Source organism: Pseudochaenichthys georgianus, chromosome 17, assembly GCF_902827115.2.
Source record: "Pseudochaenichthys georgianus chromosome 17, fPseGeo1.2, whole genome shotgun sequence".
NCBI classification, from domain to species: domain Eukaryota; kingdom Metazoa; phylum Chordata; class Actinopteri; order Perciformes; family Channichthyidae; genus Pseudochaenichthys; species Pseudochaenichthys georgianus.
Window position 1 is genome coordinate 36,422,028 of NC_047519.1, and position 72,089 is coordinate 36,494,116.

The 72,089-nt window shown below is 44.0% G+C and overlaps 2 protein-coding genes across 4 annotated transcripts; both read left to right on the forward strand.

Annotated features, from left to right (window-relative positions):
- Window positions 1-19,608: 19,608 nt before the first annotated feature.
- Window positions 19,609-30,151, forward strand: LOC139435626 (acyl-coenzyme A thioesterase 5-like). Of its 2 annotated transcripts, none has more exons than XM_071206359.1 (4): window positions 19,609-19,736; window positions 23,208-23,663; window positions 26,159-26,361; window positions 28,375-30,151. In XM_071206359.1, exons 1-4 carry the CDS (start codon window positions 19,712-19,714, stop codon window positions 28,981-28,983), a joined length of 1,293 nt encoding a protein of 430 aa, XP_071062460.1. In that variant the 5' UTR covers window positions 19,609-19,711; the 3' UTR covers window positions 28,984-30,151. The 2 variants fall into 2 exon arrangements, with proteins under 2 accessions (XP_071062460.1, XP_071062461.1); XM_071206360.1 differs by having other exon boundaries at window positions 23,211-23,663.
- A 4,301-nt stretch (window positions 30,152-34,452) lies between these two features.
- Window positions 34,453-53,030, forward strand: LOC117461981 (acyl-coenzyme A thioesterase 5-like). Of its 2 annotated transcripts, none has more exons than XM_071206237.1 (4): window positions 34,453-34,606; window positions 49,627-50,079; window positions 51,401-51,603; window positions 51,938-53,030. In XM_071206237.1, the coding sequence occupies exons 2-4, from the start codon at window positions 49,629-49,631 to the stop codon at window positions 52,544-52,546; spliced, it is 1,263 nt and encodes a 420-aa protein (XP_071062338.1). In that variant the 5' UTR covers window positions 34,453-34,606; window positions 49,627-49,628; the 3' UTR covers window positions 52,547-53,030. The 2 variants fall into 2 exon arrangements, with proteins under 2 accessions (XP_071062338.1, XP_071062337.1); XM_071206236.1 differs by having other exon boundaries at window positions 34,455-34,606; window positions 49,624-50,079; window positions 51,938-53,029.
- The last annotated feature ends 19,059 nt before the right edge of the window (window positions 53,031-72,089 follow it).

Genomic DNA, 72,089 nt, shown 5'->3' on the forward strand with positions numbered 1-72,089 from the left:
TTGCCTTACCCAAATAATTGAAATAAACATCATATTCTATATTGTTTGTATTCTAGGCAGCTACAGCAGGCTCAGGGAAGCAACCCCCTGCTGTCCTGCAATAGTCCATCTAAGATGAGGGAGACAAATCCATAGAAAATATCTCTGAGTCAGACACAGATGAAGCAGAAATGTCAGAGTCCAGAGAAGCACCATGTTCAGAAACAGTGCTCTCTGATGATGACCAAAATGAGGGAGAGATGGAAGGAGTAGAGGCATATTTTCCCCGGTTGTGTACTTTCAAATTCTAGCGCACTTGAGCTGGTTTCTCCATTCTTACCTTTAACTCTTTTTAGGGTGCAGATATATGTTTTATTTATTTCAAAGTGGGCCCATTTAATAATATTTATTTCCCCTTCAAATGTGCAGAGGACTCCCCAAGTGCTGTGTTTAATTTATTTTAAAGTAGGCCTGTGTATTATTTTTAATTCTCCTTTGTTTTTAAGTTCTTTGTTTCTTATGGAAAAAAACTGTAGTTTTTGTCTGATATAACAATAAAAAACTATGAAATATGTTTTGCGGCTCCAGACAAAACATTTTTTGGGAAAAAGGAGCGAAATGGCTCTTTTGGTCAAAAAGGTTGCAGACCCCTGCGGTAGGTGAACAGAGTACAGTCATACAAGACTGGGACATTTGCCACGGCAATGATTAATTTTTCCTCCATTTTCTGACATATGGAAAATAGTCAAGACCTGCATACACGCGGTTTGATTGGCTAGCGCTTGTACTGGCGGGAATTAAAAAACGGGATTTGATTGGCTGACGCCAGCTTCGAGCAAGCATCGAGCCTCAAAAGTTGAACATTGTTGAACTTTTGACGCCGATAGACGCTCGCGAGGCTTGCAACGCCTTGCCATGCTACCCACAATGCAGTTCGGCGAATTTTGAAAATATCCTATGTCACCCCATTCAAATGAATGGGCGAAGCGTTGAAAGCCTTTTTTGACGCCTGTAGTGTGTACGGGCCGTCAGTGTCACATACTGTATGCAGAAGTATTATTTTAAGCAACACATTAAGTTGACGAAACACTCGAGACAAATGTAATTAAAGTCAGATCCACTCATGTTTTAGACGGGGCAGTGATATCATAAACCTGTTAATGTACGCATTCAAACACTTGTTCTGTCACCAGCTGTATTCACCTTGCAGCTGCAGCTCTGTGGCTTTTATCCTGGATAAAGTGTTTAAGTCATGGATGTTTAAAGTTTAACTTCTTCATATGTCTAATATTATAGTTGACTTTTCATTCAGGAAGTATGACGCTGCGCTGTCAGTATGCTTCTCCATGTTTGTGATTGGTCGAATGCTCCAAATACCACCCCTTTCATGTGAATGCGCACCTAACTAGATAGGACACGGCTGGCTTGAGCGATCCACTTGATAACCCGCGTCGTAGTACCGTTTAGCGAGAGCGCGTATGTTTTGGATTAGGCCAACCGGCTAACTCAAACATATCCAGGTTAGGTTGAACCAGCTTCGTAGTACAGGCCCCTGGTGCAGCTGCATCCTATGTCTTTATAAAGTCAATCCACAGAGAGAAGGTGTTAGTAAGCCTAGTTATCACTACTTTACTTTATGTAACAATAGATCTAGGGATATACATTTGTAAAGTGTTTCCTTTTCTGTCCTTTTTCCTAAAGCTTGGGGCATACATCTCAGGGGCTATAAGTTGGTAAATTAGAGAAAGAAGGCACAATCTTAAGTGATAGAGCTGCTGTTTTGTGAAATATCGGAACAAATGTTATCTCAACAAACAACCAGTATTTGGTTAATCTGCTAACATCTCAGAGACATCTGGCATGCTTCAAAAGGCCCAAACAACTCATGTAATGGTTTAATCTTTAAAAAAAAGAAAAAAGACAGTCTTGCACAAATGTACATTCTCAAAGATATTGAAGTGACTATTGTGTTGTATATATTGATTTTTGTGCTTTAATTGAGGTCTTAATGTGTGCATATGTATAAATGTGTCTTTTGATTGTGTATATACAGTGGGGCAAAAAAGTATTTAGTGAGATACCAATTGTGCAAGTTCTCCCACTTAAAAACATGAGAGAGGCCTGCAATTTTCATCCTAGGTATACCTCAACTATGAGAGACAAAATGAGAAAAAAATCACAGTCTGATTTTTAAAGAATTTATTTGCAAATTATGGTGGAAAATAAGTATTTGGTCAATAACAAAAGCTCATCTCAATACTTTGTTATATACCCTTTGTTGGCAATGACAGAGGTCAAACGTTTTCTGTAAGTCTTCACAAGGTTTTCACACGCTGTTGCTGGTATTTTGGCCCATTCCTCCATGCAGATCTCCTCTAGAGCAGTGATGTTTTGGGGCTGTCGCTGGGCAACACAGATTTTCAACTCCCTCCAAAGATTTTCTATGGGGTTGAGATCTGGAGACTGGCTAGGCCACTCCAGGACCTTAAAATGCTTCTTACGAAGCCACTCCTTCGTTGCCCGGGTGGTGTGTTTGGGATCATTGTCATGCTGAAAGACCCAGCCACGTTTCATCTTCAATGCCCTTGCTGATGGAAGGAGGTTGTCACTCAAAATCTCACGATACATGGCCCCATTCATTCTTTCCTTTACACGGATCAGTCGTCCTGGTCGCTTTGCAGAAAAACAGCCCCAAAGCATGATGTTTCCACCCCCATGTTTCACAGTAGGTGTTCTTTGGATGCAACTCAGCATTCTTTCTCCTCCAAACACGTCTAGTTGAGTTTTTACCAAAAAGTTCTATTTTGGTTTCATCTGACCATATGACATTCTCCCAATCCTCTTCTGGATCATCTAAATGCTCTCTAGCAAACTTCAGACGGGCCTGGACATGTACTGGCTTAAGCAGGGGGACACGTCTGGGACTGCAGGATTTGAGTCCCTGGCGGCGTAGTGTGTTACTGATGGTAGCCTTTGTTACTTTGGTCCCAGCTCTCTGCAGGTCATTGACTCGGTCCCCCCGTGTGGTTCTGGGATTTTTGCTCACCGTTCTTGTGATCATTTTGACCCCACGGGGTGAGATCTTGCATGGAGCCCCAGATCGAGGGAGATTATCAGTGGTCTTGTATGTCTTCCATTTTCTAATAATTGCTCCCACAGTTGATTTCTTCACACCAAGCTGCTTACCTATTGAAGATGCAGTCTTCCCAGCCTGGTGCAGGTCTACAATTTTGTTTCTGGTGTCCTTTGACAGCTCTTTGGTCTTGGCCATAGTGGAGTTTGGAGTGTGACTGTTTGAGGTTGTGGACAGGTGTCTTTTATACTGATAACGAGTTCAAACAGGTGCCATTAATACAGTTAACGAGTGGGAAACTGTATTTTGATCTCTGTCTGTACACACAAACTGGAAGATTGACAATAAAGTTGACTTTGACTTTACTATTTATAAATCTTTTCCCAGAAGAGATGTCCTCCCAGGTCCGACTGCGGCTGCTGCCCAGAGCCAGATGCATGTTCGACGAGCCGCTCCAGGTGAAGGTGGCCGGGCTGAGGTCCAGACAGGTGGTCACCCTGAGAGCCAGAGCCACGGACGAGAAGGGAGTGATGTTCAGCTCCATGGCCACATACAAGGCTGATGGGAGCGGGGAGGTGGACCTGCAGAGAGTCCCCTCCCTCAGCGGGACCTACACCAGGGTCCAGCCCATGGGCCTGCTGTGGTCCATGAGGCCAGACACCTTGCACAAAATGTTCACAAAAACATGTTCACTGAACCCCCAGGTGGTGAAGTTCTCCGTGCACGAGGAGGAGGGCGGGATGCTGGCGGAGGCGACCAATGAGAGGCTTCTGGTTGGAGACGGGGTCATCCGGCACCCGGTGAAAGATGGGAATATTCGTGGAGTCCTGTTTACTCCCCCAGGTTAGTCCGTTTCTCTATTCCTCCTCAAATCAAACAGTAGTGCATGGCCACAGCCTGATAAAGCTATTTCCTTTTTTCACACAAGTCCATTGTCAAACAAAAACAATTATAATGACTTCAGGAACCAATATGTTGCTGAGAGGCTGAGGTCCGGCCTGGTTGTCTGACACGCTTGGAAAAAGGATGTGTTCAGGCCCAAAAATGCTTTGAATAAAATCTTAAATTAATGAAAATGGTTGGCTTATTATCACATGTATAAGCATATAGTCTGTATAATCCAGTTATCAAAAGTTGCGGTCAACAAAAAATACACCGACCCTCTCACCCTCTTTTCCACACACACACACACACACACACACACACACACACACACACACACACACACACACACACACACACCACACACACACACACACACACACACACACACACACACACACACACACACACACACACACACACACACACACACACACACACACACACACACACACACACACACACACACACACACACACACACACACACATTTCCTGGAGATTTATCCTAACCTTAAGCATAACCAACTGTTTAGAGTCGGTGAGGTCCTGATAATTTATTCCGGTAAATTACTCTGACCTACTAACTGACCTGACCGAAGTTATTGAGTCTATGTAAGTTTACTGCTTGGCTCAGATCCACCAACGTCAGCAAGATCTCACCTCTATTAACTCCTGGAGAACCAGGCTCAATTAACTGCTGTTTCTATTCAGACAACTCTTTTAATCTGTTTAAGGGATCCCGAAGGATTTTGATATCAGTAAATGAGGCGTGTTCCTACCTAAGTGTGTGTGGCAGGGTGCAGTCTTACCTTTGAAGCAGGAGAGGAGAGCACAGATTTTCTTTTTAGTTGTCCCAATCCAAAACAGTTTATTTGAAGAAAAATAGGTCCAAACTAATACAGAGTCTTTACCTTTTAATACATTATAATCATACAAAACATATCATGCTGGGGTTATATTTGTATCTAAAACCTTAATTCATATTCATAAGATTCCCGTACGTTCTAATAACGCCTTCTGGGTAGATCTAAATAGTGTTATTCATTAGATTCCCGTACGTACTAATAACGCCTTCCGGGTAGATCTAAATAATACTATTAGGTCTAAGATTCCCGTACGTACTAATAACGCCTTCCGGGTAGATCTAAATAATACTATTAGGTCTAAGATTCCCGTACGTACTAATAACGCCTTCCGGGTAGATCTAAATAATACTATTAGGTCTAAGATTCCCGTACGTACTAATAACGCCTTCCGGGTATACCTTACCGAGAGCCATCTTACCCAGCTCTGAGGGCCAGAGCTTACCGGGAGAGAGTATACCAGGGGTTTCCCCCTCTCTCCCCCCGAAATCCAAAAAAGACAGTCTTTTTATGCTCAAAAAACCGGATAGAAACCCCACAAACACCTCCTCTATACCCAATCAACATATTCTATTGGCTCTGGCATAAGACACACCTTCCCAAGTTTGTGTAAAAACAAAACAAAACATGACTAGACATATTCTATGGCTATGACATAACCACCCTTTTGAGGCCTCAATGTGTTTCTGCTTAAGTCTGGAGCCCCCCTCCCTGCTGTGAGAGGAGAGGAAAGAACCTGCCTACTCTCTTATCAGAGAGTAAGGCATAAATCATTATAGGTCTTACACTCAACTAAACAAACCACTTTGTTTTGTTTATGCTGTAAATATAGAAAAACCTAAAATATGAAGCATTTTCATTGTGGGTTATACAAGAATATAATTGATTATATTTGATTATAACTAACTTTCGTTTTAAGTATTCAACATACTATGAAGCTCTCAACACCCTCTTTTAAAACGCAAAGTTATCAAACAGCAACAACTAAAATTGTAAGCATACATACATATTCGAAAACCATCAAGAAGCATTCTCATTATGGGTTCATACAAGAATATGATTGATCATATATGATTTATAATTAACTTTCGTTTTAAGTATTCACTTCATACTATGAAGCTCTCAACACAACACATGCCTAACCCTAACCCTAACCAAGTCTTCACCCTAAAATTAATGATTCCCCTTATGGGGACCTCCAATTTGTCCCCATAAGGGAGGCGAGTCCCCACACGTGACTATGTAAACAGATTTAGGTCCCCACAAGTATAGTAATGCTAGGCCACACACACACACACACACACACACACACACACACACACACACACACACACACACACACACACACACACACACACACACACACACACACACACACACACACACACACACACACACACACACACACACACACACACACACACACACACACACACACACACACACACACACACACACACACACACACACACACACACACACACACACACACACACACACACACACACCTCACACAGGTGATTATATTTATATTTGCTGTTACCTTCTTGTTTTTTTGGAACAAGAAGTGACATGAGACGTCGGAGCAGGGATTAAGATCATAAACTCTCCGAATCTTTTTGTGTGGTTTAATAAATCATGTAATCGAGTAAGCATGGTTATTTTGTCATAGACTTCTATACAATCTGACTGTGCAGTTGGATAGAGATGGATATTAGAAAAACTGCAGGTTTAAGGCACTCATGCATTGGCTTCAGTTTTCAGAATCAGAATACCTTTACACGTCCTACAGAGGGGACATTTTGATTGTTACAGCGAAGTGAAGAGCCAGAAATAGCAACATATTAATTCAGATGCAAGCACAACATATTTAAGATAAAATTAGAAATTACACAAATTACACCGTACAAAAATACACATCAAGGTGGACAACAGAAAGTACCAATAACAGTTCAAAAAAATAAATAAGTGTAACTGTAACCGACCTGTAGTTCTTAATCTATCTTTGTGTTTGTCTTTATTCAGGAGAGGGTCCGTTCCCTGCTGTGTTGGATCTGTACACTTTTGGTGGAGGTTTGTCGGAGAAAAGGGCCTCTCTGCTGGCCAGCCGGGGATTTGTGGTTCTGACTGTAGCGCTGTACGGCCACGATGACATGGCGAAGAACATCAAAGAAGTCCATCTGGATTATTTTGAAGAAGCAATAGCGTTTTTAAAGAAACAAGATAAGGTGAGTACAGGCCACATTTTTGAAAATCTTCACTGAAGGTGCTGAAGTTGCAAAGATGTTAGATTATTCGCTCAGTGGCAAAAGTCCAATGTATGATTACTTACAAAATAGCTAACCTTATGGGCATCATAATAAATAATGGAAAACCTTACATTACATTTCATTTATCTGACACTTTTATCCAAAGTGACTTAAAGTGCATTCAACCACGAGGAAACAAACTCAAAAGCAAGAATCCCGCAGTTACATTTTGTATCTATAAGCCAAACCAGATTCTACTGCATTAGCTTCACTTCCAAAGAAATCAGCTCACAGTTTGCTTGTTTGTCCACAGGTTGGCAGTAAAGCAGTCGGTGTAATATCCATTTCTAAAAGTGGAGATCTTGCCCTATCAATAGCCTCTAACCTGCCAGATATTGGAGTCACGGTGTGGATCAATGGCTGCTCTGCCAACACCGTGTTACCCCTCTACTACAATAAGAGCCAGATCCTCCCCGCGTTAATGAGTGACCTGAGCAGGATGATTCCCACAGACTCAGGGACCTTTAACTGCAAATATGTGATGCAAAATCCGCTGGCAGAGGAGAACAAAGCCACCCTGATCCCCATCGAACGAGCCGAGGGACGCTTCCTCTTTGTGGCTTCGGAGGACGACCTCAACTGGGACAGCAAGGCCTACATGGAGAACATGGTGGAGCGACTGCAACGACACGGGAAGGACAACTTTGAGAGTGTGTGTTACCCGGGACATTACCTGGAGCCTCCGTACGGACCCTACTGCCCCTCCAGTTTCCATGGGGTTGCAGGCAAGCCGGTCCTGTGGCGGGGGGAAGCAACGTCCCACGCAGCAGCTGAAGTCCACCTGTGGAGAAAGATCCAGGAGTTTCTCAGGACTCACCTGAGCTGTGATGCTCCGCAGACTAAAGCCAGATTATAGACAGAAATATCATCATATGATAAATAAACACACGGATAACTGTAAATAATTGTACAGCGAATCATGTCATGTTTGATTTGATGATAGTTGAAGCACTGAGAGAAAGACATGCTTAATTTGTTGCCTTAGATTTGTAAATGTACTTATCTATGCTTTTAATAAAGTGACATGGCTGTGTGTGGATGAGTTGAGCAATTGAGTTGATTTTTTGAAGATTTTTTTTTTATTATTTAAAAAAATGTAATAACCATTTTTCCTCCTGGTCTCTCGCGCCCTCCCTGTCATGCCTCTGCGCCCCCCACTTTGAGAACCACTGCTCTACATCAACAGAAAAATGTGGGATATCAAATAATTCTGGCCACTGTTTCCGTTTCTCCTGAGATGACGTCGAGAGGATATCTGTGTCTGCTGTACTTAATAATAATAATAATAATAATAATAATAATAATAATAATAATAATAATAATAATAATAATAATAATAATAATAAATGATATTTATATAGCGCCTTTCAAGGGACCCAAGGTCGCTGTACATGGTGGACAAACAAAACAAACAGACAATCAACGGGAAAACCAAAGAAATAAATAAAGGAAGCCGGGGGACCAGAAAAGGGCTAGGGCCCGAAGGCCAGGGTGAACAGGTGTGTTTTTAGTGATGATTTGAAGATGTCCAGGGAGGCAGCATTACGGATCTCGGCAGGAAGTGCATTCCAGAGGGTGGGGGCCGCAACACTAAACGCCCTGTCACCAACAGTTCAGAGGCGAGAGCGGGGGATGGAGAGCAGGCCCGTGTCTGAGGACCGCAGACTCCGGGAAGGGGTGTAGGGATGGAGGAGATCCAATAAGTACTGGGGGGCAAGGGAATGGAGGGACTTGTACGTGAGGATGAGTGTTTTGTATTGAATCCGGGACTTGACCGGCAGCCAGTGTAGGTGGATGAGGGTGGGGGTGATATGGTGCCATGGCTTGGTGTGGGTGAGAAGCCTGGCGGCAGAGTTCTGTACGTATTGGAGCCTATCCAGGGTTTTGCTGGGAACCCCGGACAGGACTCCATTGCAATAGTCCAGACGGGATGTAATGAAGGTGTGTACAAGGGTTTCTGCCACAGAGTCAGAGAGTGAAGCCCGGATTCTGGCAATGTTTTTTAGGTGGTAGAAGGTGGTTTTGGTGACAGATTTGACGTGCGCCTGGAAAGAGAGGGTGGTGTCCAGGATGACTCCCAGATTGCGGACTTCAGTGGACGGGGAGATGGAGCAGCCGTCAATGGAGAGAAGCAGGTCTCCAACCTTCTGGAGCTGCGTCTTGGGAGCCACAATCATGAGCTCTGTTTTATTGCTGTTGATTTTGCAGGTTTGATGACATCCAGTTTTTTATTTCCTGTAGGCAGTTGACAAGGGATTGAGGGGGGAGCTGAGTGGACGGTTTGGTGCAGAGATAGAGCTGTGTGTCATCAGCATAAGAGTGAAAGCTGAGACCATGTTGGCGGATGATTTGACCAAGTGGGAGCATGTAGATATTGAATAGGAGGGGTCCAAGCACAGAGCCTTGTGGTACACCTTGGTTGACTGGGGCGGGATGGGAGCTGCAGTCACTGATGGTGACGAAGTTTTTCCTGTTAGACAGGTAGGACTCGAACCAGGCAAGAGCTGTGTCACTGAGGCCAAGGTAGTCAGACAGGCGGCTGAGGAGGACTCAACAATGTCTTTAAGGAGCATCAGAATGTTCCATGCATTGTCCCCTTCAGGTACTTTATGACCAATGAGAAGTGGGAGCAGTCTTATTAGAGCCCAGTTCTCATGGCCATTTCCACCTATGGTCCCTTTGGTAGAGAAGCCATGTGCAATAGGCTGTGGCTGGTCAGTTTTATTATTAAAAGCATATGCAAAGGATTTGATTGCAAGGTTCAGTGTTTCTAAGGTGAAATATTTCTTAGAAATCAGGTCTGAAAGACAGAGCGATAACTCAACAGGAACAATGCCTTCAAAAAGAAGAAGGTGGAGTGTGGACCTGTATTTTGATGGCACATTAGCTATCACCCAATACACTGCAGTCATTTTGTGTTTTTTTCTAGATGTTCCTAACGGATTGGACACTTCAAAATCATCACTGGCCCAGTCTCAGGTCGGTTAAATTAAATCCTTGCTTCCCTCACTTGCGTCGTGTCCCTGCGACTAGTCCCTCCCACCAGGGAAGCATTGAGGGACGCAAGGAAACCACGAGAAGCAGGGAAATTAGTTTTAAGAGCAATGGGAGGTCCTTTCCTCCGGAGCGTCACGTGAAGCGACGTCCGTTTGTGATGACGCCGCACAGCTGATCGTCTGACAGCAGCTCTGTCCCCGTTATTTCCACACACACCCCCGCCTCTGTTAGCACACATTACTGACACAAACATTTGTATAATCTGTTGTAGACCACAATAAATAAAATCAAATAAGAACTCATTCTCAAAAAAGATAAACGCCATTCTTAAAATGTATAAACGAACAATAGTTTGATTAATATTGATTCGAGTGCACAATAGAAATAAAATAATTGAGAGAAGAAAAAGAGATATGTTATCTATCAAAACCCAGTTAGACTAACATTCATTGGATTGAACACTGTTTGTTTGTGTGGATATGTAGCACATTAACATTTTAATAGCACTTAATGACTGACTGAATGGAAATGACAATAAATGAAAAAAGCGATCATGAAAATGTTTCCAACAAATGAATAAAATGATTTTTGACCACTTTGTTGTTGTTCAGATATATCACATATTTGTAACTAAATGAAACATGAATTGAAACAAAACTCAGTATAAACTGAGAAGTGACTCCCGTGAGGTTCATTTATTTTCTTCAATCCGCTGGGAAACTGCTCTCATGTCAAGACGCATCAGATCAGTGCATGCACTGTATCGTCCAATCAGTGAGCGATACACAGTAAGGGGGCGGGGCGAGTGTCTGAGGATTTCATCGGAGGATGGACTGGTGGTTCCTCGGTTATCGCTCCTCCATTATCGATCCTCGATCCTCGGTCCTCTGGCAGAAATAAGAGCCATGGGACGATACTCAAGATGGCGCAGACAAAGCAACTTCCGGTGAGACCGAGGAGCGAGGAAATGAAAATAGTCGACCTGAGACAGGGCCTATGTAAAGTCCTACAGCGATTTTGAACTCCTCCCCTTTAAGGAGATCATTTTCCTTACAGTGTGAACCATCTCTGTATGTACTGTACTCATGTGGCACATGCTTTTGTACTGGAAGAGCTTTGTCTAAAATGTCTGCCCTGTTCAACATTTTCTGTAGCATTGCATGTAGAGCAGTGTTTCTCAAACCTTTTCAAACCAAGGACCACTTAACCAATAAAAAAACACTCGCGGACCACCTAACTCCACAAATATCCAAAATCGCATCGTTTTTCTAGAACAGATTACAAATCACCTGAAAATGGTATAAACAAGTGGCAGCAAGTGGGATGAAGGTGTTGCGCTGGGCTATATCATGCAATCGAAAGTGAAACTTTAGCGCGCTCTATTACCAGGGCCGGATTAGTACCTGCAGGGGCCCCTGGGCACTGAGCGCTCATGGGCCCCCCCCCCCAACCCAACAAGTAACACCACGCCTACCCAATCCTACCAACATGACCAATAATTAGAATTTTCAGTCAATCTGACATGTCAAACCGCACACCTATTTGTCAAAAGCAGGGACGCAGCCACATAGTTCAACCAAAGTAGGTCTAGCCTTTTGCCCTTTTAGTCAAACATCATAAGACAAAATACAATGGATAAGATTCCAAGACAGTGTATGGCTCAGGAATACCTAGGTAATATCACTCAAAACCTCAGAGTAGCACCCGACTTAATGCCAAAATATGACTGGCTGGCTGTACACGTACACGAGGAGTTTTATTAGTTACAAACATTGAGAGTTACAAAAGTATAATATGTAGTGAAATGGTGTGGTTGCTCAACTAAGTGATCAGTATCCGTTATCCTCTCGGGATGCTTCCAATCACTAAAGCCGAGAACAAATGCATTACTGTGGCTGTGAGTGGATACAAGTTTGCAGGCAAAACAATAAATTGCTCCGGTAGATGGAGAATAAATAATCCAATCGCGTTGAACGATTTCTCCATTGTGAAGCTGTCTGGTCAACATATCATTGGTCAGTGAGCGTGTCCGGCCGCTAGCATCGGTCTCCCTCCGAGATGCTGGATACTTCGTTGCCCGATTATGAAAGTATGAAACCTCTTTCATCAAAGTCTCCTCCCGGACATTTCCTGCAATTAATCCCCATTGTGCAGGGTCCTGAGAGACACAGGGAACTTCCGATGAACTCGAACCTTCACCCTGCTCTGTGACGTCCTCGTCAGGCTCGTCTTCATCTTTATCTTCCTCTTCTACTCGCTGCTGTGTTAGCATGCTAGGTTCAAGGCTAACATTGCTCGCTAGCTCAACAACATCCTCCGTGACCGCCGCCACTGTTCCTTGTGGTTGTTGCTGGCCTATTTCGTCACTTCTTGCTTTTTTGAAAAAGCTATTTATTGTTGGCACATTTTTTAATGCACTCTCTCTTCTTTTTCTTTCTTTTTCTTTCTTTTCGCAGCCCCGCTGGGTGTTTGGCTACCGGCACCATCCATTTTTTCTGCTCACGTGACAAAATGTGACATGAGTGAGGGTGGGGCTGTGATTCGGCTATACACTGCCGCCGCGTAGTAATACATTTGAGCGCATACATAGTGAGACCTACAGTACAGAGAAAATATATTATATTATATATTTGACCCTATAGAAAAGCTGTGTTATTTATAGCGAAGAGTGAGTGTCATTTAAAAACAATGTATGATGAGTGAGGTTGTGCCCGAAAAAAATAAAATAATAATACATTTTTTTTTTTTTTAATCTTGTCACTGAGGGCCCTCTTTGCTCTAGGGCCCCTGGGCACTTGCCCAGGTTGCCCATATGGTTAATCCGGCCCTGTCTATTACGGAGATATTCCCGCGAGAGTGCGGAAAACTTAAATGTATTTATTTATTTCAAATGTGAAATGTTACCAATATACTCGCAGACCACTAGGGGGCGCTCATGGAACACCAGTGGTCCGCGGACTACACTTTGAGAAGCACTGATGTAGAAGAACATATACAGTACCAGACTTTTTTTCTCTATCAATAATGTACTCCACTGGCCTAACCCAGTGGCGGCCGGCCCATAGGGGCGCTAGGGGCGCCGCTCCACCTCTTGCCAGATGCAAAATTAAAAATTAAAATTAAAATTAAATAAAAAAATATATATTTAAAAAACATATATTTAAAAAATATATATATTTTATATTTTAATTTTTAATGAACAAGGTAAATATCATACAATTGGTATCACAAAAATGTATAATCTACAATACAATCTCGTTTAAAATTGTGTTACGATGTCTAAAGTTACTGATAAGTCACCTGTTTCCTGCCTGGCCTTGCCCATGGCATTAGTTTATCATTACCGGTCAGAGCCCCCGAGCCAAACAGCAGCAACCAGCACGTTGCAAAAGTCTCAATAGTAAACTGTGCTGCCGAAACATAATTTCAGCCAATCAGCGCCATCAAATATTTTGGTCACGTGGGCGCTCACGTTGGCGCCCATGTTGCTTACGTGCGTTGACGTGAGTTGTTTTTTAGACTCGTGAGTGACCAAGGTGACGCAGTATTTGGATGAGAATGGTGTGCAGGTGGAGTCGCCGGAACCTCGGTCCGCCCAAGAGCTACTCTCCAATCCTTTTGAAAGGAGAAGTTTGGGAGATAAATTGATACTTAAAGACCTTGGACCGGACCAACCCGATTTGTATATATCACAGCAAGCTCGTGAAAAAGACAAAACGTATCAACAAGGCTTCTCACATGGCTAGCTGGATGCAAACAGGTAAATGCTATCTTTTGTTTCACATGCTTGCTCTTCAAACAGCCGGGGACAGATACGATCTGTTCAGAAACTAGACAAAAGTTAAACAAGTACAAACCACAGACTGTCTGTGTCATGGAGAATACAGTCGCTGGTTTATTTATGTCTGTAGGCCGTTGTTGTGAGTGTGGACGGTTGGAGCATATATAACGTTAGCTTAGCCAAGCTCCATTCAGGAAACAAGCATTCTAAAAGGTTTTTCGCCTGCCGTCTGTCTGCAGACTTGTCAAAGCATTAATTCATGGTTTTTACTAACCGGTATCAGTATGTTGTTACGTCGGCATCATTTAGAAACGTGTATTACAATTTAATCACGGTAAAATATGTTCATGTTGTTGTAGTTGTAGCTCCCGAGCCAGCGCGTCTTGTTTGAATGATGCGAGTAAACACAGCTGGCAGCTGCGGTGAAACTCGAGCGACTAGAGCGATGCGATAGGAGCGTTGAGAGCGAAGCGAATATTTGCATCGCGTCCGGTCTGAACGCAGCATTAAAGCGAGCTCCGCGCTGCACTGGAAACGCGCCATTACATCACCAGAAGTCCTAATTTAAGGGGTAATTTCTCCCAAAAAAAATTGTTTTACTCACTCTATCAATAGCCCCACCAAAAATATTTTCCACCAGCCGCCACTGTGTCTAACCACTGTAAAGTGTTTGCTCACATATGCTGCTCTCCTTTTAGTGGTTGATAAGGAGCCATCCTTGCCACAAAATCTTGTTATGACATTGCTCTCTGAGGCAGCCCTGACTAACTGTCTCACAATTGAATCATTTACATCTGTGTTTCCTTTCAAAATGTCCTTGACAGAATTATGCAGCAGTGGCTGGGACAGTTCACATATCTGTAGAAGCTGTTGTATGACTTCTTGTACAGAACTTTCTGGAATATGAAGGATGGTTTGCATCTTTAAAAAAAGAGCTGCTAGGTTGTGCTCCAACTGTTTTCCTAGATCCTGATATTCTTCATCACTGGAATCCCCACTGCCAGTATCCTCTAAATCAGTCGTGTCATTTGGAGGCTCGTGTTCTTCTTGGGCCATTTCGTCATTTACACCAACAGGGACTATTTCTGGCTTAAACATCCTCCAATTGTCTGTTCTGTGCTCTTTACTTTTATGTGCATTAAATGTGGAGTACACATTAGTTGCGAAGTTGCAACCTTTATATGGACACTGTACTCTGTGACTGACTTTTAAATGTGTACTGCGCAGGTGAGTGAACAAAATTGCTTCTGTGCAGGGTGCAGCAAAATCACACACCTGACAGTGTAAGGTTACTTGGGCAGTTTCACATTGTTGTGCATACTGGGCTTTCTGGTGAATCGTACACAAGTGGACTTTAAGTGCATTAATTGAGTTAAATGTGCACACACATTCTTGGTGTAAGCATGGAAACGGTACAGTTCGACTGTAGCTCCCATGTTGTAACCTGTAATGTTTCAATAGGTAGCCTCTTCTCTCAGATACAAACTCACAGTATTTGCACTTACACTGCATCTTCACAAAAACCTGTAAAACAGAACATAAGAAAATGTTTAGCTCAACTACTCACTTAGTAACATTAACTGTTATTCATTTAATTTGTAAACCATTAACTCTACTGCAAAACGTTAAGCAACCTCTGCTAATATCTAATATTGCTAAGTTCCTGTTGTAAATGTGACAAAACACTCCCGTGAAAAATACATTAACTCCACTGCAGAACGTTATCTAACCTCTGCTAATATCCCCTTAATGACATGCTTCTTTGAACATTTTGCTAAGTTACTGTTATAAATGTGACAAATCACTCATATGCAACCTTATGAAAAGCCATTTTAAATCGTTTTTTTACCATATGAACAGACGTTAAGTGTTAGCTAACCTCTGCTAATATCCCCTTATCCTCCTCCTCTCCTGTCTGCCCTGCCTCCTCTCCTGTCTGCCCTGCCTCCTCTCCTGTCTGCCCTGCCTCAGCTTGCTGGCTGCTGGCTGGCTGAGTCTCACCAAGGCTTTCATCTAGCTGGCTTTGGCTCTCATCCTCTGGCACCTGGCTGGGGTCAGGAGTAGTACAGGGGGGTGGAGGCAGGGTTTGCCGGGGGATATTGCTGGACGTCTCACGGTCAATGAGAAATGGGGTTAAAAAACCCATCACTGCCGTGAAACGCCAGGGCTTATATCCCCCTGACGACCCTGCCCCGCTTCTTTTTGCCTCCTTCTCCCTAGCTTTCTCCTTCCGGAACCTGTCCCTCAGAGACTTCCACCTTGTCCTGCACGATTCCTCTAATGAAATGAAATAATAAAGTTAATTTGTTGAACTACTTGAAGAATTGACTAAATTATTCCTACATTAATGAAAAGCAAATCCCTTTATCACTGTCATTTGCATAAAAGGTTTTACATTCACACTTTATATGATGAACATTTATGACATTAATGTCTATGGTGCTATTTTATGCTACATTCCATGCTGGCTAAATATACTGTCTATGCCTGCAAGCTGTCCATTCAATGTTAAAATTAAGTACACTGGATATATCAAATCAAGTTTTATTTATATAGCACATTTATAAACATTTATAAACGATTTTTGGTCGAGCCAAAGTGCTGTACATATAATAAAACTAGCCTACAGTCGAGACACGTTACAGCTAATACAACAGCACAGTTTGTTCAGAATATCATATATAATATAAACTCCCCAAACTGGCGAAAACCTACCAGTTCCACCCACTGTCTCTGCCACCTCCCTCCATGCCTGGCTCCTCCGGTTTGTATCCCGATAAATGAACAGAGACTGATCATATAACACCGGGTGATTCACTACCGCTATAATTAATTTCTCCTCCATTTTTTGGAATATGAGGAAATTACCTGCGTAGTCTCTCCCAGCATACACACGGTTTGATTGGCTAGCGCTTGTACTGGCAGATTTGCATAAACGGGATTTCATTGGCTGACGCCAACGTCAAAAGTTGAACATTGCTCAACTTTTGACGCCAGCAATGCTCCACGTCGCTTCCCAAAATGCAGTTCGGCTAAAAGTGACGTCACCCCATTCAAAGTGAATGGGCAGAAGCGTTGGAAGCTTCAACGCACGCCGCTGTGTGGACTGGCCGTCACATGCCATTTTAAATCGGGTTTGTTACCATATTCTTTCACACACAGTGACGTCACGAGCTACCCACAATGCAACGCGCGCCATATATATATATATATATAAATACGCCATTTTCCTGGAGGTGCTAATATCCTGGAGGTGCTAATATAAACAGCTAGCTAACGTAGCCAGGCAGAGCGCACTAGGTTATTTTTCTGAATTAACGACCGAAGAAATCGCTGCATGTCTTCGGATTACATCTCTGGATTTGAGGGGTGTGCTCTAAGTCGTTACCAGCGTAAACTAGAGCTGTGTGGGTTGTCCGATTGCCCTTACAGACTGCCTGCAGATGTATGGAAAAACTACTCTCGAAAGTGGCCTTCGGTCGATTTTGGCAGCATCTACGTCTATCTTCTGGAAACACCAGGTGAATACCCCACTTGTCACAATAATATTATCATGCCAATGCATATATGTGGTATTTTAGAGTTGACTAGATATTGATTAAGGCAATAGACTATGATATTCTGCTTGCACCTCGCGTGAAATGGCGCATACCGGAAGTACGGTGTCGCCCTCGGCCCAAAACCCGTATGTGTGTGTGAAAGAATAAACAGACCTGTAAGCTAAACCACGTGCAGATTTAGCGCTAAGCTAACTTGTTGTGAGCAGGTCTTTTAGCTAATACATTTTTGACAGAAAGATATCTAACAGCACAGTGTGTTACTGCCATGGTAAACCGACTGTTGGCATCCATGACAGCTGAGAATATGAAAGTTTACCAGGGTGGAAGCAAGTGAACATAAAGAAGGCCAGAGGATTGTTTTAAGAAAGTTTTTTAAATCCAAGATGGAAGCAGCGGATAAAAACTGGCCCGTTGAGATGGAGATGGAGACGGAGGCACAGGAAATGTCACATTAACCTGTTTTGATGGAAACACAAGAGGACATTGGGATGGAAAGTACCGGAATCTGAAGAAAGGGAACACAAAGGCCGACACTCGCCTTGCTTATAGTCATGTTTCACCTTTAAACTTTGTCATTACGTAACAGAAATTCAAACATTTTAAGAGAAAGTGGAAAAATAAACGTTGCTTCGGTTCATACACGGTGTTTTGGAGTCCCCTCCAAAGTCAGGATTCAAGAATGAAAATGTGCACATAGTACGCTTGGTGTCAGAGTGCCATGCTGTGTATGTATGTGTGTGTGCGGCTGTATATAATGTTTGTGTGTAATGTGTGTTTGTGTACGTGTGTAAAAACAAATCCCGTCACGTCAGATGTTGTGGGGAAAGGTTTTTTTCTTTCTTTTCTGTCCGGATGCTGTCTGACCACGTAGGATCTGAAGTTGCTCCATTGTGTTAATACTGCTGAGTCGTGACCTACAGATATGTAAGAGTTGTAATTTTAAAGGTTTGACGAGGAAGAGAAACAGCAGCTCTGAATGTATAGTGCCTTGCTTTTTGTGTACAGTTTATATACAGAAATTCTAGTCTGCATTTTTAAAGACTTTCTTTGTGATATAAGACATAGTGAATTAAATCACAATAATGATCAACTCGAAAACATGTCGTCCTGTGTCTCTGGATTCAAACATTTTAACACTTAATTATTTTATCTAAACCATTACATTACATTTAGCTGACGCTTTTATCCAAAGCGACTTACAATAAGTGCATTCGACCAGGAAGATACAAACTTGAAGAAAACAGAATCATATAAGTACATCAGGTTTCATAGAGCCAAACATTTCAATTGCTACTCAACTGGCTTTAGATAAGCCATTCCTTTGTTAGTATATAAGTGCTTAGTTAGTATGTAAGTGCTTTGTTAGTATCTAAGTGCATTTTTGGTTTTTTATTGCTCGGTTTATAGCAAGTGATTAAATGGGTAATCATCACTTTCACTTTCTATTTTCTACATAACATCCATATTAAACTGTTATATCACCCATATTACACATTGATACACCCTTATTACAGCATTATTGCACCTGCATTACACCCATTATTACACCGTACAGTACACCGACTGTAATTACACTGTTATTACACCCGTAATATACCCATATTATACTGTTATCACATCCACATTACACATTAATAAACCTGCCATTATACCCATGTTAAACTATTATTACACACATATTATACACATGTTACACTGTTATTTTACCCATATAACACCCATGTCACAGCAATATTACACTGTTATTACGGTGTTTTTGTGGCTCTAAATTAGCTTGAGTTTTACTTAATGATATCACTATGCTCGGGAAGTAAACAACGGAGTCCAATGGAGGCGTTTCAGGCAGGGGCGGGGGGGAGTGTGTGAGAGAGCCTTTGCAGACCATTTACGTGCACAACAATCTTTACAACACAGGAAAAGGAAAACCTAAAAAACGATAATACAGCCTCTTTAAAATACCCCTCTTATAATTTGTGCACATTTATGAGCTAGAGAAACAAGCTATCTTTGATTCTGAGGGACTGTACCCACATCAAAAACATGTTGTGGGTTTCATCATGCAACGATAAACTGTGTGAGGACACCAGACATAGGCCTACTGTAATACTAGAAATATTCACTGCAACTTGAAACACTCTCATTCAGCAGAGGGTCCAAAGTCTAGCGGTTATTCACAGAACAGCACAGTGTGTTCCTGCCAGGTAAACCGACTGTTGGCATCCATTGCAGCTGAGAATAAGACACATAAAATACATTGAAGCTAACATGTGGACTATTTCTCAAACTAAAGGTAAGTCAAATGTAGTAATACTAGAAAATGTGATGCCTCCGCAGCAATGAGTGGAATGTCGTGAAATGAAATGTTGGATTAAAAATGTTCAATAACAGGAATACTATTATACACTTGACATGGACACATTCAAAACACTTGGTAGGGATACATATGGTTGATATAATTCCTTATTCTTCCTATTCTCAATGAATCCCAGAAAGAAAGACCAATTGAAGACACTAGTCATTAAAACCGCGATATGAATATATTGTGCGGTGTTCATTAACTGCTTAGCAACAGCTTAGGTAGTTTTCAGGTAATGCTAATCAAACAAGTAGATTTTCTTCTCACAATAGCACACATTTAGATGGGTATTCACAGAAGGATGAATGATGGAAAAAAAATATCAATGTCCTTTATACTAGGAAAGATTGCTGCAATTCATTGGTTTGTTTTTAATAGCTTTTGGATGATGGATGTTGGCACAGAGGGATAAGATGTAGAAACAAGCCCCCAGGATCGTGTCATAAGGCACTTTTTTCACAAGAGGGCAGTATAATGCTAACATCTGAGCAGGGGCGGCGGGTGCTGCAGGCTAGGGAAGGCTAAGCCTTCCCAAATATTTGTGTAACTGCATCCTGGTAAAAGAAAAATATAATGTCTAATGTGTGTGTCTTTGACATTAGCGCTGCTATGCAGCCACCTGTGCCCTCTACGAAGCCAGTTCAACAGACCCTGGATACGTTTGAGTTATCTTAACTAACCCTAACAAACGAGATCTCGCTAAGCGGTCTTACGACGCTGGTTATCAACTCGGTAAATCAAGCCAGGGTTTCTCTCTCCAGCTGAGAGCGCGTTCACGTGAAAGGGGCGGGGTTAGCAACATTTGACCAATCACAAACAGGGACAAGTGTACTGACAGCGCAACACCATACTTCATTAATGAAAGTATGGTGTATAAACTAATATTAGACAAATATGAACTTTAAACATCCATGATGACTTAAACATATAATCCAGGATACAAGCCACATGGTTGCACCTGCAAGGAGAATACAGAACAACTCGTTAAAAAATAAACTACCGAGTGTTTGAAAGCGTACAACAGGTTTATGATACTGCCACATCTAAGACACGAGGGGATCTGACTTTATTACATTTGAGTTGAGTGTTTCATTAACTTAATGTGTTGCTTAAAATAATACGTCTGCATACAGTATATGTGACAATGTAACTAAGTGTTGCACGGCCAGATATGGCTCGAGAAGCTGACTCAGATAAGGAAATATTGTGAGATCGATGATCTGATCGATGATGTGATATCAGTGTAATATGAATGATAAGTGCGACACGTCGGCGTCTCCCCTGCATATACGGCAGTTTAAACTGTTTCCTTTAACCTGTAATATGACTTGATAGATTTAAACTCCGCACACTGAGCTCTGATTGGTCAGCAGGCGGTGCTTTCACTGAGTTGATCTCTTTTCTATAGACGCCGGAGGCGGGCAGCGTAAAATGAAAAAAAGTTATTTAGCCTTCCAAAACCTGAGCCTCACGCGCCGCCTATGCATCTGAGTTTCACTTGTACTTAGATAAGGCAGGATGGACTCTGGAGTTGTTTGTAGGCTATGTTTAAGCAATAGCTCACGACAGGCCGTGGTATATGCTCATTATATCACAGCTAAGGGGCGTGGTTCGGCCCGACGCGAAGCGCGTGGTATACGCTCAGTATATCACGGCTAAGAACCAATCAGATTGCTTGATTTGACTTGTCCGTTTTATAAGACTTATTACATGGCTTAGTTGAATACTCGATTCTGATCAATTCTGTTCTGGTCAATTCAGAACACGTGACACACGTTGTTAATACCGAACAGACAGACCGCTATCAAGGACTTATTGACCGTTGTTAAGGACGCTCACATCTTCAGAAAGAAGTCCGGTCGATTTAACTGCATGCAGTTTGCTTTTCGAACTGGGACATGAAAAATAGCGCAGAAGTAACGGGGCAGAAACCCTCCTTTTCACGCAGCGGTCCAGACAAAGACATCAAACGGCGACACATATTCAGTTGCCAGTTACTTTGTCATTAGGGCAGGGATATCTAGATACTTTCCAAGGTTTGACATAATGAATTGTGCTACTTTTAAAGCAAGGAGCGATGTTTTCAAATCTGTAATCAAAAAGCTCCTCAAAAACGCAAGCAGTTCCTACCGTTGGCTTTTCAAACTGACAAGACAAGAGATGCTCTAACTGTTTTTCAAATGTTACAGTTTGAAAAGCAAGCAAACTGTCTGATTGTCTTTAGTTTTCCGCTGTCATGTGATAGCAACATGGAGGATTTTAACATTAATTTTATATATTTGGAGAGCACAGTAATTTGGAGGAATGGTTAGTGGCTGATGAGTCCCGAGTAAAGAAAAAAAAAAGACAAGAGGGACAAGAAAACAGCGGAGAAGTAATGGGCAGAAATCCTCCTTTTTACGCAGCGGTCCAGACAAAGACATCAAACGGCGACACATATTCAGTGTGTTACTTTGGCATTAGGGCAGGGATATCTAGATACTTTCCAAGGTTTGACATCATGAATTGTGCTACTTTTAAAGCAAGCAGAAGTAAAAGTCCTGCATTCAAAATGTTACTCAAGTAGAAGTACAACAGTAAAAATATACTTAAAGTACCAAAAGTAAAAATAGTCATTGTACAGATTGGCCCATTCCAGAATAATATATATGATATGTTTTATAATTATCGATCATTAAAGTGTTATCAAAGCTGGTAAAGGTGCAGCTAGTTTGAATGACTTTGTATACTGCAGGGTAGCTTGTGAATTTCAGCACACAGCTGGTGCAGCTGTAAAGTCAATACACAGAGAGAAGGTGTTAGTAAGCCTACCTCGTTATCACTACTTTATTTTATGTAACTATAGATTTAGGGATATACATTTGTAACGTTTTTCCTTTTCTGTCCTTTTTCCTAAAGCTTGGGGCATAAATCTCAGGGGTTAGAAGGTGATACATGAGAGAAAGAAGGCACAATCTTAAGTGATAGAGCTGCTGTTTTGTGAAATATTGGAAAAAAATGTATCTCAACGAACAACCAGTATTTGGTTAATCTGCTAACATCTCAGAGACATCTGGCATGCTTCAAAAGGCCCACACAACTCATGTAATGGTTTAATCTTTAAAAACAGAATGTATTTTACGCTGCTATGGACAGTCTTGCACACATGTACATTCTCAAAGATATTGAAGTGACTATTGTGTTATATTGATTGTTGTGCTTTAATTTAGGTCTTAATGTGTGCATATGTATAAATGTGTCTTTTGATTGTGTATATGTAGGTATATGTCACATATTTTTATATATATTTGTTTTTGTATTCGGGATTGTGGGAAACTGTATTTTGATCTCTCCGTCTGTACACACAAACTGGAAGATTGACAATAAAGTTGACTTTGACTTTACTATTTATAAATCTTTTCCCAGAAGAGATGTCCTCCCAGGTCCGACTGCGGCTGCTGCCCAGAGCCAGATGCATGTTCGACGAGCCGCTCCAGGTGAAGGTGGCCGGGCTGAGGTCCAGACAGGTGGTCACCCTGAGAGCCAGAGCCACGGACGAGAAGGGAGTGATATTCAGCTCCATGGCCACATACAAGGCTGATGGGAGCGGGGAGGTGGACCTGCAGAGAGTCCCCTCCCTCAGCGGGACCTACACCGGGGTCCAGCCCATGGGCCTGCTGTGTTCCATGAGGCCAGACACCTTGCACAAAATGTTCACAAAAACATGTTCACTGAACCCCCAGGTGGTGAAGTTCTCCGTGCACGAGGAGGAGGGCGGGATGCTGGCGGAGGCGACCAATGAGAGGCTTCTGGTTGGAGACGGGGTCATCCGGCGCCCGGTGAAAGATGGGAATATTCGTGGAGTCCTGTTTACTCCCCCAGGTTAGTCCGTTTCTCTATTCCTCCTCAAATCAAACAGTAGTGCATGGCCACAGCCTGATAAAGCTATTTCCTTTTTTCACACAAGTCCATTGTCAAACAAAAACAATTATAATGACTCCAGGAACCAATATGTTGCTGAGAGGCTGAGGTCGGGCCTGGTTGTCTGACACGCTTGGAAAAAGGATGTGTTCAGGCCCAAACATGCTTTGAATAAAATCTTAAATTAATGAAAATGGTTGGCTTATTATCGGTCAACAAAAAATACACCGACCCTCTTTTCCACACACACACACACACACACACACACACACACACACACACACACACACACACACACACACACACACACACACACACACACACACACACACACACACACACACACACACACACACACACACACACACACACACACACACACACACACACACACACACACACACACACACACCAGAGATGGTGCGAGTCGCACTTAAGTCGCACACACAGAGACTTCAGACTTGACTTGGACTCGTGACCAAAAGACTTCAGACTCGACTTGGACTCGTGTGTTGGGACTCGTGAACAATGATTGTGTTTTCTATTTTTGGCGTATTAAAGGTGGGGTAGGTACATTTGAGATAAACCGGCTCGAGATCGCTAGAATTTGAAAATACACAACCGGAGATAATCTGCTAGAGGCTGCTACTTCCTTATAGAGCCCGCCTCCTCCAACACACACGAACGCGCAGATGACCAATGAGGGCACGAGATAAATGTGTGCCCAGATGGAAGGCTGACAGGCAGGTAGGCCATCCAGTTACTTTAGCCGGGCTCATTACGCAGACGTGCGCGCCTCTGTTACTACCTCGTAGTAACACCATGGCGACCGGCGGCACACCTGCGGCTGTACCGCTTGTAATTAGGTTCAACTACAAACACTTCGAACAAAACGCCGGCGGCACCAACAAAAGGAGCGCACACTGCAAAGTCTGCAATATCAAAATCAAGGATGCTGGCGCAACAACGTCGAATTTCATCAGGCACTTGGAAACTCACCCGGAGAGGTCAGTCACATTAACGCATGGACGGTTAGCAAACATGTTTAGCTCAGCATCAGCTGTGTAATGTTAACTTAGCTTGCTACTAGCTTTGTATTTGTGATACTGATTTCTGATTCTGAAGTGTTTTGCTTATAAGTTGTTTGCATTTAGCTAAAGTGTGATGTTTTCCTCATATTGCATTGCAATAGCCTGTTTAAAGTGATCATATAACAAACAACTAGTCAGTACTGATACTGTATGCTAATAGATATAGGAGTGATAATAACACAGTATATGCTTTGAATTTCTTAGATATAGCTGTGCAGTATTCTGAACAGACTGGATAGCAGCAGACAATCGAAGGCTTATTACAACCAGAAGAGACATGAGACTTTTATTTTTTTAGAGACTTGAGACTTGACTTAGTGACCAAAGACTTGAGACTTGACTTGGACTTGCAAACAAAGACTTGTGAACATCTCTGACACACACACACACACACACACACACACACACACACACACACACACACACACACACACACACACACACACACACACACACACACACACACACACACACACACACACACACACACACACACACACACACACACACACACACACACACACACACACACACACACACACACACACACACACACACACACACACACACACACACACACACACACACACACACACACACACACACACACACATTATATTGACTTACATGCATTTCCTGGAGACTTATCCTAACCTTAAGCATAACCAACACATGCCTTACCCTAACCCTTACCCTAATCCTAATCCTAACCAAGTCTTCACCCTAAAATTAATGATCCCCCTTATGGGGACCTCCAATTTGTCCCCATAAGGGAGGCGAGTCCCCACACGTGACTGTGTAAACAGATTTAGGTCCCCACAAGTATAGTAATGCTAGGCCACACACACATACACACACAGGTGATTATATTTATATTTGCTGTTACCTTCTTGTTTTTTTGGAACAAGAAGTGACATGAGAGGTCGGAGCAGGGATTGAGATCATAAACTCTCCGAATCTTTTTTTGTGGTTTAATAAATCATGTAATCGAGTAAGCATGGTTATTTTGTCATAGACTTCTATACAATCTGACTGTGCAGTTGGATAGAGCTGGATATTAGAAATACTGCAGGTTTAAGGCACTCATGCATTGGCTTCAGTTTTCAGAATCAGAATACCTTTACACGTCCTACAGAGGGGACATTTTGATTGTTACAGCGAAGTGAAGAGCCAGAAATAGCAACATATTAATTCAGATGCAAGCACAACATATTTAAGATAAAATTAGAAATGACACAAATTACACTGTACAAAAATACACATCAAGGTGGACAACAGAAAGTACCAATAACAGTTTAAAATAAATAAGTGTAACTGTAACCGACCTGTAGTTCTTAATCTATCTTTGTGTTTGTCTTTATTCAGGAGAGGGTCCGTTCGTTGCTGTGTTGGATCTGTACACTTTTGGTGGAGGTTTGTCGGAGAAAAGGGCCTCTCTGCTGGCCAGCCGGGGATTTGTGGTTCTGACTGTAGCGCTGTACGGCCACGATGACATGGCGAAGAACATCAAAGAAGTCCATCTGGATTATTTTGAAGAAGCAATAGCGTTTTTAAAGAAACAAGATAAGGTGAGTACAGGCCACATTTTTGAAAATCTTCACTGAAGGTGCTGAAGTTGCTCAGTGGCAAAAGTCCCATGTATGATTACTTACAAAATAGCTAACCTTATGGGCATCATAATATATGCTGAAAAGCTTTTATCCAAAGTGACTTAAAGTGCATTCAACCACGAGGAAACAAACTCAAAAGCAAGAATCCCGCAGTTACATTTTCTATCTATAAGCTGTAGGAGCAAACACAGTAGTGGTGGCTTAAAGCCCACCTCTGCTCCACGCCGTCCGTTAGATGAGCCTGATCAGATTAATAAGAGAAGGAGTTCAAAACACCGGCATAAAAGTTATAACAATAATCTGATTTTAATGGTAAAAAACACAATACGAAATACAGAGTGCCCTGTAACAGAGCACTCCGGGCTCCCCGCTCCACTGCCGTGCGATACAGATATCGGGACCAGCCAGTGAGAAACAGGGGGCATTTGGCATGAATAAACAACAGTATATATGGACATATTTGGGGCGGAGAGTCACTTCTTATCTTCCACCGGACTCCACTCCTTTAATTTCCCAGGTAAGGTTTCACACAAACTATTCTTTCCCAAACAATCAAACATTGTACACAGATATATTGGTGCTTGAGATTATATTGGCCCAAGAAAGAACCTTGAAAAGAACCTGTTTGTGTGCTGGTGGGGGGAAGTGTATGTGTGTGTATGTATGTGCGTGCGTGCATGTGTGTGTGTGTGCAGGGCCGGCCCTGACCAAAATGCAGACACTCACTATGACTCGTGCGTGCACGGTTGTGGCATGACCACAAAAACAAAGATATTGACACAAGATGTGTGCAACTGTATTTAGTTTCCTATCCATTTGAACATGATTTGTGGGGAGGGGGACCTCACCTCCTCTAGGGGGGTCCTCACCTCCTCTAGGGGGGTCCGGGGGCATGCACCCCCGGGGAAGACTTTTTTTTATATTGAAGTTAAAAGCATCAATCTGGTGCACTTTGAGAGCAACATTAGGAGCTCTATGGATACATCTCTCAACACCCAGATGAAACAGAACTGGAAGCAGATTTTCTTTTTCTTTATGGATATTTTACAAATTACTCCCCTTTCAAACTGTATTCTTGTTTATTAATAACAACTTTGTTGTACTGTCAGTATTGTCTACCTGTTTTTCACCTATTCTCTTATTTTTTCACAACTATAATGATCATATAAAGGTATGCCTTTACCTCACTGAGCTGAGGTTATCAGAGCCTCTCAGTCTTTCAGGAGAGAGCTCTCTAAAGCTCTACCCCCCTCCCCCCGCGGCCGCTTACACAGTAAATTCCAATGTTAATAAAAGCACCGAAAAGCACACAGAAGCTGTGTACGTTTTTTGGGAGTTTGATTTATTTTAAATGAATACAAATACAAAATTAAAACCTATAATTGCACACTAAAACCATTATTTCAAAAAAAGAACAATTTCACATAAACCTCTGGTTTTTACTGGGACTGGGGCAGTTCAACTTGATTTTGGGGGGGGGTGTGCTATAGTTTATGGGCGCTGTACGCAACATATACGTAGTTCTGTTAGTATAAGATAATAAGATGTACTTTGTTGATCCAAAATCTGGAAATTGTGTTATGAAATAAAAACAATATTTTTTTTTTCTATTTCTAACTTCTTTTTTTTTTTTTTTGGCGCCCCCTATGGGTTGATGCGCCCTTAGCATTCGCCTATACTGCCTATGCCGAGGGCCGGCCCTGTGTGTGTGTGCTGATGAGAGGAGGTGTATGTGTGTGTGGCAGGGCATCTGGGTCATGGAGTGTAAGTAAGAAGGTTTATATATATAGGATTACTTTAAAACAGTCCCAAATAATACATGTTCACTTCAATACAGTTCAAGATAATACCTGTTTACTTTAATACAGTTTAGAACAATATCTGTTTGCTTTAAAGCCAAACCAGATTCTACTGCATTAGCTTCACTTAAAGCCAAAGAAAGCAGCTCACAGTTTGCTTGTTTGTCCACAGGTTGGCAGTAAAGCAGTCGGTGTAATATCCATTTCTAAAAGTGGAGATCTTGCCCTATCAATAGCCTCTAACCTGCCAGATGTTGGAGTCACGGTGTGGATCAATGGCTGCTCTGCCAACACCGTGTTACCCCTCTACTACAATAAGAGCCAGATCCTCCCCGCGTTAATGTTTGACCCGAGCAGGATGATTCCCACAGACTCAGGGGCCTTTAACTGCAAATATGTGATGCAAAATCCGCTGGCAGAGGAGAACAAAGCCACCCTGATCCCCATCGAACGAGCCGAGGGACGCTTCCTCTTCGTGGCTTCGGAGGACGAACTCAACTGGGACAGCAAGGCCTACATGGAAAACATGGTGGAGCGACTGCAGCGACACGGGAAGGACAACTTTGAGAGTGTGTGTTACCCCGGAGCGGGACATTACCTGGAGCCTCCGTACGGACCCTACTGCCCCTCCAGTTTCCATGGGGTTGCAGGCAAGCCGGTCCTGTGGGGGGGGGAAGCAACGTCCCACGCAGCAGCTGAAGTCCACCTGTGGAGAAAGATCCAGGAGTTTCTCAGGACTCACCTGAGCTGTGATGCTCCGCAGACTAAAGCCAGATTATAGACAGAAATATCATCATATGATAGATAAACACACGGATAACTGTAAATAATTGTACAGCGAATCATGTCATGTTTGATTTGATGATAGTTGAAGCACTGAGAGAAAGACATGCTTAATTTGTTGCCTTAGATTTGTAACAGGTTTTCCGCTAGGATTTTTTCTCGCCGGTCAAATGTCCGGGCAGAATTTATTTTACCGGACAAATTTGAAACTTACCGGACATATTTCAATAATAATAATAAGAGTTGTGTAGCAGAGTTTCCGTAAGCAGGTAATTCAAATATGCTGATGTTTAAAACTCAGTTCACGGGGCTCATTTTTATATTGCTTCAGTTTATAATCGTAACAGATCGAAAAAATTCAGATACATTTTTCAATAAATGATACAACAAACAACATAATTATTACATTCAAACAAACTACTTGTAGTAGATAACGTACATTATTCAGAAGTTGACATCAACTTTGAATAATAACACGGGAGAAACGGATCCTCTCTTTTCCCCTCTCCCTCCCTCTCTCTCCTCACAGCCTGTCAGTTTCTCATGCAGCTCCTGCAGCTCGCTAAACAGAGGGCGGGGCTTCAGGTGATCCTGCAGAGCTGCGTGTCTCGGTCAGACTCAGCAGCTGATCTGATCTCTCTCGCGTCCGGTTACACTTCACTCGCGTTTATGTTCATATCGATCAGATCCAGCTCTCCTGTCCTGATCGGCCTTTATAGAGAGCACCGATCAAACTATTAAGAGTGAATATCGGCCGATAAAGACCGGCGGCCGATCTATCGGAGCCTCCCTAATTATTACCAGACATTTTGACCGTCAGGTTTTGAATTTACCGGTTTTTTATAAATGTTACCAGCTAAAAACCGGTAATTACCGGCTAACGGAAACCCTGATTTGTAAATGTACTTATCTATGCTTTTAAGAAAGTGACATGGCTGGGTGTTGAACAATTGAGTTGATTTTTTTAATCTTTTTTTTTTATTATTTAAAATAAAAATAAAAATGTAATAACCATTTTTCCTCCTGGTCTCTCGCGCCCTCCCTGTCATGCCTCTGCGCCCCCCACTTTGAGAACCACTGCTCTACATCAACAGAAAAATGTGGGATATCAAATAATTCTGGCCACTGTTTCCGTCTCTCCTGAGATGACGTCGAGAGGATATCTGTGTCTGCTGTACTTAATAATAATAATAATAATAATAAATGATATTTATATAGCGCCTTTCAAGGGACCCAAGGTCGCTGTACATGGTGGACAAACAAAACAAACAGACAATCAACGGGAAAACCAAAGAAATAAATAAAGGAAGCCGGGGGACCAGAAAAGGGCTAGGGCCCGAAGGCCAGGGTGAATGGGTGTGTTTTTAGTGATGATTTGAAGATGTCCAGGGAGGCAGCATTACGGATCTCGGCAGGAAGTGCATTCCAGAGGGTGGGGGCCGCAACACTGAACGCCCTGTCACCAACAGTTCGGAGGCGAGAGCGGGGGATGGAGAGCAGGCCCGTGTCTGAGGACCGCAGACTCCGGGAAGGGGTGTAGGGATGGAGGAGGTCCGATAAGTACTGGGGGGCGAGGGAATGGAGGGACTTGTACGTGAGGATGAGTGTTTTGTATTGAATCCGGGACTTGACCGGCAGCCAGTGTAGGTGGATGAGGGTGGGGGTGATATGGTGCCATGGCTTGGTGTGGGTGAGAAGCCTGGCGGCAGAGTTCTGGACGTATTGGAGCCTATCCAGGGTTTTGCTGGGAACCCCGGACAGGACTCCATTGCAATAGTCCAGACGGGATGTAATGAAGGCGTGTACAAGGGTTTCTGACACAGAGTCAGAGAGTGAAGCCCGGATTCTGGCAATGTTTTTTAGGTGGTAGAAGGCGGATTTGGTGACAGATTTGACGTGCGCCTGGAAAGAGAGGGTGGTGTCCAGGATGACTCCCAGATTGCGGACTTCAGTGGACGGGGAGATGGAGCAGCCGTCAATGGAGAGAAGCAGGTCTCCAACCTTCTGGAGCTGCGTCTTGGGAGCCACAATCATGAGCTCTGTTTTATTGCTGTTGATTTTGAGCAGGTTTGATGACATCCAGTTTTTTATGTCCTGTAGGCAGTTGACAAGGGATTGAGGGGGGAGCTGAGTGGACGGTTTGGTGCAGAGATAGAGCTGTGTGTCATCAGCATAAGAGTGAAAGCTGAGACCATGTTGGCGGATGATTTGACCAAGTGGGAGCATGTAGATATTGAATAGGAGGGGTCCAAGCACAGAGCCTTGAGGTACACCTTGGTTGACTGGGGCGGGAGGGGAGCTGCAGTCACTGATGGTGACGAAGTTGTTCCTGTTAGACAGGTAGGACTCGAACCAGGCAAGAGCTGTGTCACTGAGGCCAAGGTAGTCAGACAGGCGGCTGAGGAGGATGGAATGGGATATGGTATCGAAGGCTGCTGAGAGGTCCAGGAGGATGAGAATGCTGATGAGGCCAGAATCACTCAAGATTTCATCAGATGTTGAGACAGGTACCAGCTCAAGTAAAGGGATGACTTTGATTGTTGGTTTTTCTGGAAGTTCTTCCATATCTGTCAGATTGCATAGTTCATAATTGAATTCAGGATCTTTGAATTGGAGACAGCAGTTGTAATGTAGTCCCAGTGATTCTTTAATCTGGCTCATCAAATCCTCCACTGTAGCAGGCTTCGTATTCAGGATGACCTTTCTTATATCCTCCTCCGTGAGAATGACCCTCAAGGTCATTTTCTGGTGTGCCGTCATCTTTGGAATAAACATAATGATTAGCTCATTAGTAATATGCATGTCCTCAAGAACAGTTGGTTGCCATGAAAGAAAGCTGCAAAATATGGCCATTCAGGCCTATATTTAGACTCCAGTGGGTGCCATGTTGCTCAGCTTGATTGCAGCAATCACACTTGTAACTTTTAGCACAGAATATAACACTTGAATTGACTATTAAATTGTCTCCAAATCTGTATGATGGAAGAGGTAAAACATCATTCAGCTCTTTTAGTTGCACCACACACAGAGAGGGGTTAGGGCTGTCACAGCTCTGAAATGCTCATGGCCATGCAGTCATTGTTTTCCAGACAAACAGCATCTCTGTGTTGATTGCCACAATCTGTTTGATTTGCTTAAATTCAGGGAGACCTGAGCATGAACCAACAGAGAGTATCATATCGGCACAATATCTAATTCCATCGACAAAAAGTGATGATGCAACAAGAACTGTTGAAAGCTGAGGAATTCTCTGGCAGAAAACGTGTTGGACATTCTCAGGGTAAGATGTGATTGGTGCCGTAGTGACCTTGTCCATTTCAACTGAGGGCTTGAAAAATGAACATGTGTCCAAATAGTAAGCCATCATCTTTTGATGCTTTACAGCCAGTGTAAGAGCAACATTTCTGAAGCTGTGTGCATTTCTAATGACCCGTTTAAAGAATTTGTGCTTTCCCTCGAAACGCATTGTCCAGACATCTGAAAGCGGACCGAATGCCTTAATCAGCTGAGGATAATGCTCAATGAAGTGGTGTTTTGGACGTCATCTCAAATCAGGGAATGTAGTTTGCAACAGTTCTCTGTGTTCTGACACTTTGCAATCAAGGAAGTGTATTGACTCTTCAGTGTGCCTTGTTGCTACTGCCAACTCAACAATGTCTTTAAGGAGCATCAGAATGTTCCATGCATTGTCCCCTTCAGGTACTTTATGACCAATGAGAAGTGGAAGCAGTCTGATTAGAGCCCAGTTCTCATGGCCATTTCCACCTATGGTCCCTTTGGTAGAGAAGCCATGTGCAATAGGCTGTGGCTGGTCAGTTTTATCATTAAAAGCATATGCAAAGGATTTGATTGCAAGGTTCAGTGTTTCTAAGGTGAAATATTTCTTAGAAATCAGGTCTGAAAGACAGAGCGATAACTCAACAGGAACAATGCCTTCAAAAAGATCATGCAGGATGTCAGGGGGGTAACCGCGAACAACATGAAAGTGCTTCAGACTGTCTGTCAATACACATCCTCGTTTCACACCATACTTTCTAGCCATAGTGGGATCCTGCTTTACCTCCTGCACTTGCCGGTTGTGAGTGTCTTTATTTCAGAGTTCAAAGTTGCCTGAAGTTACTTCCTTGTCTTGGATCTGGCTCCTCGTCGCCATGCAGAACCTGCAGGACCTGTCCACTGCAAAGCTCTTGAAGAATCCTGCCAGTGAATGAGCAGCCAAGTTATCAGCAGCCACATATAACACTGTGCCTTTGACACATGCTCACAACTTCTTAATATAAACACCGTCTTGCTCCAAAGAAAGCAGATCTTGGATGAGAGGATGAAGAATTTTAGCATAGCCATATGTTTTTACATCAGTGGCTTTACACAAAAGAGCAAGCTGAATGCAGTGGAGTGTGGACCTGTATTTTGATGGCACATTAGCTATCACCCAATACACTGCAGTCATTTTGTGTTTTTTTCTAGATGTTCCTAACGGATTGGACACTTCAAAATCATCACTGGCCCCGTCTCAGGTCGGTTAAATGAAATCCTTGCTTCCCTCACTTGCGTCGTGTCCCTGGCCTTCCCACCAGGGAAGCATGGAGGGACGTAAGGAAACCACGAGAAGCAGGGAAATTAGTTTTAAGAGCAATGGGAGGTCCTTTCCTCCGGAGCGTCACGTGAAGCGACGTCCGTTTGTGATGACGCTGCACAGCTGATCGTCTGACAGCAGCTCTGTCCCCGTTATTTCCACACACACCCCCGCCTCTGTTAGCACACATTACTGACACAAACATTTGTATCATCTGTTGTAGACCCCAATAAATACAATCAAATAAGAACTCATTCTCAAAAAAGATAAACGCCATTCTTAAAATGTATAAACGAACATTAGTTTGATTAATATTGATTCGAGTGCACAATAGAAATAAAATAATTGAGAGAAGAAAAAGAGATATGTTATCTATCAAAACCCAGTTAGACTAACATTCATTGGATTGAACACTGTGTTTGTTTGTGTGGATATGTAGCACATTAACATTTTAATAGCACTTAATGACTGACTGAATGGAAATGACAATAAATGAAAAAAGCGATCATGAAAATGTTTCCAACAAATGAATTACTTAATGATATCACTATGCTCGGGAAGTAAACAACAGAGTCCAATGGAGGCGTTTCAGGTAGGGGCGGGGGGGAGTGTGTGAGAGAGCCTTTGCAGACCATTTACGTGCACATGCACAACAATCTTTACACCACAGGAAAAGGAAAACCTAAAAAACGATAATACAGCCTCTTTAAAATACCCCTCTTATAATTTGTGCACATTTATGAGCTAGAGAAACAAGCTATCTTTGATTCTGAGGGACTGTACCCACATCAAAAACATGTTGTGGGTTTCATCATGCAACGATAAACTGTGTGAGGACACCAGACATAGGCCTACTGTAATACTAGAAATATTCACTGCAACTTGAAACACTCTCATTCAGCAGAGGGTCCAAAGTCTAGCGGTTATTCATAGAACAGCACAGTGTGTTCCTGCCAGGTGACCCGACTGTTGGGATCCATTGCAGCTGAGAAGAAGACACATAAAAGACATTGAAGCTAACTGTGGACTATTTCTCAAACTAAAGGTAAGTCAAATGTAGTAATACTAGAAAATGTGATGCCTCCGCAGCAGGGCCGTATTCATGGAGTCAACATTGGGGGGGACCAAAAATTGAATACAAATTTGAATACTAATTTCCTGCCATTCTAAAGGAAAATACATAAAAAATCACAAACACATTGGATACTTTAAAACCTGTTAAACCCCATGCCCCTGCCCGTGGGGGCAAAACACAACAATAGTCACGAAACATTTCAGTGTCTCAGGCATGGGTGTAGGAAGCATTCTCAATGTGGGTGGGACAATTTGACGGGGGGTGTGGGCGGGTGGGGGACCTAACCTCCTCTAGGGGGGTCCGGGGGCATACTCCCCCGGGAAGATTTTCTTTTAAATGTTGAAGTTAAAAGCATCAATCTGGTGCACTTTGAGAGCAACATTAGGGACTAAATCTATGGATACATCTCAACAACACCCATGTGAAACAGACATGAACAGATTTACTTTTTCTTTATGCATATTTTACAAATCACTCCCTTTTTAAAACTGTAGTATGAGTTGGAATGATTTCATACCTGTTATTCTCTTATTTTGTATAACTATAATGATCATATAAAGGTGTGCCTTGGAAATACTTGTTTTGCATCAATCTTGATACAGGGTACTTATTATATGTTATAGTTTGGATTCCTAAAGCTTTTAGTCTACTATCCCATCATTCAAGGGTGGTTTTCACAATAAGTAATGGTTTATTTTTTGCACGGACACTATCATTTACATTTTTTTACTATGTTCAATCTGAATTTACTTTAAAAACATCTATATTGATATCTATATTATATACTGACACTAGCCCGCCAAACCCTGGCTAACAACTGAAACCAGCTAGCCCACAGCTAGTTAGCTACTATTCCTGAAAAGTTCGGTTTTAACATCAGAACTACAAGTTACTTACACAAAGAAGCTAAACCGGAGGGTTCATTAACATTACGAAATAAAATAATATAGATTACTTTAGGGCTAACTAGAAAAGATACCAGAACTGATGGAGGGCAAATTAAAACATGACTGACCTGCTTGGAGCATCAAGCTAACTGAAGGTGGACTCAGACGTGCACCCGCGGGTATAAAATAAGGAACCAATTTACATATGAAAAGAAATATCATTTTGGTGAAGCTCACAATAACAGAAAATATAGAAATATACAAATAACCAAAATAAAGAAGTCATAGAATAGCAATTTTATTTAAATTAAAAAATCAAAACTTTTTTTTCTTTTACTATTTATTAGGGGGGACATTTTGAGTGTATCTGAATATTGGGGGAGATGTCCCCCCCCCCAATGTATATGGTGAATACGGCCCTGCTCCGCAGCAATGAGTGGAATATCCTCCTCTGAATAAATGTTTCAGGCGTGAAATGAAATTTTGCATTAAAATGTTCAATAACAGGAATGCTATTAGTAGCTACACTTGATATGGACACATTCAAAAACACTTGGTAGGGTAGGGATACATATGGTTGAGATAATTCATTATTCTTCCTATTCTCAATGAATCCCAGAAAGAAAGACCAATTGAAGACACTAGTCATTCAAATCGCGATATGAATATATTGTGCGGTGTTCATTAAAGGTGGGGTAGGTAAGTTTCAGAAACCGGCTCGAGTGCACTAAAATTTGAAAGCACACAGCCGAAAAGACTCCGCCCCTTCCTTCACCTCCTCCAACACACATGAACGCGCACATGACGTCAGCAGACTGGTGAAAGTGGCCGCCTGTTGCTGGCACGAGATACATTTGTGCGTGCACGAGATGGAAGGCTGACAGACAGGGCGGCAATCCAATCCGGGCCGGCTAAACAGATTGGTTGTACTTTTTACAGTATTACGGGTTCCACAGATGCATTTTTCTATGGATTTTTTGTCAAAGCACTTAAGATATTCATTGCTATCGGGATGTTAAGAGCATTCCATGGAATATAACAAAAAGTGTATCTCGAGCCGGTTTCTGAAACGTACCTACCCCACCTTTAACTGCTTAGCAACAGCTTAGGTAGTTTTCAGGTAATGCTAATCAAACAAGTAGATTTTCTTCTCACAATAGCACACATTTAGATGATTATTCACAGAAGGATGAATGATATAAATGTCCTTTAAACTAGGAAAGATTGCTGCAATTCATTGGTTAGTTTGTAAAAGCTTTTGGATGATGGATGTTGGCAGAGAGGGACAGTAACAAGCCCCCAGGAGCGTGTCATACGGCACTTTTTTCACAAGATGGTAGTATAATGCTAACATCTGAGTATCACTTGTACTTAGATAAGGCAGGATGGACTCTGGACTTGTTTGTAGGCTACGTGACTTAAATTATATTGTGGCTTGGTTCATACTGCAGCCAAAAATGATGTGATTTTAAAAGCTTTCCTAAATATCATATGATCTCACTCAAGTATGTATATAAAATAATCAAAAGTCAAATGTGTTCCAGTGTAGGCCTATGGATATTGCGACCTGTTGCAAGTTTATAATGTCACTTACTTGTTAAGGATGCGCACTGATGCCTTTATAAGTGTGGCAAGACAAATAAGCTTAAACTCTTAAACTAATATATAAGCTGTTTTTTTTTGTAAGTTTAAGGGAGTCAAACCACACATCCTGTCTGTGCTTCATACAATAAAGCCACCTGTCCTATCAGCTGTTGTGAGGCTTTTATTGTGAAAGAGCCTTAGCTTCCTGTTTCACTGTTTACTTACTATTGACTTTTTAAGCTGTTTTGAATGGTTTTAGCATAACACACAGTCAAAATATAACGGCAAAGAGCCAACTAGTGCATCTCTGTTTTGACGAACATCGACTGTCAACACCGAGAAGGTAACGTTAAGTTACGTTCTATTTCGTATAAGGCTTCGCCCTCTAAGGCTATCGCTATTGCGTAAACCCCACTGCACGTGTGCAGCACTGACAGACTTATTCCACGCCCACCTACGACGTGGGCCCCACCTCCGGGCTCACTTCCGTATAAATAGGAAGTAGGCCCTACAATCCGCTCCTACTTTTCTTCAGCACTCCGTTGCAGAAGCATTGACAGGCAAAAACGGTTCTTTTGAGAGCTACCTCTGAAAAACTAAGATTCTTCCTAAAAAGCTTTGTTTTTCTAACATGGAGACTGGACAGGAAAGTCAAGGCTGTGTCAGGGATTGCCTCGTGTGCGGGTCGGGCTACATCATGAGCTTTGACAGGCACTCACAGTGTGAGTCCTGCCTGGGATTAGAGCATGCGAACGCTGCTCTCATTCCAGGGGTAGCATGCTCGCATTGTGCCCGTCTCCCGCTGGCCCTCAGACAGCAGAGAGCGGACGCTCTCGCTGCTGCAGCTGCCGAGGACGATTGGCACGTCCGGGAGGAGTTGATCCCTCCATACAGGGATCAACGGGTGATTCCCCCATTATCTCTCCCCTCCGGACGGAGGAGACAGATAGGGAAACTGGTGTAGGTCCGGTGTATGATCCCGTGATCCCTATCTCCGCCAACACGGCATTGCCGTCGATTGGCGGGATTCTCCTGGAACTGCCAGAGATCATATCCAAGGCGGCCGCCTGGAGAAATCTCCCCGTTCCCCTAGCTCAGGAGAGCTCGCCGCCGGATGATATGTCCGGGGTGTTCTCCCGGGTACACAGGGTCAGGAGGGACCCGGTCTGGCCACGCTTCCCGGCCATAAGGAAGTACCAGGAGGGGGCGGCAGCGGACCCTGGAGCCATGAGGTCTCCGATTGGGACATATGTGCCTCTCACGAGAGTGGAGGGACTCACGGACGTGGGTTTCCCGACCGTGCCTCCGCTAGAGCCGAACCTCACGGCATTCTTTGGGGCTAGGCAGGCCAGCTCGGTTTCCGGACGGCAACCCATGCTGGCTGCCACCAAAGACAGGTTTTCGCCAAACAGACGGACCGGATGCACCAGTGTGCTTTCCAGGCATCAGCGGCGGCAAATAACATAGCGTTGCTGACAAACTCCATGGTGGAAATGTCGGAGCAGTCTAAGACTATGTCCTCAGGGGAGGCTGAGGAGATAGGCAAGGCGGCCAGTACTGCACTCACCCTGTGCGCAGCAGTCGCAGTCTCGCAGGCGCGGATTGCGGCATGGGCGACACAGGTCCACCGGTATCTCTGGCTACAGCAGGGGAATATACCGGAGGGTGCAGGAAAAGATCTTCTGGAGGCTCCAATTAGTCCGGACGGACTATTTGGACCACAGTTCCATGCCATGGTGGAAGGTATGAAGTCTGCTTCAGAGCAAGCAGACGACATAAGGCGTCATGCTAGCTGGCTACAGGACAAACGTCCGCAGCGACAGCAGCGTCAGCAATGACAGCATCCGCAGACCCCGCTACAGTCTCAACGGGGGCAGAGCGGGCAGCGGCGAGAGCAGCAACGGCGTCAGCACCGCCCTTCGGCAGCGGCAGGGGCTCCGTCCCAGGTCTCCGCTCCTTCGCCGCAGAGACAGGATCTGCAGGCGGCGAGTCGGAGGGGAAGGAAGAACCCCCGCTCCTGGTCTGCTCCTCCGAGAGAACCTCCGAGGAAGCAGAACAGAAGATGACTCTTTGGGGGGGTTATGTGGGAAGAGAGATTGGTCAATAAAAATGATTCAAATCTCAACAGTGTGTCTGTAGCATCTGTGTCTCACGTAACCCCCACACTAGTCAGGCCGGTTGCTATTAATCTATTGATTAAAAAGCAGCGGGACTTGTTGCATAATCCCCTGCTGTTAACCGGTCGGTTAATAGACAGAGGGACTCGCTGGTGGAGCCAGCTGTTTCTAATCGAACGGTTAGCAAACAGCTAGGCTCGCTGTATAAGCCTGCGGTATTTAACCAGTCGGTTATAAGACAGCAGGGCTTGACATTTAAATCGGCCGCTTCTATCCTTACGGGTAACAAGCAGCGCGATTTTTCCTCTGTCTCAGTTGTGCCTACACACAGTCGTATTAAGCCTAGCACGGCTGTTACGCAGGAGGTGAAAAACACTGCACACACCTCCACAAGTTGGAGCATAAACCCGCCTCAGGGTCCTGTTTATGAGCCTTCTCATAAACAGAGACAGGATGAGAGTCGGGGTGTGATGCAGCGTGTGGAGACCCCTTCACAGCCCTTTAGGGTGGGGCCCCCCTTGGGTTGCGTCACGAGCAACGGCGGCAAGGGCTCTGGCATGGCTAGTCACCATGACTACCACAGCACATCAAAACAGGTACGCCCGCTCTCAGAGCGATGCTCAGAGTGGAGTTTAATGGACGGATGGATGAGCAGGCTGATCAGCAGAGGGTACTCTCTGCAATTTGCCTCCCCCCCCCCCACAGTTCAATGGAATTCAGGAAACACTTCTGTCATCCCAAGAACAGTGCCTGGCGCTCCAGACGGAGCTGCAGGAACTCCTGGTAAAAAGTGCGATTTCCAGGGTTCCTCAGGGGGAAGAAAATCGGGGGTTTTACTCCCGTTATTTTCTTATCCCGAAAAAGGCCGGGGGGATGAGACCCATCCTAGATCTGTCAGCATTCAACAGAGTGATACGGAAAAGACCGTTTCACATGCTGACAAACAGGTAATGGAATGTGTTCACCAGGGAGATTGGTGCACCTCTACAGACCTGAAGGATGCTTACTTCCACATAACCATCATCCCAAAACACAGGAAATCCCTGCGTTTTTCATTCCAGGGAATATCGTACCAGTTCAATCGACTGCCGTTCGGATATTCCCTGGCTCCACGCACTTTTCAAAGTGTGTGGAGACGGCGCTGGAGCCGCTACGCAGAGGAGGGATGAGAGTGTTATTTTATCTGGACGACCTGCTGTTGCTGGCTCGCTCCAGAGAGGAAGCTGCTTTACAGACGGTACAACTCGTATCTCACCTGTCAAGCCTGGGTTTCATAATCAATTGGGAGAAGAGCTGTCCTCTTCCATCCCAGATCATCATGTATTTGGGAATGGAATTCAACTCAGCCCGCATGAGAGCACGACTCTCACAGCGGAGAGTGGAGAATCTGACAGCTCTCCTCAGGTGCGTCACACCCGGCAGGGTGGTGACAGCCCTTTCCGTGATGCAGCTGTTGGGCATGATGTCAGCTGGTCACGTGGTGATCCCCCTGGGTCTCCTTTACATGAGGAGACTACAGAGGTGGTTCATTCGCCTGCGCATCGACCCCGTGCGTCAGAGGAGACGCATGGTGTGCGTTCCTCCATCCGTAGGGTTAGATCTGACCTACTGGAAAAATCCCCACATCCTGTCGGTGGGGGTTCCCCTCGGCAGAGTGACGTCACACACCTCGGTGTTTACAGACGCATCGCTCTCAGGGTGGAGGGGAACATGCATGTCGCAGGCAGTGGGGGGACAGTGGCCGCCGCACATGTCCCTTCATATAAACGCGCTGGAATTACTCGCCGTATGGAGAGTAATTCAGCACTTTGCCCCGTTGCTGTGGAATCATCATGTGATGATTCGGACAGACAACAAAACGGCGGCATCCTACATAAATCGTCAGGGAGGTGTACGATCAGCGCAGCTGCTGAATACAGCCAGACGGCTGTTGTGCTGGGCGCGCACACACATGCTCTCGATCAGAGCAGTGTATATTCCCGGCGAGCTGAACAGAGGGGCAGATCTCATGTCCAGAGGAGGTCCTCGACAAGGGGACTGGAGCCTCCACCCCGAGCTAGTCTCCCAAGTGTGGAGCAGGTTCGGGACAGCAGAGGTGGATCTGTTCGATGCTCGCGGGAACGCGCAGTGTGCTCGCTGGTTCTCCCTGAGAAGGCAGGATCACCCCCCTCTGGGGGTGGACGCGTTCGCACACAGACCTTGGCCCAGGGTGTTACTGTACGCTTTCCCACCAGTCCCTCTGATCCCTCGGTTCCTGGACCGAGTGCAGGAGGAGCGACTGGTAGCGGTCTTAATAGCCCCGGAACGCACGGGAGCGTTCTGGTTTCCCTGCATGCAGCAGATGCTGTCAGGGAGACCGTGGGAAATTCCGTGGCGGAGGGATGCTCTCTCCCAGGTGGAGGGAGCAATCAGCGGTCACCCAGTATTAGGCCAACGTTTGTGGGCATGGCCCCTGAACGGGAACACTTAGAGGGGCTCGGCCTCTCTCAAGATGTTGTGAGGACTATTCAGGGATCCAGAGCCGCGTCCACCAGGGCGTTGTACACAACCAAATGGACGGCGTTCCAACGGTGGTGTGTAGGAAAAGGCGTGGACCCCGTGGCGTGTCCCCTGCCTCTCGTGCTGTCATTTCTCCAGACAGGAAATTGGCCCATAGCACGATAAAAACGTATGCGGCTGCCATCTCGTCATGCCATGTAGGGTTTGGGGTCAGCACGGTGTTTAGTCACCCGCTGACAAAACGTTTCCTACGAGGAGTACAGAGACTCAGACCGGTATCACGCGCTTTAGCGCCTCAATGGGATTTGGCTGTAGTGCTGTGAGCACTAGGTAAAGCCCCTTTTGAACCGCTGGATCAAGTTCCCCTGAAGTTTCTGTCAGCCAAGGTAGCGCTGCTCTTGGCTCTGACGTCAGCTAAAAGGGTGAGTGATTTGTCTGCTCTGTCTGTGGCTCCTTCATGTCTCCAGATCCAAGGAGATGGCAGCTCAGCTGTGTTACGCCCGAACCCGGCGTTTATGCCGAAGGTGATCACAAGCTCGTTCAGATCGAGAGTGATAACTTTGGAGGGCTTCTTTCCTCCGCCTCACACATCAGAGGAAGAAGCCACATCACATCTCCTCCGTCCCGTGCGCGCGCTGGCATGCTATGTTGCACGCACGGCTGCGTTACGCAAATCCCAGCGTCTGTTTGTGCATTTTAGAGAGCGCTCAGTAGGGCAGCCTCTATCTGCACAGCGCCTGTCACACTGGCTGGGTGAGGCGGTGTCACAGGCGTATGTTTCCTCTGGGTTGGATCCACCGGAAAACATTAAAGCGCACAGCACCAGAGGAATATCAACTTCTACGGCATTGTTCGGAGGAATGACAGTGGAAGACATTTGCACTGCTGCATCTTGGTCTTCACCCTGTTCGTTTATTCGTTTTTATTTGAGGGATGTCTGCCATTCCTCTCTGACACACTCAGTACTGAATAGTCTGCCAGATTGAGGAATGTCGGGGATTTTCCAAATTGCAGGCCTCTCTCCTGCCTGTCGGCATGTAGAAAGCGGCCGTTGCTCCCCTCTCTTGATCGTTTTTAACAAGAAAGACTTAAAAAACTAGCCCGAGTAAGCCTACCTTCGTTCCTTGATGGGGAAATATTCATTTTGGAAATGCTATATTCCCTGGGAATGTGATGCTCCATTTACGCACGGCGAAATGGACATGGGTTATTAACTGAGTAGGTGTGTTTTGTGCTTCTGGTAACGGACGGAATCAGTGGGGCGCAGACTACATCCTGCTTCGCCCTTAACCCAATAGCGATAGCCTTAGAGGGCGAAGCCTTATACGAAATAGACCTAGGGTTACGTATTGTAACCCAGCTTCTATGAGTATAGGCGCAGCCCTCTAAGGTTCGGGCCCCACTGGTGCCGCGAATAGCTGAAGAAAAGCTGTGGGAGCGGATTGTAGGGCCTACTTCCTATTTATACGGAAGTGAGCCCGGAGGTGGGGCCCACGTCGTAGGTGGGCGTGGAATAAGTCTGTCAGTGCTGCACACGTGCAGTGGGGTTTACCCAATAGCGATAGCCTTAGAGGGCTGCACCTATACTCATAGAAGCTGGGTCCAATACGTAACCCTAGTTTCTTTCTTTACGTTACCTGCGTTGGTTACGTACTTTAAGACGCTGCTAATGTTAACTTAGCATCACAGGAATTCAAACCATGCACTGCTATTAATTTGGATAATGTACCAGAGTGTAGGAATAGTCTGTTACAAGTAAAAGTCCTGCATTCAAAAGGTTACTCAAGTAGAAGTACAAAAGTAAAAATAGTCATTGTGCAGATTGGCCCATTTCAGAATAATATATATGTTTTATAATGATCGATCATTAAAGTGTTATCAAAGCTGGTAAAGGTGCAGCTAGTTTGAATGACTTTGTATACTGCAGGGTAGCCAGTATGGAAGCAAACAAGAGACAGAAGTATTTGAATTTTATCAGACACCGAATTTATAGCACTGAAAATAATTACTTTGAAAATCATGTATCTGAATTAAAAAAATGTAAAAAAAATGTGAATGTTCAAATTCAGATCCCAAAAATTCAAGTGAAAAAAATTCGAAGTCAAATATTTCGGTGTTTAAAATTCGATGTCAAAAAATTCGGTGTATAAAATTCGACGTCAAAAATTGCGATGCAGCATCATCCGGGCTACTCAGACAGGATAAGCAATCGAGTCCAAATGCAATCAAACCGACTTCTGGCCTATCAGAGCCAAGCGGGAAACCCCGGGACAGTGCGGTGAAGCCCAATGCTGCAAACTGTAGGCGATGGATGCAGATGGGAGCAATTCCCGTAGACCCTATGTTAAAATGTCCAACTTAACATCAGAAAATGAACATGTTTCTAGCCTGGATCCACAAAAACATATTCTGTATATAGTTAGATTCCCCCTTCATGACAACGGGACTGCTGTTCCTAGCTCCTCTCTGCTAGCTCCGTTAGCTCTATTGGCTCCGTGATGCTACAGCGGCTCAGCTCATGAGGAGAACAGAACACTACTTGAACTCGGCCGTGTTTGTTGTGTTGGCTCCTGGTGGACTATTCGTCATGCAAATATAGGATTTATCTGCGGTTAAAACAGACCGTCCATGAATGCCGTTTCTTCGGTAAGTCAACCCTGCGTACTTTATGTTATGTTACTGGTGTTTTTATTAAGCCAACGTTAATGAATGTTTAGAGTTGGGTTAGCATTTGAGCAATCGTAGACCGCGGTGAATTTAGTTTTAGGTTGGATATTCGACGGACATTCGCGGACCTGCCAGCAGCGTCAGTTTCGAGATGGGTCTGGCTGCAGACCGCAGCAAGGAGGCGGATCGTATAGGGGCGGATCGTATAGGGGCGGATCGTATAGGGGCGTTTCCTAACTTTTTTTATCCAATAGCAACTTAAGGGATTCCAGCTGCTTTTATAAATCTTCGCAGAAGAAATCATTCGTTCTAGTGATGGGAATTCCGGCTCTTCTTGGTGAGCCGGATCATTTGGCTCGGCTCACCAAGAAGAGCCGGCTCTTTCGGCTCCCAAAGGGCTCTTCAGTTTACCACATATTATACCTTTAATTAAATCAAAGGTAGCCCTGTTTTGACTAATGAATGATGTATACGTGTACACATATATCACTTAAATTATTCAATACATCCTTTGTACTGAAGTATTCAAAAGTAAAAATTACATGTTTAATATAAATTATTTGCTGTGGCCAATTGTTTTCATTGCATTTACAGACCCGTGTAACTCTCTGATACCACCCAATGAATGCATTGACTTGCTTGTAGAACCACGCTACACAAAACAGATAGCAACACCTATAAAAACTATTTAAAAAAAGGGGCTACTGTATCAACCTATATAAAGTATATAAATATAGTTTTTCTCCCTGCAGGAGAGGGGAGCGTGCTTTGAGATCAGCTGCTAGGCTGCAGCGGGGAGAAGAGGGGGACAAAAAGAGATCTTCGTCCTCCGTGTTTTATTCTTATAGAAGTAAGAAGAGAAGTAATGGGGCAGAAACCCTCCTTTTTACGCAGCGGTCCAGACATAGACATCAAACGGCGACACATATTCAGTTGCCAGTTACTTTTCGCATTAGGGCAGGGATATCTAGATACTTTCCAAGGTTTGACATAATGAATTGTGCTACTTTTAAAGCAAGCAACGATGTTTTCAAATCTGTAATCAAAAAGCTCCTCAAAAACACTATAGAAGCAGTTCCTGCCGTTGTTACGTTAGTTCAAACAGTAACAACGGACTACTTTTCTTAGCGGATGCATGTCAATTTAAATCAATACATAAAACAATTTTTTAAATCAATAAAATCTTTTTCTAAATCCATAAAAGCATTTCAATTATTATTGGGAGTCATGTCGTTACTTTGTTGAGAATGTGGCCATGTGTAATAAGCGGGATAATGTCCACATTGCACATTGCATAATGTGCCTTCATGCCGATCTAGATCCCTCCGCAAAAACAAAACAAAAAACGTCTCGTTCGCGGGCGAGAGCCGGCTCCCGTCGTTCACTATAGGATCCGCCCCTATACGATCCGCCTCCTTGCTGCGGTCTGCAGCCAGACTCTATTGTCAGTTTCCCCTGCTGCTGGCTGTATTACAACGGGGAGATCTTCTCCGCGAAACGGGGCTTTCACTTAGGGACCATCAACAAATGACTTTTCAATTACACAAGAACATTTCTCTTTTTAATAAATCGACAGCTTCCCGATCGAGTGAATGTGAAGCAAATCCACGCTAGAGCATTCATTTGTTGAACAAACCTCTTTTTATTGCATTTTAATACTTTAAATATTTTTATATTATTATTTTGATGGAAAAATGAAAAATTATTGGTCAAATGCTCCAAATACCACCCCTTTCATGTGAATGCGCACCTAACTAGATAGGACACTGCTGGCTTGAGCGATCCACTTGATAACCCGCGTCGTAGTACCGTTTAGCGAGAGCGCGTATGTTTTGGATTAGGCCAACCGGCTAACTCAAACATATCCAGGTTAGGTTGAACCAGCTTCGTAGTACAGGCCCCTGGTGAAGCTGCATCCTATGTCTTTATAAAGTCAATACACAGAGAGAAGGTGTTAGTAAGCCTAGTTATCACTACTTTACTTTATGTAACAATAGATCTAGGGATATACATTTGTAAAGTTTTTCCTTTTCTGTCCTTTTTCCTAAAGCTTGGGGCATACATCTCAGGGGCTATAAATTGGTAAATTAGAGAAAGAAGGCACAATCTTAAGTGATAGAGCTGCTGTTTTGTGAAATATCGGAACAAATGTTATCACAACAAACAACCAGTATTTGGTTAATCTGCTAACATCTCAGAGACATCTGGCATGCTTCAAAAGGCCCAAACAACTCATGTAATGGTTTAATCTTTAAAAACAGAATGTATTTTACAGCTGCTATGGACAGTCTTGCACAAATGTACATTCTCAAAGATATTGAAGTGACTATTGTGTTGTATATATTGATTTTTGTGCTTTAATTTAGGTCTTAATGTGTGCATATGTATAAATGTGTCTTTTGATTGTGTATATACAGTGGGGCAAAAAAGTATTTAGTCAGCCACCAATTGTGTAAGTTCTCCCACTTAAAAACATGAGAGAGGCCTGCAATTTTCATCCTATGTATACCTCAACTATGAAAGACAAAATGAGAAAAAAAAAAATCCTGAAAATCACATTGTCTGATTTTTAAAGAATTTATTTGCAAATTATGGTGGAAAATAAGTATTTGGTCAATAACAAAAGTTCATCTCAATACTTTGTTATATACCCTTTGTTGGCAATGACAGAGGTCAAACGTTTTCTGTAAGTCTTCACAAGGTTTTCACACACTGTTGCTGGTATTTTGGCCCATTCCTCCATGCAGATCTCCTCTAGAGCAGTGATGTTTTGGGGCTGTCGCTGGGCAACACAGACTTTCAACTCCCTCCAAAGATTTTCTATTGGGTTGAGATCTGGAGACTGGCTAGGCCACTCCAAGACCTTGAAATGCTTCTTACGAAGCCACTCCTTCGTTGCCCGGGTGGTGTGTTTGGGATCATTGTCATGCTGAAAGACCCAGCCACGTTTCATCTTCAATGCCCTTGCTGATGGAAGGAGGTTGTCACTCAAAATCTCACGATACATGGCCCATTCATTCTTTCCTTTACACGAATCAGTCGTCCTGGTCCCTTTGCAGAAAAACAGCCCCAAAGCACAATGTTTCCACCCCCATGTTTCACAGTAGGTATGGTGCTCTTTGGATGCAACTCAGCATTCTTTCTCCTCCAAACACGTCTAGTTGAGTTTTTACCAAAAAGTTCTATTTTGGTTTGATCTGACCATATGACATTCTCCCAATCCTCTTCTGGATCATCTAAATGCTCTCTAGCTAGCTTCAGACAGGCCTGGGCCCTGGACATGTACTGGCAGGGGGACACGTCTGGCACTGCAGGATTTGAGTCCCTGGCGGCGTAGTGTGTTACTGATGGTAGCCTTTGTTACTTTGGTCCCAGCTCTCTGCAGGTCATTGACTAGGTCCTAGGGGTGTAACGGTACACGTACCCGTACTGAAATTATTCGGTATGGGCACTTCGGTTCGGTACAGGTGTGTACCGAAGTGTACCGAACGAATATAACGTTAAATGTAAAAACGTGAACAACTCTTTGGAAGTAATCTCAGGTGCTGCGTCGCAGCATTCAGAGTAATTTGCTCACATTGGGTTCAACGCGTCATAGAGCGAGCAAGTCATTTCATTGGGCTGGTCAGAGGGATGCGTTCAAATGTAGTCAGTAATTTAAGGAACTGTCAAATTAATGGCGAACGCAGATAAAGTTGAGCTCGAAAATCCTCCAGCATCATTGAAGTCTCCGGTTTGGGAACATTTTGGTTTCGCAGTTACGTACAAGGATGACGGACAAAGACAGGTGGACCGAACCAAAGCTGTTTGTCGGCATTGTTCAACTAACATTGGTTACGCGGCTGGCAATACATCAAACTTGCACACTCTTGAAAAGACATCACTCGAACGTGAATACCAACGGTACCAAAAGAAAAAAGGCTGAAGTGCAAACTCCCGCTAGCATTTAAGCCTCCACCACTCGCAAAAAGTTCAGACCGAGCCAAAGCTATTACAAACGCCAAATATCCTTATGTTGCCATGTTAGCAAAGTGCTACCTGGCTGTATCTGCTACCTCTGTCCCTAGCGAGAGGGTGTTCTCCACAGCAGGAGACATTGTTAGTGCCAGCTGCCAGCAGATCTGCCCTTTCGGCAAGCAATGTGGACAAGTTCATCTTTCTTTAAAAAAAAACATGAAAATACAATGACAAGCAAGTCCTAATGTCAAACTGGCTGCTTAGGTGCTAGTACAGTACAGTTCAAATTCAGATTATTTCAGTTCATCGAAATGCTGCACCTTAATGTTTATTTTATTATATTTTGTATTTATTTGAGTGAATACATTATTCACAGTTTAATAATAATAAAATATATATATATATATATATATATATATGTTTTGTTTTGTGAAAAAAATTCTGCTGTACCGAACCGAACCGTGACCAAAAAACCGAGGTACGTATCGAACCGAAATGTTTGTGAACCGTTACACCCCTACTAGGTCCCCCCGTGTGGTTCTGGGATTTTTGCTCACCGTTCTTGTGATAATTTTGACCCCACGGGGTGAGATCTTGCGTGGAGCCCCAGATCGAGGGAGATTATCAGTGGTCTTGTATGTCTTCCATTTTCTAATAATTGCTCCCAGTTGATTTCTTCACACCAAGCTGCTTACCTATTGCAGATTCAGTCTTCCCAGCCTGGTGCAGGTCTACAATTTTGTTTCTGGTGTCCTTTGACAGCTCTTTGGTCTTGGCCATAGTGGAGTTTGGAGTGTGACTGTTTGAGGTTGTGGACAGGTGTCTTTTATACTGATAACGAGTTCAAACAGGTGCCATTAATACAGTTAACGAGTGGAGGACAGAGGAGGCTCTTAAAGAAGAAGTTACCAGAGCCAGAAATCTTGTTTGTTTGTCGGTGACCAAATACTTATTTTACCGAGGAATTGACCAATTAATTCATTAAAAATCCTACGATGTGATTTCCTGGATTATTTCCCCCCATTCTGTCTCTCTGTTGAAGTGTAGGATGAAAATTACAGGCCTCTCTCATCTCTTTAAGTGGGAGAACTTGCAAAATTGGTGGCTGACTAAATACTTTTTTGCCCCACTGTATATGTCACATATTTATATATATATTTGTTTTTGTATTCAGGATTGTGGGAAACTGTATTTTGATCTCTCTGTCTGTACACACAAACTGGAAGATTGACAATAAAGTTGACTTTGACTTTACTATTTATAAATCTTTTCCCAGAAGAGATGTCCTCCCAGGTCCGACTGCGGCTGCTGCCCAGAGCCAGATGCATGTTCGACGAGCCGCTCCAGGTGAAGGTGGCCGGGCTGAGGTCCAGACAGGTGGTCACCCTGAGAGCCAGAACCACGGACGAGAAGGGAGTGATGTTCAGCTCCATAGCCACATACAAGGCTGATGGGAGCGGGGAGGTGGACCTGCAGAGAGTCCCCTCCCTCAGCGGGACCTACACCGGGGTCCAGCCCATGGGCCTGCTGTGGTCCATGAGGCCAGACACCTTGCACAAAATGTTCACAAAAACATGTTCACTGAACCCTCAGGTGGTGAAGTTCTCCGTGCACGAGGAGGAGGGCGGGATGCTGGCGGAGGCGACCAATGAGAGGCTTCTGGTTGGAGACGGGGTCATCCGGCGCCCGGTGAAAGATGGGAATATTCGTGGAGTCCTGTTTACTCCCCCAGGTTAGTCCGTTTCTCTATTCCTCCTCAAATCAAACAGTAGTGCATGGCCACAGCCTGATAAAGCTATTTCCTTTTTTCACACAAGTCCATTGTCAAACAAAAACAATTATAATGACTTCAGGAACCAATATGTTGCTGAGAGGCTGAGGTCCGGCCTGGTTGTCTGACACGCTTGGAAAAAGGATGTGTTCAGGCCCAAACATGCTTTGAATAAAATCTTAAATTAATGAAAATGGTTGGCTTATTATCACATGTATCAGCATATAGTCTGTATAATCCAGTTATCAAAAGTTGCGGTCAACAAAAAATACACCGACCCTCTCACCCACTCTTCCACACACACACACACACACACACACACACACACACACACACACACACACACACACACACACACACACACACACACACACACACACACACACACACACACACACACACACACACACACACACACACACACACACACACACACACACACACACACACACACACACACACACACACACACACACACCATGTATACATCACTTCAGGGGACATGATATTGACTTACATGCATTTCCTGGAGACTTATCCTAATCCCCACACGTGACTATGTAAACAGATTTAGGTCCCCACAAGTATAGTAATGCTAGACCACACACACACACACACACACACACACACACACACACACACACACACACACACACACACACACACACACACACACACACACACACACACACACACACACACACACACACACACACACACACACACACACACACACACACACACACATACACACACACACACACACACACACCTCACACAGGTGATTATATTTATATTTGCTGTTACCTTCTTGTTTTTTTGGAACAAGAAGTGACATGAGACGTCGGAGCAGGGATTAAGATCATAAACTCTCAGAATCTTTTTGTGTGGTTTAATAAATCAAGTGAGTAAGCATGGTTATGTTGTCATAGACTTCTATACAATCTGACTGTGCAGTTGGATAGAGCTGGATATTAGAAATACTGCAGGTTTAAGGCACTCATGCATTGGCTTCAGTTTTCAGAATCAGAATACCTTTACACGTCCTACAGAGGGGACATTTTGATTGTTACAGCGAAGTGAAGAGCCAGAAATAGCAACATATTAATTCAAATGCAAGCACAACATATGTAAGATAAAATTATAAATGACACAAATTACACTGTACAAAAATACACATCAAGGTGGACAACAGAAAGTACCAATAACAGTTTAAAATAAATAAGTGTAACTGTAACCGACCTGTAGTTCTTAATCTATCTTTGTGTTTGTCTTTATTCAGGAGAGGGTCCGTTCGCTGCTGTGTTGGATCTGTACACTTTTGGTGGAGGTTTGTCGGAGAAAAGGGCCTCTCTGCTGGCCAGCCGGGGATTTGTGGTTCTGACTGTAGCGCTGTACGGCCATGATGACATGGCGAAGAACAACAAAGAAGTCCATCTGGATTATTTTGAAGAAGCAATAGCGTTTTTAAAGAAACAAGATAAGGTGAGTACAGGCCACATGTTTGAAAATCTTCACTGAAGGTGCTGAAGTTGCAAAGATGTTAGATTATTCGCTCAGTGGCAAAAGTCCAATGTATGATTACTTACAAAATAGCTAACCTTATGGGCATCATAATAAATCCTGAAAAGCCTTACATTACATTTCATTTATCTGACACTTTTATCCAAAGTGACTTAAAGTGCATTCAACCACGAGGAAACAAACTCAAAAGCAAGAATCCCGCAGTTACATTTTCTATCTATAAGCCAAACCAGATTCTACTGCATTAGCTTCACTTCCAAAGAAAGCAGCTCACAGTTTGCTTGTTTGTCCACAGGTTGGCAGTAAAGCAGTCGGTGTAATATCCATTTCTAAAAGTGGAGATCTTGCCCTATCAATAGCCTCTAACCTGCCAGATGTTGGAGTCACGGTGTGGATCAATGGCTGCTCTGCCAACACCGTGTTACCCCTCTACTACAATAAGAGCCAGATCCTCCCCGCGTTAATGTTTGACCTGAGCAGGATGATTCCCACAGACTCAGGGGCCTTTAACTGCAAATATGTGATGCATAATCCGCTGGCAGAGGAGAACAAAGCCACCCTGATCCCCATCGAACGAGCCGAGGGACGCTTCCTCTTCGTGGCTTCGGAGGACGACCTCAACTGGGACAGCAAGGCCTACATGGAGAACATGGTGGAGCGACTGCAGCGACACGGGAAGGACAACTTTGAGAGTGTGTGTTACCCCGGAGCGGGACATTACCTGGAGCCTCCGTACGGACCCTACTGCCCCTCCAGTTTCCATGGGGTTGCAGGCAAGCCGGTCCTGTGGGGGGGGGAAGCAACGTCCCACGCAGCAGCTGAAGTCCACCTGTGGAGAAAGATCCAGGAGTTTCTCAGGACTCACCTGAGCTGTGATGCTCCGCAGACTAAAGCCAGATTATAGACAGAAATATCATCATATGATAGATAAACACACGGATAACTGTAAATAATTGTACAGCGAATCATGTTTGATTTGATGATAGTTGAAGCACTGAGAGAAAGACATGCTTCATTTGTTGCCTTAGATTTGTAAATGTACTTATCTATGCTTTTAAGAAAGTGACATGGCTGTGTGTGGATGAGTTGAACAATGATTGAAACACATAGAATTATAAAGACTTTTCAATCAAGAAAAAACCTGAATTTTCATTTAATTATTCATAAAAAATAGCAACAGCCCCAACATCCTATTTAAAAAAAGGTTGGTCCTCCTCGTCCAGTGTTGCAATTCCAATTCCACATTGATTGGATTCACGAGGTCACATGATAATAACGCTATAAAAAACATTACAAGAGTTTTCATATAAATAAAAAAGCCCTTTTTGAACATTAAAGCATGTCACAGTAGAGGAACATAATACACATATGAACCTGAAAATGAGCATAATAGGGCATAATAGTATAATGTGTTTATGTTTGTATGAATAAGTGTTGGAAAACTGTAAGTGCAGTAAATACTTAATAATGGCGGTTTCCATGTGTGGAACTGTTTTGTTTTTACAACCAGCACTGCTTACAGCTCTTGTATTAATTCCAAACATCGGGAGAAGGCTTGATGGAAATGTGTGAAGCTTTTTATGGGTTTATAAATGCTTCAACCTTCCCTTCAGGCCGCAGCCAGTCACCTGGAAACAAAATAGAAGAGAACTATAAAGTAAATGAGAGGCTGCGCAACAAAACATGACTTATTAGAAACTATCGCATCCTGATCTTTCTCTCTCGCTCAGTGTTCTGAGTCCAGAGATACAACGTTATTGTTCCTACCAGCTCGCGACAGAGCATCGAGATAGCAGCCGCCGCCTTGATCTGCCTCCTCCGTTTATTGAGCAGCATCGTAGAAAAGCTCTCTGCCTGCCGAGCTCTCTTTGTGTATATGTGTCTGACTGCTCCCTTTATGTCATTTCAGCTCCACACAGCTCTCATCAGCCTCCAGCTTTTGAAAGGCAGGGAATTATATTTTCCTCTACCGTACCTGCACCAAAAGATGCCCTATGGGATCAGAAGCTCCTGTGTTCTTCAGTACAACTGGGTTTATGTTAGCAACAGAGCCTTTGTGGAGACACAGGAACACTTGGAGGCTGTGAGGAAAGTTATTTGTGCGCTTGTGCATAGTGCAATATCACAGAGTGGGTGAGATGATGTTAACACGCCTCCTTTGGGGAACATAGTTAGAGAACTGATGATAGCAATGTGCTGGTGCTATGACTGGCAGTGAGAGAAAACTGACATTGTTTCCTGACATAAATAGGTGGCTCTGAATAAAGCATGTGGAATATACAGTACAGTATGTAGCTAAAGTAAATAAGTACGCTCTTCTAACCAGCTAGATTAGGCCATTTTTCATTTATATTTCTATGTACTTCTAAAAGATGTTGATTCATTCTAAGGGACCCTAATCTGCTGATGTTCAGGTTCATATCGGTATGTAGTGTCTCTACATGTCTCCGTGCTTTAATGTTCAAAAAGCTCTTTATTTCTCTCACACTGCCTGTACTGCAGCACCTCTTTTCACCCTCTGTCTGAAACCAGAGCCCAGTCTGCTCTGATTGGTTAGCTGGCCGGCTCTGTTGTGATTGGTCAACCGCTTAGAGATGTCCCGCCCCTTAGCCTATCACGTACAATGTGTTGTAGCGCTAGCCAATAGAAGCGTGAGTGTTACACAGTGATGTCACTTTGATCTGGAAGTAAACAAAGGAGTCCAATGGAGGTGTGGGGGAGATACCATTCCCTCTGGAGGGAACACACAGATTGTAGCCTTTGCAGACCATTGACATCCACAACAACCTAACACACTAAGGGAAAGGGAAAACCCCCCAAAAGCTTAATAAGGCCTCCTTACCAAAGATAACACACGCGACAAAAACTCCTTTTCGAATGACGTGTCTCGATATGAATGTTAAGTTAAATCCTTGTGATCCTTGTGTCCCTTCTAAACCCCCCCCCCCCCCCCACATATGTTTGAACTTCTGAACTCCCAGTCATGAGTTCACTCCTCACTTCCTTTAACTCCTCACGGTGTTTGACTGTGACTGTTGCAGAGACAGAGGAGCAGGATACTGTAAACACATCCAGAGTGTGTGAAGCACCTCCATCTTAAATCTCAGAAACAAAGAAATGATACACACTCACACTAATACACTGTTGTTGTTGTTGTTTTGCTGTGTTTATAATCTTGCTTTAAGCTCCCAGCTGTTGCTCGTCCTCCTCTGACAGGATATCCATCACCACTCTCGCTGCAGGCTCTTTGCGTACACCGGCTATAACTACTGCATTTTTAATGAGAAATTATGACCAGGAAGCAGGAAGCATTACTGAAGAGAAACACAATCCTGAAGTCCTTATTACCTAAATGTATTACATTTAAACTGTAGTCAGACGCCGTTGTCTTTGCATGATGTAGATTAAATGAAACACAGGCCCCTTGCTCCTCTTCAATGACTCATTGGTTTGAAATATGAGTTTGTTGTTCTGGTTGTCCTCTTTTAAGCTTCCTATCACATTATGCAATCTACCATCCTCCCCCCAAAACTCCACTCCAGTGCAGCCATCAGCCATCAGAAGCATATTACAACATCAACTCACATAAAGGTCCCCTATTATACTGTTTCTCATCAATATATCACAGCTCTCAGATAAATACATAACATGTCTCTGAAGTGTTTGGCTCCAAACACCAAACAGATCGTTGCAGCATTACCCATAATCCCCTCTGTTTCAGCCCTGATTCAAAAGTGCTGATTCTCTGTCTGTTACTTTAGATGAAAATAAGGAGCCCCTCCCCACGCCCCTCTCATGCGGCTTTCACACCAACGGTGTTTCGGGGCCGGTTCGGAGCTGGAGCTTGAAAAGCACCGGGTTTTCCTGTTCACACCGCAGCGGAGCAGCCTCTTAGCTCCGGAATCCGGTTCATTTCAAGCACCAAAACATTGTCCGGCTAGAACAAAAGCACCGCATACGTCACGCTTACGTCGAGGCGGGGGCAGATCAACTCCTGAACAACAACAAAAAGCCGGCGTTTTATCCAGTTTGTACACAACGATGGAGAAAGTAACAAGCAGCAGTGGTCCACTGAAGAGACCAGCTACCTGCTGGGAATCTGGTCTTCCGAAGAGGTACAGAGGAAGCTGGAGCACAATCGGCCATTGTTGTTGTTGTTGTTGTTGTTGTTGTCAGCTGTGAGGGGTTTCCGCGCGGTTTGGCTTTATGAAGCAGGCAGTTACGTCATGACGCAAACGATGACACAATGACGCAGCACCAGTCGGACTCTGGGCGGTGTGAAAAGAGCCGGAGCTAAACCGAAGAACCGGTTCTGAACCTGAAAAGCTCTAGCACGGAGCTTGAAGATATTTGGTTAAGAACAACACAACGGTGCTCCAGTGCGGCTTTCACACCAGCACTTTTCCCTTTCTAGCTCCGAGCGGGAGCTTTTCTGGTTCAGCTCCGGTTTCCCTTTTCTGCTCCCGCTCTGTGCACACCGCCCAGAGCTGACGCTGCTGCGTCATGACGTCACCGTTTACGTGCCTGCTTCATCAAATCCAAACCTCGCGGAAATCCCTCACATCGACAACAACAACAATGACCGATTGTATTGAAGCGCTGTTCGCTTTGGTTATTCTCTTACGAAACGAAATGGAAGGCATCGGACGACTTTACTTGGAACTTTACAAACATCACACACAGGCATTTTGTTGTTGTTCAGGAGGTTGATCCCGCCCCTGCCCCCGCCTCGAGCTAAGAGGCGGCGCCGCGTTGGTGTGAAAGGGGCATAGGAGGAGATTCAGGTGATAAGGTGGTTGGTGATTGGCTAATGGTTACACAAGCCAAAACATCGTTATGACATCATAAAGTGGCCAAAATCTGATCAGCTCATTTTCAGACAGGTTTTTATAGAAATGGATCAAAAAGAGAGAGAATCTTTGTTCCTGAAACTTTCAGAGTCTCTTTCCACAGAGGGGACACATGTTGATGTAGAAGAGACATGAAGAAGAGGGGACACATGTTGATGTAGAAGAGACATGAAGAAGAGGGGACACATGCTGATGTTGAAGAGACATGAAGAAGAGGGGACACATGTTGATGTAGAAGAGACATGGAGAAGAGGGGACACATGTTGATGTAGAAGAGACATGAAGAAGAGGGGACACATGTTGATGTAGAAGAGACGTGAAGAAGAGGGGACACATGTTGATGTAGAAGAGACATGAAGAAGAGGGGACACATGTTGATGTAGAAGAGACATGGAGAAGAGGGGACACATGTTGATGTAGAAGAGACATGAAGAAGAGGGGACACATGTTGATGTAGAAGAGACATGGAGAAGTGGAATTTGCATAATAGGTGACCTTTAAATAAGAAACACGATCTGGTGAAAGCAGAACTAATTTCCACTCTATATTTAAAATATATCACAGTAGCTACCATATTGTATCCTTTTAATTCATTCAACAAGAAAACAAGGAGGCAGTGATTTAAGAAACATTTATTCTAATCCCTGTGTAGTTCAGCGTGCTTGGCAGCGCTCCTCAGGCCTGCAGACGAGGAAGAGTGTGAGCCAGGCTTTGAAAAACAACGGATCAAAGACTTCATGTTTCTGGTAAAAGCAGAAAATGTGCTTGCTGGTTCCCACGGGTTCGGGTGTTTTTAAACTGAGACCTGCGAAAGTGCACTGCATGAAGAACAAAGGTGTCCTGAACACATCTGCATGTGTCAGAGCTGCATGGAAGTGGGAGTCATGTCGGTCAGTGCTGTGAAGATTTATGTATTAATGACAGAAAAATACAGAAGATGGGGATGATGAGAAAATTATTTGACTATGTAGATGAGTTCACTTCCATAAAACAAACTTTCCATCAACCTTTCTGCCTTCACTGAAGTTCATATTCTCTCACATCTGACATTCTCCTGAATCCATCTTTTTCACATGTGTTCTCATTATCGTTTAATTTATGAATTTATTTAATTTATCGTTTTAATTTAATTTAATGATGTTGTTTATTCTGTAACATGACATTGCAGGTCTGTCCTTCCTGGGAAATGGATGTGTCCCCATTATTCTGATCATTTCGGGGTTTCTTTTGGTTGGTTTGGATACATTTATTTTAAGCATCCCAAATTGGGATCACAGCAGCTTGTAATTTCACAGAAAATATATACATGGTGAAATATACATATCTCAAAGTAACTGATTTTATGGAGGAATGTGAGGGATGCTTGCTTTCAGCCCTGTGGTGTGAACATGTTTCTCTAATGATGTAATTCCCTTTCCAGCCTCATGGGGAAGCTGTAGTTGAGCATTTAGAGCAGGAACATCACATGTTGCACTGGTCCAGTTTTGCTCAGACTTTTTCTGCCCTGAATCCATGGGTTGGAATATCCTCACGACTAGGGGATGTGTTGCCATGAAATCTCATGTCCCTCTACGGATATTTTGCTATCAGTTTGGTGATCCTCTGACTCTTATAGCTCATAGTTTGGTTTATGATTACATACTTGAAAACTAATGACATTCCCATCAGATGTTGTACTATGTCATTAGTATTGATTGTAGGGGTGTAACGGTTCACAAACATTTCGGTTCGGTACATACCTTAGTTTTTAGGTCACGGTTCGGTTCGGTACAGCAGAACAAATTATCACAAAACATAAAATATATATATTTTTTTTAATTATTATTAAACTGTGAATAATGTATTCACTCAAATAACTACAACATATAATACAATAAACATTAAGGTGCAGCATTTCGATGAACTGAAATAATCTGAATTTGAACTTTACTGTACTAGTACCTAAGCAGCCAGTTTGACATAATGACTTGCTTGTCATTGTATTTTCATGTTGTTTTAAAGAAAGATGAACTTGTCCACATGGCTGCTGAAAGGGCAGATCTGCTGGCACTAACAATGTCTCCTGCTGTGGAGAACACCCTCTCGCCAGGGACAGAGGTAGCAGATACAGCCAGGTAGTGCTTTGCTACCATGGCAACATAAAGATATGTGGCGTTTGTAATAGCTTTGGCTCGGTCTGAACTTTTTGCGAGTGGTGGAGGCTTAAATGATCAGGATTTGGACAAATTAAAGAGTATACGGAAGAAATTACCGAGAGAAGTTGTTAAATAATTCGATTTTTTTTTTGTCATGAAGCAACATTTTAACATTAAATGTTAACACAGACATGTTTATATATCATGTATTAATGAGAAACATGTCTGTGTGATTCAGGTTTAGTTATTTTGACTGAGCTTTCATGCAAATCTTCCTTTTTGTCCTCACATATTACAACAAATACGACTTTGGTTGGAGTGTAGCATGAGACTTAACATACTGAAATATGTCTGTCTGTCTGTCTGTCTGTCTGTCTGTCTGTCTGTGTGTGTGTGTGTGTGTGTGTGTGTGTGTGAGAGAGAAAGAGAAGCCTCAAATGAACCTCTGGCCTAATTCTAAGAGTGTGTGACAGCTAAGAGACTGGAGATGTTAAAGAGAGAGGGGGAATAGTGAATCATTTAACAATAAAGGAACGACAGATGAAAAGGTGTCAAGAAGAAAAGCGCTTCATTATATAATGCGATCATAAAGGAGGACAGTGACACTTTCAAAAGGACTGGATCACAGCGCAGACATAAAGTACATTTACGTTATTTGCATGACAGATGGAATAAAACCATCAAAGCAAGTGAGCAAAACACACATTTTCTCATTTGTCAAGGGCTATTGTTGTGCCTCTGAGCAATCCTCACTCTACTTTTGTTTGTTGATGTGTATGTTTGTTAAAAAACAAAGCAACGTTTATCAGAGTTAATTTAGATGAGTTTATCATCCAAATGCTGTGACTTTAATCGAATGTTTGATAAAGACATGCCGGCTTCTGGTTCCTTTTCTGCAGATATAGATCTATATCAAGCTCAAACTATTAGACAGGAAGTGACGGAGGAATCACTCGACGGCACGGTAAAAGTTACAGCCACAGAAGAAGCAGATCAAGAATTTGAAATCCAAAATCTGTAAACATCAGAAGGAGTGGAGAATTGTAAGTGGCTACTGCCTGAGATCGAATGCTGTGGTTTTATTAAATGTGCCAACTGCTAGGACTGTCTTAGGGAAGACAGCTTTTAGATGCGCAGCTCCTCTGTCTTGGAATAGTAAATTAAATGGAAACTTAACAATCTGGTGCCACTAAATGTTTTTAAAGCTCGGTTGGATGCTACTCAATCGGAAGCTATTGGTACCTCTTTATGTGGATAATTTTGTAAATGATGCTGTATGATGTCCTTTTGTTGTTCTATTTATGTTTTTATGTTTCATGTGGAACTACTTGAGCAGGTCTCCCTTGGAAAAGAGATCAATGATCTCAATGGGATTTTATCTGTATAAATAAAGGTTTGAAATGAAATGAAATGAGTGGAATAAAAAGTATATTCTCTTGTTATTAGTTTTCCGTTTTGCGCAATCAAGCTGATACAAATCAGAAAAATATGTCTAAATCTTATTAAAATGTTCCTTTTTTTGTTGACATCTCCTTTACAGATGTGTGAAGTGAAGGTAAACACTCTTTCCTTCATCCACTAACAAGCTTTTTAAAGAAATCTCCCTTTTAATATTTCAGTATCCCGCTGTGTTCATATTTAAATTTATAATGACAGCGACAAACCAATGACTTCAATGTGTTTGATATTTACAGTGTTTTCTGAAAGTGCTGCTAATTTATGAATTATTGATGGCTGAATATCTGCTCGTGGGGATTTTGTCTTGATATGAGTCTGAGGAGAACAGATAATAAACCTCCAACACTATCAGAGGCTACAGAAGCTATAAAACGTATTTTCAGGCACATAATGTTTATAAATCCTCTATTTTCACTTTGTTTTAATTGCATTTTATCTTTGCTTCTGCTGCTGCTGCAGCCCTGTTTCCCCACAGATACCATTAAAGTGTCATCTAATGTTATTGATTTGAATTGCACACACACACACACTGTACTGATGGTAGCTATTCAAATGCATATTATAATTTAAAAAATCAACAGGTATTGAGAAAATATGAACTGACAATTACATGAAATTGCGTTCCCCTGCTGCTGGAAGGCACTCGGTTCACGGCTGAGTTTCTCCTCCATGCAGGAGTCACGTGAGAGAGCAGTGTCTCCTCAGGTGATTCACAGGCAGGTTTGATCTCACACCTCGCTGCTCTGAGCTCTCTACACCGGGGGAATCGTTGGGGAGTGGACATAATCTCATCTCACGTCCATCTCCACATTCTCTGTTACCCTGGAGCCACACACTGACACTGTAAAGATAGACACTCGAAGAAGTATTCATGAAAAATATTGATCGTAAAGCTGGACCAAGTGGTGAACGGCACAGGTTTGGGTGAGGTTGAATTGAAGAAGAAGAACCTCCTATTCTTTCACACACAGTGATGTCACGAGCTACCCACAATGCAACGCGCGCCATATATATATATAAATACGCCAGTTTCCTGGAGGTGCCAATATCCTGGAAGTGCAAATATAAACAGCTAGCTAACGTAGCCAGGCAGAGCGCACTAGGTTTTTTTTCTGAATTAACGACCGAAGAAATCGCTACATGTCTTCGGATTACATCTCTGGACTTGAGGGGTGTGCTCTAGGTCGTTACCAGCGTAAACTAGAGCTGTGTGGGTTGTCCGATTGCCTTTACAGACAGATGCAGATGTATAGAAAAACGACCTTCGACAGTGGCCTTCGTCGATTTTGGCAGCATCTACGTCTATCTTATGGAAACACCAGGTGAATACCCCACTTCTCACAATAATATTATCATGCCAATGCATATATGTGGTATTTTAGAGTTGACTAGATATTGATTAAGGCAATAGACTATGATATTCTGCTTGCACCTCGCGTGAAATGGCGGATAGCGGAAGTACGGTGTCGCCCTCGGCCCAATACCCGTATGTGTGTGTGAAAGAATTGACTCGCGTATTGTCCTGTTCTAAAGACGTCTATACGGTGGCCGACAGATGCAAACACGCTACAACGGCCCAAAACATTTCCATTAGGAGAAACATGCTACAGCTTCAGTAATCAGTAGTTTTCTCATTAGCATGTGTTTTGGCACATTTGGGGGGGTTTTGCAAATTTGTTTGGGTCTGTAGCGCGTTTCTTGTAAATAAATATCATGTTTGCACGAGTTGTAGTTAAAATGTGTCCTTCCGTTGTGTGATTTGTGACATTTAAATAGCGGAACCTCTGCCTTGCAAACATTGCATCTGGCTGTTACACTGCCTTCGCTTTCAATTTTATAATACTTCCAAACTCCTGACATTTTCTCTGTCCCGACTCCCGAGTCACCAGCTGAACGTAGCCTCTCGTTAGCTTACTGCTACTATTAGACACTGCGCCCACTCTGTTGCCAGATTTCAGAGGAATAAGCAGGTCTGAAAACAAGCCCAAAAGAAGCAACACATACATGATGTTGTGTCATTTTAAACCAAAACGAAGTCCTCAGGATGACTTTAAGACGTGAACATGGTCATTTTTGTTTTGTAACATTAAATAAAATAAAATAAATATTTGATATTAAAAAAAAAAAAAAAAAATTTAAATTCCCGATCCCCGATTGTTTTCTCCCGATTCCGATCTTTTGAAAATCACGTGATCGGCTCCGATCCCCGATCACGTGATCGGATCGGGACATCTCTAATTGAAATGCCAATGCATACAGGCCTAGAGAAAACATTCTCAGACACAACACATACACACGCACACACTGATACAAAAAAACAGCGTTGTGTTTACAGGCCTTCCTGGCGATGTTAAAGTCAGGAGAGGGTGTGTGTGTGTGTGTGTGTGTGTGTGTGTGTTTTGGAAAGGTCTGGAAATAATTAAGATAAGGGCTTGAAGGGACGTAGAAGGGGGAGGAAGGGGCTGACAGACATGCATCTCCCGGCTATATTTAGCGGGGTGAGGTATTCACAGGCAGGACAATTCCTCTGTTGCTGCAGACGCTTTCCCCCTCTCCCCTATGTGTCTCCAACAACTACACCTGAGATTCTTTAACATTTTCCATATTAAAACTCCCTCCACCTCCTGGTTTAATGATATCAGAGAGAAACAGTGTTTACACCTTAATTCTACCCTACACTGACTTTGGTATGACCTATTTTTGTAAGCTGTATAGCATTGCAAAGGGTCCCAGGACGATAAGATCTTTACAATGGATTTCGAAATATTTAGATCTGCGGCAACAATATGATACTTATTCGGTTCACTAGGATTATCTCCACATATTAACACCACTTTCATTATAGTAAAATAGAAGTATAAAGCTTAAAGGCTATATGTTATAAAAAGGTTCGATGAAAAAAACTAGGAATTAAATAAGATGGCTAGAGTCACCAAAAATGTATCCTTAGGTGCTTTTATTAACACCAACATGCTGAAAAAACACAAAGTAACAAGGATTGTACAGGAAGAAATCAAAACCCTCCTATATACATACAGGTCGAGGACACATAACTGGTACCTCTCTGCTCTACAGCCACAGTCAGACTCCCCCAAAACACTTGTGGCCAGGGTTTTATACATGTTAAGCCCCTCCCCATAGGATAATCCACTATTTATACCCCTAACCAATGTCATTCTAATCTACAAACACATTCACAATGCAAGACAAATTACCCAAACACACCACATCAAAATAGGTCAACATATTATCTCTTTGACCACAGAAGCCCCAAACAATAACATTGTTATACTTGCAAGAAAAGTGCCCCCCGCGCCCATGCACTACATGGTATGCTCCAATTGCGCACAGGTGTTCCCACTGATTGCGCCTCTACCTAAGGCCGCTTCTTTCTGTGGCTCTGTTTGGCCTTCACAACCTTGAAGGAGAGGGTAAGCAGGTTACTTGCAAAAAGACTTCCAATGAATTAGTTTTGAACAAACAATGACTTGGGTTTTATTTTATCAAATGTGTGTTACCCTCAGTGTGCCTTTTACCATGCCCCTATGCCAACTGTGATGAAGGCTTCTTCTTCACATTACCACCCTCCTCTCCTACATCAACGATGTTTGGCAGCCTTGACAGGTAGTCTGCGGTGACGTTTTCCTTGCCTGCTTTGTGCCACACACAGAACTTGAATGGTTGTAGTTCAAGATACCATCTAGTCACCCTGGCGTTCCGGTCCTTCATAGTCTGAATCCACGTCAAGGCTCTATGGTCCGTCTGTAGGTCGAATTCCCTCCCGAGTAGGTAGTACCTTAGGCTGTCCAATGCCCACTTAATTGCCAGACACTCCTTCTCGATGGTGGAGTACCGGGTTTCACGGGGCAGAAGTTTCCTGCTGAGATACAACACTGGACGTTCCTCTCCTGGTTCTCCCTGAGCCAGCACTGCACCGATGCCCACTCCAGAGGCATCCACCTGAACCAGGAAGCGTCTTTTGAAGTCAGGACTCTGCAGTACCGGAGACGAGCACAGTTTTTTCTTCAACTCCTGGAAAGCCCTTTCACACTCCTCATTCCATTCCACAGGATTCCGAGCAGCCTTGCACGTGAGGTTGGTCAATGGAACTGCTAGAGTGGCAAACTGAGGAATGAAACGTCGATACCATCCAACCAGGCCAAGAAAGGACCGTACTTGTTTCTTGGTACGAGGTCTCGGACTGTTCAGGACGGCCTCAACTTTGTCCACCTGTGGCCTGACTTCACCGTTCCCCAGCTGATACCCAAGGTAACGAGTCTCCTGCTTAGCCCACTCACATTTCTGTAGATTGAGTGTGAGTCCTGCGGCATGGATTGCACCTAGGACCCGACGAAGGTGATCGAGATGTTCCTCCCAGGTCCTGCTGTAAATGACCACGTCATCCAGGTAGGCAGCACTGCAGTCCTCGCACCCCAGAAGAACTTTGTCCATTAACCTCTGGAAGGTTGCTGGCGCACCATGTAGACCAAACGGCATCACAGTAAACTGGAAGAGGCCTAGTGGGCTTCTGAACGCGGTGAGGTGCCGGGACTGGCTTTCCAAGGGGACCTGCCAATACCCCTTGCAGAGGTCCAAGGTAGTGATGTAGTTGGCTCGACCAATCCTCTCCAGCAGGTCCTCAATCCGGGGCATTGGGTAGGCATCAAAGAAGGAGATGGCATTCAGCTTCCTGAAGTCAATGCAAATGCGGAGAGAGCCATCCTTCTTGGGTACAATGACAATAGGGCTACTACACTCACTGGTTGATGGTTCAATTACTCCCAGCTCAAGCATCAAGCGGATTTCTTCCTTCAACGCCTCCACTAAACGTTCCGGTACTCTGTAGCATGCCTGCCGAACTGTGTTCTGCCCCGGTTTTACTCGGATTACATGCTGCAACACACCTGTCCGGCCTGGTTTCTGTGTGAACAAGTGGGGAAGGGTATCAAAAATAACTTGCAAGTCAACTGGCTTCTTACCATCCAGGTGGGAGAGATCGACCTTCGCTGGCTGCTGATTCCAGGCACCAACTACCCCTTCGGAGTCATCCTCTTCAACCACCCTGCGGGCCAGTAGTGAGGTGATGGGAGGAGGGCTGCTTCTTTCCTCCCATGCTTTAAGGAGATTGACATGATAAGTCTGCTTTTTTTTTTCTTTTCTCCGGGTGCAAGATCTCATAAGTCGTAGGCCCCATCTTCCTTAACACTTCAAACGGTCCCTGCCATTTGGCCAGTAGCTTGCTAGAGGAAGAAGGCAAGAGTAACAAAATCTTTTGACCTGGTTTGAACTCACGGTTGCGTGCTTGCTGGTCGTACCATCGTTTTTGAGTCTTCTGGGCATCCATTAGATTGAGCCTGGCCTCCTCTCGGTACTGATCCAACCTGTCCCTGATCTGGAGGACATACTGCAAAATACCTTTTCCTCCCAGTTACGTTTCAACAGATCCAAGGGCCCTTGGACTGGCCAGCCGTAGAGTAGCTCGAACGGGGAAAATCCGGTGGACGCTTGAGGCACTTCCCTGTAGGCAAAGAGTAGAAAGGGTAACCACTTATCCCAGTCTTTTCCAGTATCAGATACGAACTTCTTTAGCATCCTCTTGAGAGTTTGGTTAAACCTTTCAACAAGTCCGTCAGTCTCTGGGTGGTAAGGAGTCGTCTTGATAGCTTTTATCCCCAACTCCTTATGCAGTTGACCCATCAGGCGTGATGTGAAGTTGGTTCCCTGGTCCGTCAGAATTTCCTCAGGGATTCCTACACGAGAAAACAGCTGAACAAGAGCACTGATCAACTTTGGGGTGGTTATAGACCGGAGAGGAAAAGCTTCAGGAAACCGAGTAGCATAGTCACATACCACAAGAATGTACTGGTATCCTGTTGAGCTTTTTTCCAGGGGCCCCACAATGTCCATGGCAATCCGCCTGAATGGGGTTGTTATCACCGGCATGGTTTGGAGGGGTGCTCGGTTTGATTTGCGGAGAGGACAAGTTTTCTGACACTCTGGGCATGTTTTACAATATTTCTGCACATCAGTGTACATTGAAGGCCAAAAGAACCTAGAGGCAAGTCTGAGATAAGTCTTATAGTGACCTAGATGTCCTGCCCATGGAAGTGTGTGTGCAAGGTGTAGTACTAGGGATCTACAGCTACCTGGCACAACTAATCTCCTGCCGTCTTGCTCTTCCCCCTCATAAAGCAGGTCATTGTGGAGAAAGTATGCTGCACCACCTACTAGAGCGGTTTGATTGGCGGAGTTTAACACCTTGGTTAGCAAAGACTTTAACAAGGGATCAGACTGTTGCAACATGGTCATATTCTCTGGTATTTCCCACTTTACATTTGACAAAGCATTGCCAGGCATTTCACCAGGTACAGGTGACCAAGCGTGTTTCTCTAAACGCCGTTGCCGACGTGTTTTCCTTGGTGCTTTTGTTCCAGCACTGCACAGACTACCACATAAGTCTGGCAGAGGCTGGACACCAGGATTTGCTTGGGCTTTTGCCTGTGATCGTGTCACTACGAAACATGCATGTTCTGTCCTGACAAGGGTTCACAGACATGTTTAGTACTGCTAAGGAGATCATATAGAATAGGCAAATCCCTCCCCAACAGCATCTCAACAGGTAAACTTTCAATTACCCCCACGTTTAACAGATACCTTTGGCCTTCTACATCAACTGTAAGCTCTACCTGTGGTTCTGGCTTGCAATCACCATGTACACATAACACATCTGTCTGCTGGTTGTAGTCAATAGCACAAGGCACACAACTTTTCCTAATGAATGACATGGAGCTTCCAGAGTCAAGGAGAGCAGTTATCATTTTACCATTAACTTTTACCGGGATCACTTTACACCCTCCTTCCCTGTCTTGACAGTCAATCTCCTCACCCTTTCTGGGCACATAACACAGTCCTGTCAGTTTTGGCTTCTTCAGGGGGCAATCTGACGCTTTGTGTCCCTGCTGCTGACAATGATAACATACAAAAGGTTTAGTCCCTGACTGAGCAGAGGGTCCCCTGTCATATGCCCCCCGGTTACCTTGACCAACCTTTGGAAAGTTGTCCCTCTGGTGGTTCCAGTCCCTGGTTTCATCCCGCGTTGGTCGTGATGTCGCCCCCTTTCTGGCGTTCAGGAACTGCATGGCCAACTTGGATGCTATAAGACCATCCTCCGGTTCATGTTCTTTTACCCACGTACGAGTATCTGGAGGAAGCACCTGCAGCAGCTGCTCCAGGATGATAGTCTCCCCCATCTGTTCTTTACTCTTCTGCTCCGGTCGCATCCAGCGACGATAGAGCCCTTTCAACCGGTGGTATGATTCTGTCGGTGTCTCCCCCGGTGGCGATGAGGTGGCCCGGAACCGCTGACGATAGGTCTCTGGAGAGATGTCAAATTTGACCAACAGCGCCTCCCTCAGATCTGGGTAGCAGTTGGACATGTCTTCATCCATCGCGGTGTAGGCTTCCAGGGCTTTGCCAGTTAGCAAAGGGACAAGTCGACAGGCCCATTCCTCCCTTGGCCACTGCCATGTCTTTGCCATGCGTTCGAAGCGTAGAAGGTAATTTTCAATGTCTTCACCATTTTGATAAACTGGCATTTTTGGCTCCTTACGATGAACTGCCGCTACACCACCAGAAGGATTACCAAATCTGTCAGGAGAAGACATCAATGAAGGCCCAACGTCAACGTGTAGACCCCCCCGGTAGCGATGTACAGGCTGCTGGGAGGCCTCAACTGAGACCCGCAGGCCCCTGAGCTCCTCCTGTAGGATATCATCTCTCCTCTGCTGAGCCGCTATGAAGTCCCTGACAATATTTACAATGTCAACGGTTGAGGAACCCACTCCTGGAGATGGCCCAGGTTGCCGCTGCTGGATTTTCGGTTTTGCACCTTGGGTTTCAACACTAATTGATAGTCCTTCTTCCTCTGACGTCACAGCTGTGTCCCATTCCTCATCCTTCTTCAAAAAAAGTTTTCGCTCAGAGCGTAGTCCAGTTTGTGTTTTAACAACACGTCCCTTTTTGCGACTGGCCATCCCACTTCTGACACCATATGTTATAAAAAGGTTCGATGAAAAAAACTAGGAATTAAATAAGATGGCTAGAGTCACCAAAAATGTATCCTTAGGTGCTTTTATTAACACCAACATGCTGAAAAAACACAAAGTAACAAGGATTGTACAGGAAGAAATCAAAACCCTCCTATATACATACAGGTCGAGGACACATAACTGGTACCTCTCTGCTCTACAGCCACAGTCAGACTCCCCCAAAACACTTGTGGCCAGGGTTTTATACATGTTAAGCCCCTCCCCATAGGATAATCCACTATTTATACCCCTAACCAATGTCATTCTAATCTACAAACACATTCACAATGCAAGACAAATTACCCAAACACACCACATCAAAATAGGTCAACATATTATCTCTTTGACCACAGAAGCCCCAAACAATAACATTGTTATACTTGCAAGAAAAGTGCCACCCGCGCCCATGCACTACATGGTATGCTCCAATTGCGCACAGGTGTTCCCACTGATTGCGCCTCTACCTAAGGCCGCTTCTTTCTGTGGCTCTGTTTGGCCTTCACAACCTTGAAGGAGAGGGTAAGCAGGTTACTTGCAAAAAGACTTCCAATGAATTAGTTTTGAACAAACAATGACTTGGGTTTTATTTTATCAAATGTGTGTTACCCTCAGTGTGCCTTTTACCATGCCCCTATGCCAACTGTGATGAAGGCTTCTTCTTCACAAATAACTACATCAGGTCAGCACTGCTAAGCTAAAAGCGGCTAATGTTTGGCTAACGTTTGGCTAACGTTAAGCGGTCTCATTTAAACACTTGTTTTTATGGGGACATGTTAGTGGGGTATTTACTGAAAATCTCTTAAGCTTGTGTTAACCACAGACCTTATTTCAGCTATTTAACCACTTAAACGTTGACTTTGAGACAAGGGAATCTTAAAGTGGACCTATCATGCTATATTTGAAATATATATTGTAGGGCCATACCTATATAAAACATGTCACCCATTGTAGCCATCCCTCATACTGCTCATACCCCTCTTTTGAAGCCCTCTTAGAATAGAGATGTTGGGTCCTTAACTTGAAAAAAATAAATAAGAGGAGGCGGAGCTAATGCCTGATCAGAATTCTACCGGAGATAAAGTTAAATTCGGTTGTGATAAAACGCCATCCTGTTTAAACCACGTCAAGGATTATTTCTGAAATAGTATGGAGCTCAAATGCTTTTTCTCTTACAAGTTTATCACAAGGTGAGTTCTTTTTTGTAGTACACCCGTTTTTACGGAGTACGGAGTGAAAGAGAGAGGGTTTTATTTTCTGACGCTGCAGGAGTTCCCCGACGCACCGGAGACACATATGTATTTATAAAAGACATCACAAAGTGCATTTTGCATGATAGGTCCCGTTTAAGTGGTGAAATGCTAACTCATTTCCGGTTCTATTTCGTCCCTACTGCCCGCCAGAGGCGGTGCTTTAGCACTGGATATGTCCATCGCGCGCATGCGCAGCTCGAGTACCAATAACAACAAAGTCACCTGTGACCCACGTGACACCGGCTATATCAGCCGGTATTGTCAGAGGATCTGTTCCTTTCATCTTCTCGCTGCGCGAGGGTACCGGGGCTACGTTTTTGTAGCCTACAGCGTTCAGGTTTGAACGTTTGATCTGAGGGATTTCTCTGCAAACAGCTGGCCGCGTGAAGCTTCGCGACTGACAGTCGGAGCTACGGGTCGTTAAACGCGTCCTCCAGGAGCTGCGGCCGGCTGTGCAGAGCCTCGACAGACAGGTTGGTGTCAGCTTGTTGCTGGTGATGGCTGTGTTTCCACACCCGCTCCCAGCCAAGTTGTCCTGATTACCGTCTTATTGTTTGTGGCTTAGACTTTCTGGTGACGACAGTGTTCCCGCTTCCTCTCCCATAAAGTTGCCCTTATGCTCTTTTGAAAGTTCTACTTGTGGCGTTGTGCCCGAGCTATCATTAGCATTTGAGTCCCAGCTTTGGCTGCGTCCCTCATTCAATTTAGTATGGAAGCCCAGAGGGTCATACTTTAAACCCGTTTTTCGTTTAGATGCAGAAAGTAAGGTAAGTACTTTCTATTTCTTAGAAGCTATTATCTGGTCTTAACATTTGTGTTCTGACTGGTCGCTTGATTGTTAGCAGCAGCCGCTTGGCTAACACCTTGCTGTTGAGCTTAACTATTAACTCAGGGCAGTGCTCCCGCTCCCTGTAGCATAGGGTTTGATTGCAGTAGCGCTAGATCGTTGTATTACTGCTCCTAGTACTAGACTCCTAGCACTAGGATGATATGCAGAGAACATCTTCACGGCGGGTGCTGTGTGCTCGGCATGTGCGGTTACTACTGTAACCAGACACGGTTCTATGCGGGCTGTTCTCTTTCTTAGAAGCTAATTATCTGGTCTTAACATTGTGTTCTGACTTGGTTGCTTGATTGTTAGCAGCAGCCGCTTGGCTAACACCTTGCATGTACGGTTAAGCTTCATTATTTAACTCAGCCGGTGAGGGCAGTGCTCTCGCTGCCGCTCCCGGTAAACGCATGGTATGGTTGCAGTAGCGCTATATCGTTGTATTTACTGCTCCTAGTACTAGACTCCTAGCACTAGGACGATATGCAGAGAACAATCTTCACTGTGTGTGCCGTGTGCTCTGCATGTATGGCCATTAAGGAGGATTTCATCCTCCCAATATTATATTGTCTAGTGGGCAGCCGTTGGCTGACACTTTTAGGCACCGGCCACAGTTACTATTGTAACTAAGGTACTAAGCCGTAAGTACTGGCCATAATTACTACTGTAACTACGGTTCCAAGCTGTGTAAGTACTGGCCATAGTTACTACTGTAATTACGGTTCCAAACCGTGCAAGTACTGGCCAGAGTTACGACTGTAACTACGGTCCTAAGCCGTGTAAGTACTGGCCAGAGTTACTACTGTAACTACGGTTAGATGCCGTGTGAGCCCTGGCCATGGTTACTGCTGTAACTACGGCTCTGTGCTATTCTCTTCTTTAGAAGCTAGTTATCTGGTCTTAAACATGTGTGTTATTTGACTTGATCTCGCTTGATCGTTAGCAGCAGCCGCTTGGCTAACGTCTTGCGTATACTGTTAAGCTTCTTTATTTTACCCAGCTAGGTGAAGGCAGTGCTCTCGCTCCCGCTCCCTCTACCGGTAATGCGGATGTAGCTACATCCCTTTTTCTGTTCGGCGAGTAGTAGCACCGCTCTACTCTTCCTGTTCAGCAGGTAGCTGGTGAAGGCTGTGTTCCCGCACCCGCTCCCGGTTACACTGCATCTGGCATTCGTCTCTAACTCAACCAGTGAAGGCAGTTCTCGCCCCCGCTCCTGGTAGACGCTAAACTGCCTGGTTTCCGTTAAGCAGGTAGCTGGTGAAGGCTGTGTTCCCGCACCCGCTCCCGGTTACGCTGCATCTGGCACTCGTCTTAATTTAATCAGTGAAAGCAGTGTTCTCGCCCCCGCTCCTGGTAGACGCTAAACTGCCTGGTTTCCGTTAAGCAGGTAGCTGGTGAAGGCTGTGTTCCCGCACCCGCTCCCGGTTACGCTGCATCTGGCACTCGCCTCTAGCTCAGCCAGTGAAGGCAGTGTTCTCGCCCCCGCTCTTGGTAAACTGCCTTATTTACTAATCCAGCTAGGTGAAGGCAGTGATCTCGCTCCCGCTCCCTCTGCCGGTAACGTGGGTGTAATTACATCTCTATTTCTGTTGGGCGAGTAGCGGCGCGGCTCTACTCTTTCTGTTAAGCAGGTAGCTGGTGAAGGCTGTGTTCCCGCACCCGCTCCCGGTTACGCTGCATCTGGCATTCGTCTCTAACTCAACCAGTGAAGGTAGTGTTCTCGCCCCCGCTCCTGGTAGACGCGGAACTGCCCTGTTTTTCCGTTAAGCAGGTAGCGGGTGAAGGCTGTGTTCCCGCTCCCGGTTATGCTGCATCTGGCATTCGTCTCTAACTCAGCC

Bases quoted from the DNA above. Each gene is read 5' to 3' on its own strand.
- LOC139435626 (XM_071206359.1), top strand. From the start codon at position 19,712: ATGTGGACTATTTCTCAAACTAAAG. The intron at 19,737-23,207 runs GTAAGTCAAATG...ATCTTTTCCCAG, and splicing joins GACTATTTCTCAAACTAAAG to AAGAGATGTCCTCCCAGGTC. The intron at 26,362-28,374 runs GTGAGTACAGGC...GTTTGTCCACAG, and splicing joins TTTTAAAGAAACAAGATAAG to GTTGGCAGTAAAGCAGTCGG.
- LOC117461981 (XM_071206237.1), top strand. From the start codon at position 49,629: ATGTCCTCCCAGGTCCGACTGCGGCTGCTGCCCAGAGCCAGATGCATG. The intron at 50,080-51,400 runs GTTAGTCCGTTT...GTCTTTATTCAG, and splicing joins AGTCCTGTTTACTCCCCCAG to GAGAGGGTCCGTTCGCTGCT. The intron at 51,604-51,937 runs GTGAGTACAGGC...GTTTGTCCACAG, and splicing joins TTTTAAAGAAACAAGATAAG to GTTGGCAGTAAAGCAGTCGG.